The sequence below is a fragment of the Microchirus variegatus genome (assembly GCF_963457635.1).
Source record: "Microchirus variegatus genome assembly, chromosome: 13".
In the NCBI taxonomy this organism is placed as follows: Eukaryota; Metazoa; Chordata; class Actinopteri; order Pleuronectiformes; family Soleidae; genus Microchirus; species Microchirus variegatus.
In genome coordinates, this window is record NC_139814.1 from 27,529,952 (window position 1) to 27,602,040 (window position 72,089).

At 40.4% G+C, this 72,089-nt stretch overlaps 3 protein-coding genes across 3 annotated transcripts; 1 reads left to right on the plus strand and 2 right to left on the minus strand.

Annotated features, from left to right (window-relative positions):
* Window positions 1–14,504: 14,504 nt before the first annotated feature.
* LOC310935694 (vesicle-associated membrane protein 2-like) lies at window positions 14,505–16,783 on the plus strand (the record flags this gene model as incomplete). The annotated part of the gene is made up of 4 exons (XM_083899628.1): window positions 14,505–14,509; window positions 15,485–15,611; window positions 15,691–15,849; window positions 16,685–16,783. 4 exons carry the CDS (start codon window positions 14,505–14,507, stop codon window positions 16,781–16,783), a joined length of 390 nt encoding a protein of 129 aa, XP_083755754.1.
* A 1,667-nt stretch (window positions 16,784–18,450) lies between these two features.
* chd4a (chromodomain helicase DNA binding protein 4a) lies at window positions 18,451–47,649 on the minus strand. The gene is made up of 38 exons (XM_083900101.1): window positions 47,509–47,649; window positions 43,895–44,007; window positions 42,532–42,786; window positions 38,914–39,032; window positions 38,516–38,787; window positions 38,305–38,435; window positions 38,074–38,212; window positions 36,219–36,388; window positions 35,012–35,245; window positions 33,322–33,525; window positions 33,024–33,232; window positions 31,886–32,017; window positions 31,638–31,737; window positions 30,695–30,886; window positions 29,352–29,552; window positions 29,116–29,253; window positions 28,880–29,001; window positions 28,585–28,758; window positions 28,330–28,471; window positions 28,105–28,236; window positions 27,897–28,014; window positions 27,646–27,770; window positions 27,463–27,555; window positions 27,061–27,378; window positions 26,779–26,956; window positions 26,501–26,590; window positions 24,820–24,911; window positions 24,596–24,729; window positions 23,734–23,878; window positions 23,361–23,654; window positions 22,949–23,264; window positions 22,745–22,801; window positions 22,048–22,227; window positions 21,851–21,959; window positions 21,588–21,720; window positions 20,013–20,208; window positions 19,055–19,230; window positions 18,451–18,722 (listed from the first exon to the last, which is right to left on the minus strand). Exons 1-38 carry the CDS (start codon window positions 47,567–47,569, stop codon window positions 18,708–18,710), a joined length of 6,009 nt encoding a protein of 2,002 aa, XP_083756227.1. The 5' UTR covers window positions 47,570–47,649; the 3' UTR covers window positions 18,451–18,707.
* Window positions 47,650–62,779: 15,130 nt separating this feature from the next.
* LOC310935769 (cell division control protein 42 homolog) lies at window positions 62,780–70,371 on the minus strand. Its single transcript, XM_083899717.1, has 6 exons — window positions 70,286–70,371; window positions 67,389–67,493; window positions 65,382–65,454; window positions 65,163–65,272; window positions 64,871–65,068; window positions 62,780–63,166 (listed from the first exon to the last, which is right to left on the minus strand). The coding sequence occupies exons 2-6, from the start codon at window positions 67,491–67,493 to the stop codon at window positions 63,077–63,079; spliced, it is 576 nt and encodes a 191-aa protein (XP_083755843.1). The 5' UTR covers window positions 70,286–70,371; the 3' UTR covers window positions 62,780–63,076.
* Between the last annotated feature and the right edge of the window lie 1,718 nt (window positions 70,372–72,089).

Below are 72,089 nucleotides of genomic sequence, written 5' to 3' on the forward strand. Positions count from 1 at the left end.
CATACTATACTATGTGGTCCAAAATTGGAAAAAAAAAATTGAATTCTTTTTTTAGCCCAAAATGTGACCTAAACGTCATACTATACTATGTCTTCGACCTCAATGTCATACTACACTATTTCGTGCAAAATTTGACAATTTTTTTGAAAAAAAACTTTTGGTCCAAAATTTGACAAAAACGACATACTATACTATGTCGTCCAAAATTGAAAAAAAAAAATTGTATTCTTTTTTTAGCCCAAAATGTGACCTAAACGTCATACTATACTATGCTGTCGACCTCAATGTCATACTACACTATTTCGTCCAAAATTTGACAATTTTTAAAAAAAAAAACTTTTGGTCCAAAATTTGACAAAAACGACATACTATACTATGTCGTCCAAAATTGGGAAAAAAAAATTGAATTCTTTTTTTAGCCCAAAATGTGACCTTAACGTCATACTATACTATGCTGTCGACCTCAATGTCATACTACACTATTTCGTGCAAAATTTGACCATTTTTTTGAAAAAAAACTTTTGGTCCAAAATTTGACAAAAACGACATACTATACTATGTGGTCCAAAATTGGAAAAAAAAAATTGAATTCTTTTTTTAGCCCAAAATGTGACCTAAACGTCATACTGTACTATGTCTTCGACCTCAATGTCATACTACACTATTTCGTGCAAAATTTGACAATTTTTTTGAAAAAAAACTTTTGGTCCAAAATTTGACAAAAACGACATACTATACTATGTCGTCCAAAATTGAAAAAAAAAAATTGTATTTTTTTTTAGCCCAAAATGTGACCTAAACGTCATACTATACTATGCTGTCGACCTCAATGTCATACTACACTATTTCGTCCAAAATTTGACAATTTTTAAAAAAAAAGCTTTTGGTCCAAAATTTGACAAAAACGACATACTATACTATGTCGTCCAAAATTGGGAAAAAAAAATTGAATTCTTTTTTTAGCCCAAAATGTGACCTTAACGTCATACTATACTATGCTGTCGACCTCAATGTCATACTACACTATTTCGTGCAAAATTTGACAATTTTTTTGAAAAAAAACTTTTGGTCCAAAATTTGACAAAAACGACATACTATACTATGTCGTCCAAAATTGGAAAAAAAAAATTGTATTCTTTTTTTAGCCCAAAATGTGACCTAAACGTCATACTATACTATGCTGTCGACCTCAATGTCATACTACACTATTTCGTGCAAAATTTGACCATTTTTTTGAAAAAAAACTTTTGGTCCTAAATTTGACAAAAACGACATACTATACTATGTCGTCCAAAATTGGAAAACAAAAATTTAATTCTTTTTTTAGCCCAAAATGTGACCTAAACGTCATACTATACTATGCTGTCGACCTCAATGTCATACTACACTATTTCGTGCAAAATTTGACCATTTTTTTGAAAAAAAACTTTTGGTCCTAAATTTGACAAAAACGACATACTATACTATGTCGTCCAAAATTGGAAAACAAAAATTTAATTCTTTTTTTAGCCCAAAATGTGACCTAAACATCATACTATACTATGCTGTCGACCTCAATGTCATACTACACTATTTCGTCCAAAATCTGACAATTTTTTTGAAAAAAAACTTTTGGTCCAAAATTTGACGAAAACAACGTACTATACTATGTCGTCCAAAAATTGAAATTTTTTGGGAAATTTTGTTTTTAGCCCAAAATGTGACCTAAACGTCATACTATACTATGCTGTCGACCTCAATGTCATACTACACTATTTCGTGCAAAATTTGACCATTTTTTTGAAAAAAAACTTTTGGTCCTAAATTTGACAAAAACGACATACTATACTATGTCGTCCAAAATTGGAAAAAAAAAATTGAATTCTTTTTTTAGCCCAAAATGTGACCTAAACGTCATACTATACTATGTCTTCGACCTCAATGTCATACTACACTATTTCGTGCAAAATTTTACCATTTTTTTGAAAAAAAACTTTTGGTCCAAAATTTGACAAAAACGACATACTATACTATGTCGTCCAAAATTGGAAAACAAAAATTTAATTCTTTTTTTAGCCCAAAATGTGACCTAAACGTCATACTATACTATGCTGTCGACCTCAATGTCATACTACACTATTTCGTGCAAAATTTGACCATTTTTTTGAAAAAAAACTTTTGGTCCAAAATTTGACAAAAACGACATACTATACTATGTGGTCCAAAATTGGAAAAAAAAAATTTAATTCTTTTTTTAGCCCAAAATGTGACCTAAACGTCATACTATACTATGTCTTCGACCTCAATGTCATACTACACTATTTCGTGCAAAATTTGACAATTTTTTTGAAAAAAAACTTTTGGTCCAAAATTTGACAAAAACGACATACTATACTATGTCGTCCAAAATTGGAAAAAAAAAATTGAATTCTTTTTTTAGCCCAAAATGTGACCTAAACGTCATACTATACTATGCTGTCGACATCAATGTCATACTACACTGTTTCGTGCAAAATTTGACCATTTTTAAAAAAAAAACTTTTGGTCCAAAATTTGACAAAAACGACATACTATACTATGTCGTCCAAAATTGAAAAAAAAAAATGTAATTATTTTTTTTGCCCAAAATGTGACCTAAACGTCATACTATACTATGCTGTCGACCTCAATGTCATACTACACTATTTCGTCCAAAATTTGACAATTTTTAAAAAAAAAAACTTTTGGTCCAAAATTTGACAAAAACGACATACTATACTATGTCGTCCAAAATTGGAAAAAAAAAATTGAATTCTTTTTTTAGCCCAAAATGTGACCTAAACGTCATACTATACTATGTCTTCGACATCAATGTCATACTACACTATTTCGTGCAAAATTTGAACATTTTTTTGAAAAAAAACTTTTGGTCCAAAATTTGACAAAAACGACATACTATACTATGTCTTCCAAAATTGGAAAACAAAAATTTAATTATTTTTTTTGCCCAAAATGTGACCTAAACATCATACTATACCATGCTGTCGACCTCAATGTCATACTACACTATTTCGTGCAAAATTTGACCATTTTTTTGAAAAAAAACTTTTGGTCCAAAATTTGACAAAAACGACATACTATACTATGTCGTCCAAAATTGGAAAAAAAAAATTGAATTTTTTTTTAGCCCAAAATGTGACCTAAACGTCATACTATACTATGCTGTCGACCTCAATGTCATACTACACTATTTCGTCCAAAATTTGACCATTTTTTTGAAAAAAAACTTTTGGTCCTAAATTTGACAAAAACGACATACTATACTATGTCGTCCAAAATTGGAAAAAAAAAATTGAATTCTTTTTTTAGCCCAAAATGTGACCTAAACGTCATACTATACTATGTCTTCGACCTCAATGTCATACTACACTATTTCGTGCAAAATTTGACCATTTTTAAAAAAAAAAACTTTTGGTCCAAAATTTGACAAAAACGACATACTATACTATGTCGTCCAAAATTGGAAAACAAAAATGTAATTATTTTTTTTGCCCAAAATGTGACCTAAACGTCATACTATACTATGCTGTCGACCTCAATGTCATACTACACTATTTCGTCCAAAATTTGACAATTTTTAAAAAAAAAAACTTTTGGTCCAAAATTTGACAAAAACGACATACTATACTATGTCGTCCAAAATTGGAAAAAAAAAATTGAATTCTTTTTTTAGCCCAAAATGTGACCTAAACGTCATACTATACTATGTCTTCGACATCAATGTCATACTACACTATTTCGTGCAAAATTTGAACATTTTTTTGAAAAAAAACTTTTGGTCCAAAATTTGACAAAAACGACATACTATACTATGTCTTCCAAAATTGGAAAACAAAAATTTAATTATTTTTTTTGCCCAAAATGTGACCTAAACATCATACTATACCATGCTGTCGACCTCAATGTCATACTACACTATTTCGTGCAAAATTTGACCATTTTTTTGAAAAAAAACTTTTGGTCCAAAATTTGACAAAAACGACATACTATACTATGTCGTCCAAAATTGGAAAAAAAAAATTGAATTTTTTTTTAGCCCAAAATGTGACCTAAACGTCATACTATACTATGCTGTCGACCTCAATGTCATACTACACTATTTCGTCCAAAATTTGACCATTTTTTTGAAAAAAAACTTTTGGTCCTAAATTTGACAAAAACGACATACTATACTATGTCGTCCAAAATTGGAAAAAAAAAATTGAATTCTTTTTTTAGCCCAAAATGTGACCTAAACGTCATACTATACTATGTCTTCGACCTCAATGTCATACTACACTATTTCGTGCAAAATTTGACCATTTTTAAAAAAAAAAACTTTTGGTCCAAAATTTGACAAAAACGACATACTATACTATGTCGTCCAAAATTGGAAAACAAAAATTGAATTCTTTTTTTAGCCCAAAATGTGACCTAAACGTCATACTATACTATGTCTTCGACCTCAATGTCATACTACACTATTTCGTGCAAAATTTGACCATTTTTTTGAAAAAAAACTTTTGGTCCAAAATTTGACAAAAACGACATACTATACTATGTCGTCCAAAATTGGAAAACAAAAATTTAATTATTTTTTTTGCCCAAAATGTGACCTAAACATCATACTATACCATGCTGTCGACCTCAATGTCATACTACACTATTTCGTGCAAAATTTGACCATTTTTTTGAAAAAAAACTTTTGGTCCAAAATTTGACAAAAACGACATACTATACTATGTCGTCCAAAATTGGAAAAAAAAAATTGAATTTTTTTTTAGCCCAAAATGTGACCTAAACGTCATACTATACTATGCTGTCGACCTCAATGTCATACTACACTATTTCGTGCAAAATTTGACCATTTTTTTGAAAAAAAGCTTTTGGTCCAAAATTGGACAAAAACGACATACTATACTATGTCGTCCAAAATTGGAAAAAAAAAATTGAATTCTTTTTTTAGCCCAAAATGTGACCTAAACGTCATACTATACTATGTCTTCGACATCAATGTCATACTACACTATTTCGTGCAAAATTTGAACATTTTTTTGAAAAAAAACTTTTGGTCCAAAATTTGACAAAAACGACATACTATACTATGTCTTCCAAAATTGGAAAACAAAAATTTAATTATTTTTTTTGCCCAAAATGTGACCTAAACATCATACTATACCATGCTGTCGACCTCAATGTCATACTACACTATTTCGTGCAAAATTTGACCATTTTTTTGAAAAAAAACTTTTGGTCCAAAATTTGACAAAAACGACATACTATACTATGTCGTCCAAAATTGGAAAAAAAAAATTGAATTTTTTTTTAGCCCAAAATGTGACCTAAACGTCATACTATACTATGCTGTCGACCTCAATGTCATACTACACTATTTCGTCCAAAATTTGACCATTTTTTTGAAAAAAAACTTTTGGTCCTAAATTTGACAAAAACGACATACTATACTATGTCGTCCAAAATTGGAAAAAAAAAATTGAATTCTTTTTTTAGCCCAAAATGTGACCTAAACGTCATACTATACTATGTCTTCGACCTCAATGTCATACTACACTATTTCGTGCAAAATTTGACCATTTTTAAAAAAAAAAACTTTTGGTCCAAAATTTGACAAAAACGACATACTATACTATGTCGTCCAAAATTGGAAAACAAAAATTGAATTCTTTTTTTAGCCCAAAATGTGACCTAAACGTCATACTATACTATGTCTTCGACCTCAATGTCATACTACACTATTTCGTGCAAAATTTGACCATTTTTTTGAAAAAAAACTTTTGGTCCAAAATTTGACAAAAACGACATACTATACTATGTCGTCCAAAATTGGAAAACAAAAATTTAATTATTTTTTTTGCCCAAAATGTGACCTAAACATCATACTATACCATGCTGTCGACCTCAATGTCATACTACACTATTTCGTGCAAAATTTGACCATTTTTTTGAAAAAAAACTTTTGGTCCAAAATTTGACAAAAACGACATACTATACTATGTCGTCCAAAATTGGAAAAAAAAAATTGTATTCTTTTTTTAGCCCAAAATGTGACCTAAACGTCATACTATACTATGCTGTCGACCTCAATGTCAAACTACACTATTTCGTGCAAAATTTGACCATTTTTTGGAAAAAAAACTTTTGGTCCTAAATTTGACAAAAACGACATACTATACTATGTCGTCCAAAATTGGAAAAAAAAAATTGAATTCTTTTTTTAGCCCAAAATGTGACCTAAACGTCATACTATACTATGTCTTCGACCTCAATGTCATACTACACTATTTCGTGCAAAATTTGACCATTTTTTAAAAAAAAAACTTTTGGTCCAAAATTTGACAAAAACGACATACTATACTATGTCGTCCAAAATTGGAAAACAAAAATTGAATTCTTTTTTTAGCCCAAAATGTGACCTAAACGTCATACTATACTATGTCTTCGACCTCAATGTCATACTACACTATTTCGTCCAAAATTTGACCATTTTTTTGAAAAAAAACTTTTGGTCCAAAATTTGACAAAAACGACATACTATACTATGTCGTCCAAAATTGAAAAAAAAAAATTGTATTCTTTTTTTAGCCCAAAATGTGACCTAAACGTCATACTATACTATGCTGTCGACCTCAATGTCATACTACACTATTTCGTGCAAAATTTGACCATTTTTTTGAAAAAAAACTTTTGGTCCAAAATTTGACAAAAACGACATACTATACTATGTGGTCCAAAATTGGAAAAAAAAAATTTAATTCTTTTTTTAGCCCAAAATGTGACCTAAACGTCATACTATACTATGTCTTCGACCTCAATGTCATACTACACTATTTCGTGCAAAATTTTACCATTTTTTTGAAAAAAAACTTTTGGTCCAAAATTTGACAAAAACGACATACTATACTATGTCGTCCAAAATTGGAAAACAAAAATTTAATTCTTTTTTTAGCCCAAAATGTGACCTAAACGTCATACTATACTATGCTGTCGACCTCAATGTCATACTACACTATTTCGTGCAAAATTTGACCATTTTTTTGAAAAAAAACTTTTGGTCCAAAATTTGACAAAAACGACATACTATACTATGTGGTCCAAAATTGGAAAAAAAAAATTGAATTCTTTTTTTAGCCCAAAATGTGACCTAAACGTCATACTATACTATGTCTTCGACCTCAATGTCATACTACACTATTTCGTGCAAAATTTGACCATTTTTTTGAAAAAAAACTTTTGGTCCAAAATTTGACAAAAACGACATACTATACTATGTCGTCCAAAATTGGAAAACAAAAATTTAATTCTTTTTTTAGCCCAAAATGTGACCTAAACGTCATACTATACTATGCTGTCGACCTCAATGTCATACTACACTATTTCGTGCAAAATTTGACCATTTTTTTGAAAAAAAACTTTTGGTCCAAAATTTGACAAAAACGACATACTATACTATGTGGTCCAAAATTGGAAAAAAAAAATTGAATTCTTTTTTTAGCCCAAAATGTGACCTAAACGTCATACTATACTATGTCTTCGACCTCAATGTCATACTACACTATTTCGTGCAAAATTTGACAATTTTTTTGAAAAAAAACTTTTGGTCCAAAATTTGACAAAAACGACATACTATACTATGTCGTCCAAAATTGAAAAAAAAAAATTGTATTCTTTTTTTAGCCCAAAATGTGACCTAAACGTCATACTATACTATGCTGTCGACATCAATGTCATACTACACTGTTTCGTGCAAAATTTGACCATTTTTAAAAAAAAAAACTTTTGGTCCAAAATTTGACAAAAACGACATACTATACTATGTCGTCCAAAATTGAAAAAAAAAAATGTAATTATTTTTTTTGCCCAAAATGTGACCTAAACGTCATACTATACTATGCTGTCGACCTCAATGTCATACTACACTATTTCGTCCAAAATTTGACAATTTTTAAAAAAAAAACTTTTGGTCCAAAATTTGACAAAAACGACATACTATACTATGTCGTCCAAAATTGGAAAAAAAAAATTGAATTCTTTTTTTAGCCCAAAATGTGACCTAAACGTCATACTATACTATGTCTTCGACATCAATGTCATACTACACTATTTCGTGCAAAATTTGAACATTTTTTTGAAAAAAAACTTTTGGTCCAAAATTTGACAAAAACGACATACTATACTATGTCTTCCAAAATTGGAAAACAAAAATTTAATTATTTTTTTTGCCCAAAATGTGACCTAAACATCATACTATACCATGCTGTCGACCTCAATGTCATACTACACTATTTCGTGCAAAATTTGACCATTTTTTTGAAAAAAAACTTTTGGTCCAAAATTTGACAAAAACGACATACTATACTATGTCGTCCAAAATTGGAAAACAAAAATTTAATTCTTTTTTTAGCCCAAAATGTGACCTAAACGTCATACTATACTATGTCTTCGACCTCAATGTCATACTACACTATTTCGTGCAAAATTTGACCATTTTTAAAAAAAAAAACTTTTGGTCCAAAATTTGACAAAAACGACATACTATACTATGTCGTCCAAAATTGGAAAACAAAAATTGAATTCTTTTTTTAGCCCAAAATGTGACCTAAACGTCATACTATACTATGTCTTCGACCTCAATGTCATACTACACTATTTCGTGCAAAATTTGACCATTTTTTTGAAAAAAAACTTTTGGTCCAAAATTTGACAAAAACGACATACTATACTATGTCGTCCAAAATTGGAAAACAAAAATTGAATTCTTTTTTTAGCCCAAAATGTGACCAAAACGTCATACTATACTATGCTGTCGACCTCAATGTCATACTACACTATTTCGTGCAAAATTTGACCATTTTTTGGAAAAAAAACTTTTGGTCCTAAATTTGACAAAAACGACATACTATACTATGTCGTCCAAAATTGGAAAAAAAAAATTGAATTCTTTTTTTAGCCCAAAATGTGACCTAAACGTCATACTATACTATGTCTTCGACCTCAATGTCATACTACACTATTTCGTGCAAAATTTGACCATTTTTTTAAAAAAAAACTTTTGGTCCAAAATTTGACAAAAACGACATACTATACTATGTCGTCCAAAATTGGAAAACAAAAATTGAATTCTTTTTTTAGCCCAAAATGTGACCTAAACGTCATACTATACTATGTCTTCGACCTCAATGTCATACTACACTATTTCGTCCAAAATTTGACCATTTTTTTGAAAAAAAACTTTTGGTCCAAAATTTGACAAAAACGACATACTATACTGTCGTCCAAAATTGAAAAAAAAAAATTGTATTCTTTTTTTAGCCCAAAATGTGACCTAAACGTCATACTATACTATGCTGTCGACCTCAATGTCATACTACACTATTTCGTGCAAAATTTGACCATTTTTTTGAAAAAAAACTTTTGGTCCAAAATTTGACAAAAACGACATACTATACTATGTGGTCCAAAATTGGAAAAAAAAAATTTAATTCTTTTTTTAGCCCAAAATGTGACCTAAACGTCATACTATACTATGCTGTCGACCTCAATGTCATACTACACTATTTCGTGCAAAATTTGACCATTTTTTTGAAAAAAAACTTTTGGTCCAAAATTTGACAAAAACGACATACTATACTATGTCGTCCAAAATTGGAAAAAAAAAATTGTATTCTTTTTTTAGCCCAAAATGTGACCTGAACGTCATACTATACTATGTCTTCGACCTCAATGTCATACTACACTATTTCGTGCAAAATTTGACCATTTTTTTGAAAAAAAACTTTTGGTCCAAAATTTGACAAAAACGACATACTATACTATGTCGTCCAAAATTGGAAAACAAAAATTTTATTCTTTTTTTAGCCCAAAATGTGACCTAAACGTCATACTATACTATGTCGTCCAAAATTGAAAAAAAAGAAATTGTATTCTTTTTTTAGCCCAAAATGTGACCTAAACGTCATACTATACTATGCTGTCGACCTCAATGTCATACTACACTATTTCGTCCAAAATTTGATAATTTTTTAAAAAAAAAACTTTTGGTCCAAAATTTGACAAAAACGACATACTATACTATGTCGTCCAAAATTGGAAATTTTTTATGAAATCTTTTTTTTTAGCCCTAAATGTGACGAAAACGTCATACTATACTATGTCTTCGACATCAATGTCATACTACACTATTTCGTGCAAAATTTGACCATTTTTTTGAAAAAAAACTTTTGGTCCAAAATTTGACAAAAACGACATACTATACTATGTCGTCCAAAATTGGAAAAAAAAAATTGAATTCTTTTTTTAGCCCAAAATGTGACCTAAACGTCATACTATACTATGCTGTCGACCTCAATGTCATACTACACTATTTCGTCCAAAATTTGACAATTTTTAAAAAAAACAACTTTTGGTCCAAAATTTGACAAAAACGACATACTATACTATGTGGTCCAAAATTGGAGAAAAAAAATTGAATTCTTTTTTTAGCCCAAAATGTGACCAAAACGTCATACTATACTATGCTGTCGACCTCAATGTCATACTACACTATTTCGTCCAAAATTTGACAATTTTTTTAAAAAAAAACTTTTGGTCCAAAATTTGACAAAAACGACATACTATACTATGTCGTCCAAAATTGAAAAAAAAAAATTATATTCTTTTTTTAGCCAAAAATGTGACCTAAACGTCATACTATACTATGCTGTCGACCTCAATGTCATACTACACTATTTCGTCCAAAATTTGACAATTTTTTTTAAAAAAAACTTTTGGTCCAAAATTTGACAAAAACGACATACTATACTATGTCGTCCAAAATTGGGAAAAAAAAATTGAATTCTTTTTTTAGCCCAAAATGTGACCTAAACGTCATACTATACTATGTCTTCGACATCAATGTCATACTACACTATTTCGTCCAAAATTTGACCATTTTTTTGAAAAAGAACTTTTGGTCCAAAATTTGACAAAAACGACATACTATACTATGTCGTCCAAAATTGGAAAAAAAAAATTTAATTCTTTTTTTTGCCCAAAATGTGACCTAAACATCATACTATACCATGCTGTCGACCTCAATGTCATACTACACTATTTCGTGCAAAATTTGACCATTTTTTTGAAAAAAAACTTTTGGTCCAAAATTTGACAAAAACGACATACTATACTACGTCGTCCAAAATTGGAAAAAAAAAATTGAATTCTTTTTTTAGCCCAAAATGTGACCTAAACGTCATACTATACTATGCTGTCGACCTCAATGTCATACTACACTATTTCGTCCAAAATTTGACCATTTTTTTGAAAAAAAACTTTTGGTCCAAAATTTGACAAAAACGACATACTATACTATGTCGTCCAAAATTGGAAAAAAAAAATTGTATTCTTTTTTTAGCCCAAAATGTGACCTAAACGTCATACTATACTATGCTGTCGACCTCAATGTCATACTACACTATTTCGTGCAAAATTTGACCATTTTTTTGAAAAAAAACTTTTGGTCCAAAATTTGACAAAAACGACATACTATACGATGTCGTCCAAAATTGGAAAACAAAAATTGAATTCTTTTTTTAGCCCAAAATGTGACCTAAACGTCATACTATACTATGTCTTCGACCTCAATGTCATACTACACTATTTCGTGAAAAATTTGACCATTTTTTTGAAAAAAAACTTTTGGTCCAAAATTTGACAAAAACGACATACTATACTATGTCGTCCAAAATTGAAAAAAAAAAATTGTATTCTTTTTTTAGCCCAAAATGTGACCTAAACGTCATACTATACTATGCTGTCGACCTCAATGTCATACTACACTATTTCGTCCAAAATTTGACAATTTTTTAAAAAAAAAACTTTTGGTCCAAAATTTGACAAAAACGACATACTATACTATGTCGTCCAAAATTGGAAATTTTTTATGAAATCTTTTTTTTTAGCCCTAAATGTGACGAAAACGTCATACTATACTATGTCTTCGACATCAATGTCATACTACACTATTTCGTCCAAAATTTGACCATTTTTTTGAAAAAAAACTTTTGGTCCAAAATTTGACAAAAACGACATACTATACTATGTCGTCCAAAATTGGAAAAAAAAATTGAATTCTTTTTTTAGCCCAAAATGTGACCTAAACGTCATACTATACTATGTCTTCGACATCAATGTCATACTACACTATTTCGTCCAAAATTTGACCATTTTTTGGAAAAAAAACTTTTGGTCCAAAATTTGACAAAAACGACATACTATACTACGTCGTCCAAAATTGGAAAAAAAAATGTAATTCTTTTTTTAGCTCAAAATGTGACCTAAACGTCATACTATACTATGCTGTCGACCTCAATGTCATACTACACTATTTTGTGCAAAATTTGACCATTTTTTTGAAAAAAAACTTCTGGTCCAAAATTTGACAAAAAACGACATACTATACTATGTCGTCCAAAGTTGGAAATTTTTTATGAAATTTTTTTTTAGCCCTAAATGTGACCAAAACGTCATACTATACTATGTCTTCGACCTCAATATCATACTACACTATTTCGTGCAAAATTTGACCATTTTTTTGAAAAAAAACTTTTGGTCCAAAATTTGACAAAAACGACATACTATACTATGTCGTCCAAAATTGGAAAAAAAAAATTTAATTCTTTTTTTAGCCCAAAATGTGACCTAAACGTCATACTATACTATGCTGTCGACCTCAATGTCATACTACACTATTTCGTGCAAAATTTGACCATTTTTTTGAAAAAAAACTTTTGGTCCAAAATTTGACAAAAACGACATACTATACTATGTCGTCCAAAATTGGAAAAAAAAAATTGAATTCTTTTTTTAGCCCAAAATGTGACCAAAATGTCATACTATACTATGTCTTCGACATCAATGTCATACTACACTATTTCGTGCAAAATTTGACCATTTTTTTGAAAAAAAACTTTTGGTCCAAAATGTGACCTAAACGTCATACTATACTATTTCGTCGACCTCAATGTCATACTACACTATTTCGTGCAAAATTTGACCATTTTTTTGAAAAAAAACTTTTGGTCCAAAATTTGACAAAAACGACATACTATACTATGTCGTCCAAAATGTAACAATTTACAAATATATATATAAATACATTTGTCCAAAATTTGACAAAAACTTTCATAAAAATATTTAGTTGTAAGACGTCAAAATTAATAATTAACTATAAAGGAGTAAAAATATTAAAAACAAAACATGCAAAAAAACCGAGTTATTAGATGAAACAGTGAACTGTAATAAAGTATTCGAGCTTTAAAACATATTTCTTTATTGTTAAATGCCATATACCTTGAAAAGTACTCATTGTACTTTATTAATGAAGTAGGTCAAAAATGTGAAATACACAGAAAATCATTTTTCATCATTTTTGACTGTGATATTTTAAAAGCTCAAATCTATATCAGTGAGAAAAGACTCGAGTCATCCTGCTTCATTTACATTCAAGCACAGTCTCTCACACACACACACACACACACACACACACACACACACTCTCAGATTATCTCATCCTCCTGCCGTCGCTGACATGTGAGTACTTCATCTCTTTTCACCGACGTACAAACCTTTTCTTTTTTATAGAAATCATTAAATGTGATTGAAGTCTCTTTGTAACGCGTCGATCTTTAACTCACGTTACATTTTACGACGTTTGTTTCCATTCATTGTTTTTTGTTTTTTTTTAATCTTACAAATGGAACTCGTGAGTGTTTGTTTTTAACAGACGTTAACGTCGTGACTCACAGTCAAACGTCATCAACGCTTTAAAAACACAACGTTACAATAACGACATTTAAACTGTAACTTTGTATTTTTATACATTTTTAAAACAGATTTATTTTGACCTGTGATGTTGTTGTGGGGGAGGGGAAGTGCTGCGCTAATCTGTCACTGTGTGTGTGTGTGTGTGTGTGTGTGTGTGTGTGTGTGTGTGTGTGTGTGTGTGTGATGAGTCATGTTTCTATTATTGAAATTAAATTTCTCTGTTTATTATTCGAGACGCTTCAGTTTGGTGAAGTCGTTGCCAAACGACACAAAGTTTTTCCGACGTTTGAGTCAAAATGAAAAGTGCGACAAAAGAAAAGCTGATTATTCTACGACGTTTTACAGAAAGTACAAATACTAACGTGTGAGAAATACTTTGACACAAATAAGTAGGAGTTATTGTAGCTGTACTGTCATCAGTAAAAGTAGCAAAGCTTCAGTTTAAAAGTACAATGTTACAAATAATAATGTAACAATTAAGCTAGTTAAGCGTAATTAGTCGTCTATATATTTTCACATTATATATATTATATTATATTTGTATTTCTAAAATAAGGATTTGTCATAATGGTGTAGAAAAACCTCTTATGACAAATAAATTAAAAGTAACAATACGACAAAATAAAATAAATAATAAATAAAGCAAAACAAGTAAAAATAATTCAATTAATTTGATAAAATTAAAAATGAAGTCAGTAAAGTAACTACAGTGTGAAAATACTACATTAGAATAAAGTCAAACCAGACGAAACTATTAAAATAGTAATATTTATAATATATAATATATAATAAAGTTAAAATGTAAATGACAAATTCTGACTGATGATAAATTCATGACTTTGATTTCACAATTTTATCACAATATTTTTTTTCTTACGAAAAAAACTGTGAGTCTGTTTTAGAGATTTTTTATCATGTTTATTTTTACGAGTATTTTTTTCGAGTTGTTTACAGGTTTGTATTTACGAAAAAAAAATTTGGGTCTGTTTTTTCCGAGAGATTTTTCTGTGTTTGTTTTTAGAAATCGAAAACGTATGATCAGGAAGCAGTGAGTTAGTGAGTTCAATCCCGTTCAGATTGTTCTATAAACGCGTAAATGAGTTGATTAATACGATTAATTTACAGAATAACTGTGGTAACTTTAACGTTACATTTTTTAAAATCTGCCGAAACCCGGGATTGAACCAGGGACCTTCAGATCTTCAGTCTGACGCTCTCCCAACTGAGCTATTTCGGCACAGAGTGCATCTCACATTCACTACCAAAGACTTCCTTTAGGGGTCGCCCTGGAGCCGCCCAAAGTAAAAACGACTGATGAGACATTCACAACTTTTTTTTTCAGGGTCTTTTCTTACGAAAAAAAAATGTGGGTCTGTTTTTACGAGAGTTTTTTACGGGTTTGTTTTTGTTGTTTTACGGGTAGTTTTTTTTTTTCCGAGTCTGTTTCTACGAGAAATTTTTCCGGGTCTGTTTTTACAAAGATTTTTTGCGGGAACTGTTTTTACGAGTTTTTTTTTCATGTTTGTTTTTCCGAGTATTTTTTCCGAGTCTGTTTTTCCGAGAGATTTTTTCCGGGTTTGTATTTACAAATATTTTTTTTCGGGGTCTGTTTTTACGAAAAAGGTTTTCGTGTCTGTTTTTACGAGAGATTTTTCCGGGTCTGCAGGTCGACTCCAGACGCGGCAAGAACACCAGGAGCACCTGGAGGTCCGGACGGCGAGGGCGGTCAGGCTCCGCCCCCAAACCTGACCAGTAACAGACGACTGCAGCAGACTCAGGCTCAGGTGGACGAGGTCAGGACCAGGATTAAGACTCGTTTTCGTCTCTTTAGCCTTTGCAGAGACGTCCCTGACCAATGTCCTCGTCCCTCAGGTGGTGGACATCATGCGCGTCAACGTGGACAAAGTCCTGGAGCGAGACCAGAAGCTGTCGGAGTTGGACGACCGAGCCGACGCGCTGCAGGCCGGAGCCTCGCAGTTCGAGAGCAGCGCCGCCAAACTCAAGAACAAGTACTGGTGGAAGAACTGCAAGGTCAGCACGCCTTCCTTTCCCAGCATGCATCAGTCTCCATCCATCCGGTGGACAGACAAAGCCGTGTCGTCCAATCAGAACCTGCCGTTCACAGAGAGAGAGAGAGAGAGAGAGAGAGAGAGAGAGAGAGAGAGAGAGAGAGAGAGAGATGTCAATCTGGATTAGATTACAGTGACAGTTGGGGATTAAGGAGCCAGCTGTGATTTGTGATATAACTCCGCCCACACTCAACACACACACACACACACACACACACACAAACACACTGGTGTGCACATCTGTACTTGTGAGGACCTTTCATTCATTTTCAAGCCTCTAATATTCACAGTAAAACAGTGATGTTTATACTGAAGTTACCTGCATCTTCAGGAGGAACCAGCAGGGGGCAGTATAGTCTCAAAGTGCTGTATTTTTTGTCTATTTTTTGTTTTGTTTGTGTTTCAAGGCAACGACATGAAGACAGGTGACATTCATTTGAATCAAAGTCTGATTTAAACGGCGTGTCCTCACAGTTAAGGTCCAAAGCAGCGGTCCTCACAAGGACACACAAACAGACATTTTTCATTTTTACTTTTTTTTTCTTTCAATCCAAATACACTGTGTGTGTGTGTGTGTGTGTGTCTCTCTCTCTCTCTCTCTCTCTCTCTAACCCCTTGTTTTGTTAATCTCTCTCGTCCTCCACAGTCAGAGATGAAATGATTTCCTGTTTGTCAGCAGCTTTAATGTCATCATGAGGATTTACACACACACGCGCAAACACACACACACGCACACGCACACGCACACACGCACACACACAAAAGTGTGTCTGATGTTGTTTGTCTTTCTTCCTCAGATGATGATCATCATGGCCGTTATAGGCGTTATTTGCTTTGGCGTCATCTTCTGTAAGTATCGCAGTACTGCGGTCATTTACTGCAAAAACTACATATAAGAGACACATCTTTAATTTATTCAAGTTTTCTTGTTTTAAGAAAAATTTTAAACTGCAAACGAAGCATTTCCAACACCAGATCCTGATTTTTTTTTTTTGTAAAAACCGATACGATAAAAAAATCTCGTAAGAAACAGACCCTAAAAATAAATCTCGGAAAATCAGATCCCGATTTTTTGTATTTCGTAAAAAAAAAAAAATCTTGCTAAAACAGAACCTAAAATCTAAAATCTCGGAAAGACCAATCAGAAAAAATCTCTTGTAAAAACAGATTTCAGAATCTCGTAAAAAAAACAAAAACATTTACTTTATTAGTTTTAGTTATTTTGTTATTTTTCTTAAAACAAGAAAATGTAAATCAATGTGAGAAGATTTGTCTGTTTTTTTACATGTTCTTCTTCTTTTCCTTCAGTGTATTTCTTCTACTGAGCTTCTTCTTCTTCTTCGTCGTCGTCTTCACGGACGAACACAAAATTTAAAATAAAATAAATTTACATCGTTACTTTGTTCCGTTTGTTCGTCTAAATCTCAGCTGTGAAATTATTCATCCTCACAAACGTCTGAAAGAAAACAGATTGAAAAAAACAGCAAAAAGTAACAAATTAATGATAAAAAAAACATTTTTCCATTTTTGTTTGAAATGTTTTTGAAGATAAAACATCGTTTTCACCTGCTTTGTGGATTCCTGCTGTATTTGCTGCCCCCTGGTGTTCAGTAGTGGAACTGCTTGGTCACAGGAAATGTTTTTTTCCCTCAGGTTTTATTTACTTTTTGCTGTTTAAACGTAAACGTGCTGTTTTGTTGTGAAATGAACAAATGAATTTCTTCTGTATAAAATATTTTTTCTTAACCGACGTAAAGAGTGAGTTATTTATTTATTTAAGAAATTAAAGCACAATTATTCTATAAGTATTAATATATATATATATATATATATATATATATATATATATATATATATATATATATATATATATAGTCAAAAAAACACAGATTATTCAGATTAAAGCCCGAGCTTAAATGAAATCATGTGTTTGTGTTGATTTAAAACATTTTTTTTTTTCATAATTCTAATCATCGCAGTAAATGTCCGAAAAACTAATCCACATTTTTGGTTCCGGGTGAAAATGTTTAAATGGTATTTAAACAGAAAATGACAAAATGTATTACATTACATTAAAAATGTATAAAAACTTTTGTTGCCAATTTGATTATAATTTAGAAAAAAAAATAGCATAATCCGGAGGAAAAAAACATGTAAAAAGGGAATTTGAGAATTCTTTACGTATTAAATATTTGTTTCCAGGTTGAACACTAGGTGGAGCTGCTCGTCAGATACATATATGTAAATCAGGAAGGTCGCATTATTCCGAGGTTTAATATTCCAACTTTAGCGTGTTGTGTGATTTTACTGCCCCCTACAGGTCAAAAAAACAAACATCGTGTTTACCTGTAAGATCCGAATGAATCAGTTGTTGAAATCGTAAACTTGGGATTTTAATTTAAATTAAGAGATTTGAAGACAGAAATGTTTGCGACTTTTTAACCAAAAAAATAAACCAAAAAACTTTCATTGGATTTTTTTTTTATTTAGGTTCCAAAAAAACATCATAATAACATTATATCAATAATATTAATACAGAAATTGAAAAAAGGAGGAAAAAAAAAATAAAATAGCTTTTCTGTCCACAGCCTCGAACTTTGGGGTCAACAAGGAGGGGGCGGAGTCAGGGTCAGGGGGCGGGGACTCAATCGTCCAGAAAAACTCTGTACAGTCTGTTTGGGGCGGGGCGGAGCAAGGGGGGCGGTGACGGGGTTAAGTGGGCGTGGCTTCAAGCTTGGTCTGTCGTTTTGCTGTGCACCAATCAGGAATGTCAAGGTGAGGCAGGGGGCGGTTCCCGAGGTAAAAGAGCCAAGTTTCAGTCTACTGTTGTGACATCTGAAGAAGAAACAGGAAGTTAGCGTTAACACGTGTTTAAATCACTGGCTTTCTCTATGGGCTTTGGTGCGGGAGAGTGAGCTGTGTACTGTCGGCTTATTACAGGCTAATATGTTAAAAACATGCTACTATAGCCTCAATAATAAAGCTGAATGATGGTATAAGCTGTTATAGTTGCATGCTAACATTAGCAGCTAACACCAGAGGTGAAACGGCAGCTCCTGTGTCACTGTGATGCTAAAATCACTGATTTTTCTCTATGGACTTTGGTGTGGGAGAGTGAGTGGTTTATAAACTTCAGATAAATCAGCTGTTGTTGTTGTTGTTGTTACCTGTTGTGTTTGTGCCTGTGTTTGTGTCTCGGGGCCTCGACTCGCCAGTCGACTCAGGATGTTCCGCTCCGACATCTGGAGCCGCACGGCGACCGGCGGTATCCGGGCGATGGTCGCCGGGAGACGAGTGACGTCAGCCTTCATGTCGCTCAGCAGCTCCTCCAACTGCTTCAGCACTGACACACAGAGAGAGAGAGAGAGAGAGAGAGACATTAGAACTACAGGGTCATCTCTCGCTCACGTTAGAACAATGTGACTCTGCTTCTTTTTCTTTTGTTCATCTTTTTAACAATAATGAGCTTAAACAGCGTTTCACAAACTTTCTATACGAGGACTCGCACGTAGCGACTTTTAATGTTTTAATGTTATTTCTGAGGGATATTTGGTTTAATTAATTAATTGAAACCTTTACTTTAGCTGCGATAGCTAATTTAGCAGCTACTACAACAAGAACAATGCGAAAAAGAAGTTTAGCGCCCTCAAGAGTGAAAACATCCAGGATGGATCGTTCCGAGGACGTCACTAGTTTGTGAATTGTTGACGTCATGAGAATGATCTGTTTTTTGCTAAAAATGTAGCCAGATGCTATATGACTGTAGCCGTATGCTTAACTATGCTGTAAAAAAAAAAAAAGATACCAGTAACTGTTAAACTATAGCAGCTAATGTAGCTGCGATAGCTGCCAACGTCTCTTTTTTTGGTGGCATTTAAAAAATGTTTTTGTTAGAGCAGCTACTTTAGCCGCGATAGCTAATTTAGCAGCAGCTACTGTCGCCAACAAGAAAACTTTGAAAAAGAGAAGTTTAGCACCCTCTAAATGTAAACATCCAGGATGGATCGTTCTGAGGACGTCACCAGTTTTTGAAGACTGCCCCCTGGTGGCCAAAGGGTCATGAAAGGGTTTTTCTTTCATTAAATCTTGAGAGAAACCGTCTGCGTCAGAGTTCAGAGTGTTTACCTTTGTGCAGGACGGCGTTGGCCGGCTTGTTCCCGGACATGGATTCTTTACTGAGGTGTTGGTGCGACTCGGCGAGACATTCCACCTCACTGAAGCGAGTGTTCAGGGCCATGGACGGGTGAGACGGGTCCTCCGACATGTTGAGGTAGGCGGCTCGACGCAGCTGCTCCTCGATCACCAACGCCTGCTCCAACAGCTGTGAGGACGAGGGACGGAGGACACAGTGAGACGGCGTCGTGTCCACTGAGACGTTTGTAAAACCACGACACAGCAGTAATGATAAGACGATAACATCGTCCTTCCTGCTGTGACTCCGTCCGTAAAAACAGACCCAGTTTGGTTTTAACTTTAGTCGTTAATGTTACTTTAGCCGCTGTAGCTAATTTAGCAGCAGCTACTGTTGCTAACAAGAAAACTGTGGCTGTGTAATCTGAACACATCCACTACAATAATCTGATTGTGTACCCTTAAATATGTGGATTACACAAACTCACTTATCTGATTAAAACCACTCATGTAAAGAAAAATAATCGGACTGCAGTCGTCAGATTTTTTTAACTCATGTAATCTGTTTCAACCCAGCATGGTAATCTGACTACATTCACTCGAACAATCCAATTGTGCCAACTGAAATAATCGGATTATATCGACTTAAGTAACTGAACTAGATACACTCATGTAATGATCAGATTAAACCACTGAAGTAATCTGAATACTTCAATAAAAAAAAAATAGTCTGATTGCAGCCGCTCGGGTAATCTGAATACATACACCAAAATAATCTGACCACACCATACTCTGAGTAATCCAAATACAGTCCCCAGAATAATCTGATTACGTCCAGTAAAGTAACTGAATTAAATAAACTCAAATGATCAGATTAAAACCACTGAATTAATCTGAACACTTTAATAAAAAGAAACAATCTGATTGCACCCGCTCAAGTAAACTACATACACCAAAATAATCTGACCACACCAACTGAAGTAATCTTATAATGTCACTAAAATAACAGAATTAGACATGGATTAATTCAGTGGTTTGGATAGGATTATTTGAGTAATTTAACAAAAGCTGCCTGATTTACACCAACTGAAGTAATCTGAATAGCCTACCCAGCATAATCTGATTATATACACTGAAATAGTTGGATTAGATAAACTCACATAATCCGATTGCACCCAATGAAGTAATCTAAACACGTTCCCCCAGAATAATCCATAATCCAATTGTGCCCACTGAAATAATCGGATTACATCTACTCGAGTAACTGAACTAGAAACACTCAAATCATCAGATTAAAACCACTGAAGTAATCTGAATACTTCAAATAAAAAATAATAGCCGCAGCGCAGGTAATCTGAATTCATACACTAAAATAATCCGAGTACACCAACTGAAGTAATCTGAATATGCTCCACAGAATAATCTGATTATATACACTAAAGTATTTGGATTAGATAAAGTCACATAATCTGATTGCGCCCAATGAAGTAATCCGAACACGTTCCCCCAGAATAATCCGACTGTGGCCACTGAAATAATCTGATTACGACACACTTCTCCTGCTCGTACCTTGAATCTTCTGGCGAGGAACTTGTTCTTGATTTCCAGGAAGTTCCCTCGGTTCATCTCGCCTTTGAACGGCTCGTTGAGGATGGCGAACTTCACGTCGTTCTGGATGTCCTGCCAGCGAGCGTAACCGTGTCTGAGGGAGAGCGCGGTCAAGGATCACCACGAGGAGGAAGAGGAGGAAGAAGACAACAACAACAACAAGAAGAAGAAGAACAATCACAAAGATCAGGTTTCAGGAGAAACTCTGGTGTATAAAAGGATACTGGATGATTCCGGCCAGCAGCCAGTAGTCATGGCGACGGTGCCAGATCTCGTTGGTTTTCTTGGTGACCGTAGCGGCGCGTTCTTCGTTCTGCCACAGAGAGTGAAGCTCTGAAACCACAGGACAACAACATGTCAGCGATAAAACAACAACAACAACAACAACAACAGCAGATGGTTTCCTTTCATCTTCACGTACCTGTGAATCCTCCGTCTGCGATGTTGAACATGAACCTGGTCTTCACCTTCTTCTTCTCCTCGCTCGGCGCTGCAGCGGCGGCCGCTGCGTTAACGTTAGCGATTTCTTTACCGCCGTCTCCGTTCTGAAGCTTCGTCGCCGCCTCCTCGGGCTTCGACGCCTCCTTCTCCTCCTTCACATCTACGAGACGAGAAGAAACCATGATTTAGTGATTACGATATTAACCTCAGGATTAAGATCAGAAACATGGATTATTAACCTCAGGATTAAAATGAGGCACATGGATTAAACCCAGAAACATGGATTTTTAACGTCAGGATTAAACTCAGAAACTTGGCTTTTTAAACTCAGGATTAAACCCAGAAACATGGATTATTAACCTCATGATTAAACCAAGAAACTGATTTTTAACGTCAGGATTAAATCCAGGAACATGGATTTTGAAAATCCGGATTAAACCCTGGAACATGGATTATTAAACCCAGGATTAAACTCAGAATCTTGGATTTTCAACTTTAGGATTAAACCCAGAAACATGGATTATTAACCTCATGATAAAACCGAGAAACAGATTTTTAACTTCAGGATTAAATACATGAACATGGATTTTGAAAATCGGGATTAAACCCTGGAACATGGATTATTAACGTCAGGGTCAAAAGAAGAAAGCATGAAGAAGAAGAAGAATGTTCAGTACCTTTCTTCTCCTCTGCAGGAGGACTGGTGTCCATCTTCTCTTCTTTCTTTTCTTCTGCTGCAAAAACAAACGTAAAAACCTTTAAAAACGTGAACGTTACAAAGAAACTGAGCTTCGTTGACAAAATAAACCACAACTCCCTTTAAAGTTACATTTAAACAGTCTTTAAAGGGACATTTTGAGACATTAATAACATGGTCTGACCTTTGACCTCTGGGTCCTCAGGTTTGACCTCTGACCCCTCCGTCTTCTCCTCAGCAGGAGACTTGGTCTCCTCTCCGGCCTCAGGACTCTTCTTATCGCCGTCCGCCTCCTTCTCTCCGTCCTTCTCGCTCTCTGCGTCTCCGTTGCTCGGCTTGTCCGTCTCCATCGGTTCCTCGCCGCCGTTCTTCTTCTCCTCGTCTGTCGCCGTCGCCGATGACGCTGACGCCGACGCTGACGCCGACGCTGACGCCGACGCTGACGCCGACGCCGAGGCCTCCGGCGGACTCTTCTCGTCGTCGTCTGGGATGGCGATGACCTGTAGGAGGAGGAGGAGACGTGACGATGATGAGGTCACGTGTTCTCTGCGGAGTTTTATTTTGAAGGTTAATCTGACGGCGGCGGGCGTCTTTACCTCGTCGTTTGCGACCTTGGCGTGCTCTTTGCCGTTCTTCTCTGCCTCGCCTTCCTTCTTCACGTCCTTCTCGCCGTCCTTCAGGGCGTCGTCCGTCTTGGATTCGTCGACTGCAGCAGGCGTGTTGGGCTGCGTGTCGGCAGGCGTGCCGGTGGACGGCGTCTTCCCGGGCGATTCGGGCTGAGCTGCCGCCGCCGCCGCAGCTGCTGCCGCGGCCGCCGCCCTCTTGCTCTCCTCCAGCTCGGCCATCCACGGCATGGACCACTGACCGTTGACGTGCTCGAACTCCTGGACCTGCAACATCACCGTCGTCTCATCAGCACACGCCGCCATGACTTGGCGAATCCCCGTCACATTCTGACCTCCAACTTACCTTCTTGCGAATGAGCGACATGACGCCGATACGCGTGAGGACGTGTTGCCGTGACAACCCTTCCCTGGGGACGCCGTCGGCGAAGGTCTCTGCGCCGTCAGCGCCGGGTTCACAGAGATGACGCATGAAGAGAGACACGTACGCTCTGAGAGAGAGAAAACCAGGAACATGGATTTTTAACGTAAAGACAAAAGTCCAGAACATGGAATTTTAACGTAAAGACAAAAGTCAGGAACATGGATTTTTAACGTAAGGATTAAACTCGGGAACATGGATTTTTAACGTAAAGATTAAACATAAATTTTAACGTTAAGATTAAACCCAGGAACATGGATTTTTAACGTGAAGATTAAACTCGGGAACATGAATTTTTAACGTAAAGATTAAACTCGGGAACATGAATTTTAAACGTAAAGATTAAGCCCAGGAACATGGATTTTTAATGTGAAGATTAAACTCGGGAACATAATTTTTAACGTAAAAATTAAACAAAATTTTTAACGTAAAGACAAAAGTCAGGAACATGGATTTTTAACGTAAAGATTAAACTCGGGAACATGAATTTTTAACGTAAAGATTAAACTCGGGAACATGAATTTTAAACGTAAAGATTAAGCCCAGGAACATGGATTTTTAATGTGAAGATTAAACTCGGGAACATAATTTTTAACGTAAAAATTAAACAAAATTTTTAACGTAAAGACAAAAGTCAGGAACATGGATTTTTAACGTAAAGATTAAACTCGGGAACATGGATTTTTAACAAAGATTAAACCCAGGAACATGAATTTTCATACTTATATTTGACCCTTATTCTCCTACAGTAAACAAAATCCCATATTCTCGCTGGATTATCTCTTACTTGAACTCTTTCTCAGATTTCCCTCGCAGGTCTCGGACCAGCCACTGGGTGGTGAAGGCGTCCTGCGGGGGCATCCCATAACGCATCACTGCGTTCAGGAAGGCCTTCCTCTGCCGAGAGTTGAAACCCAACACCTGAAGGAACAAATGAAAGAAAGAAAATGTGAATCGACGTCCACAAACACGAGGAAAACGAGAAGGTTTAAATAAACAAGTGCTGCTCACCTCGATGTTGCCTCCCACCCTGGCCAGCAGGGGGGGCAGTGGTTTGTCTTTGTCGTTCCTCAGGCCCTTCCTGTTCGGCCTGCGAGAGTTTGCTGCTGAAATAGAGCGTATATAAAATATATTACTGAGATAATTACTCTTCACAATAGAACGTCAACTAATTTAAGCATTTTATTCTTAATTAAAACCAGTTTGTCATTTTTCAGCTTCTTAAATGTGAATATTTTCATATTTCTGTCATTTTTCAGCTTCTTAAATGTGAATATTTTCACGTTTCTGTCATTTTTCAGCTTCTTAAATGTGAATATTTTCATGTTTCTGTCATTTTTCAGCTTCTTAAATGTGAATATTTTCACGTTTCTGTCATTTTTCAGCTTCTTAAATGTGAATATTTTCATGTTTCTGTCATTTTTCAGCTTCTTAAATGTGAATATTTTCACCTTTCTGTCATTTTTCAGCTTCTTAAACGTGAATATTTTCACGTTTCTGTCATTTTTCAGCTTCTTAAATGTGAATATTTTCACGTTTCTGTCATTTTTCAGCTTCTTAAACGTGAATATTTTCACATTTCTGTCATTTTTCAGCTTCTTAAATGTGAATATTTTCACGTTTCTGTCATTTTTCAGCTTCTTAAATGTGAATATTTTCATGTTTCTGTCATTTTTCAGCTTCTTAAACGTGAATATTTTCACGTTTCTGTCATTTTTCAGCTTCTTAAACATGAATATTTTCACGTTTCTGTCATTTTTCAGCTTCTTAAACGTGAATATTTTCACGTTTCTGTCATTTTTCAGCTTCTTAAATGTGAATATTTTCACGTTTCTGTCATTTCTCAGCTTCTTAAACGTGAATATTTTCACGTTTCTGTCATTTCTCAGCTTCTTAAATGTGAATATTTTCACGTTTCTGTCATTTTTCAGCTTCTTAAATGTGAATATTTTCACATTTCTGTCATTTTTCAGCTTCTTAAATGTGAATATTTTCACCTTTCTGTCATTTTTCAGCTTCTTAAACGTGAATATTTTCACGTTTCTGTCATTTTTCAGCTTCTTAAATGTGAATATTTTCACGTTTCTGTCATTTTTCAGCTTCTTAAACGTGAATATTTTCACGTTTCTGTCATTTTTCAGCTTCTTAAACGTGAATATTTTCATGTTTCTGTCATTTTTCAGCTTCTTAAATGTGAATATTTTCATGTTTCTGTCATTTTTCAGCTTCTTAAACGTGAATATTTTCACGTTTCTGTCATTTTTCAGCTTCTTAAACATGAATATTTTCACGTTTCTGTCATTTTTCAGCTTCTTAAACGTGCATATTTTCACGTTTCTGTCATTTTTCAGCTTCTTAAATGTGAATATTTTCACGTTTCTGTCATTTTTCAGCTTCTTAAACGTGAATATTTTCACGTTTCTGTCATTTTTCAGCTTCTTAAATGTGAATATTTTCACGTTTCTGTCATTTTTCAGCTTCTTAAATGTGAATATTTTCACATTTCTGTCATTTTTCAGCTTCTTAAATGTGAATATTTTCGTGTTTCTGTCATTTTTCAGCTTCTTAAACGTGAATATTTGCTCCATAAAACAAAGAAATCAAAAATCTTCTGGACCAAACCACGAATCGACTAAAGATAATCTGTAAACAGTGAGTCATTTTAAAACATTTTCTGTATCCTCGTCCTCACCTTCCGATCGTTCGTCAAAGTCCTCGTCTCCCTCTTCTGACGCCACGGAGTAATCTGATTGGCCGTCAGACTGATCGTCCTGCCAATCAGCTACGAGGGAATAACAAGAAAAAAAGGATTCAATCTTAAATCAGACTTAAAACCATGAAAAACAAAACTTCACGATTCAAATATCAACATTTTGTCCAATGTTGATGAAGTAGAACCTGGAGTTTGGTTCTTTTTTCTGTAGTTTTTAACATTTTTAAAGACTAAAGTGCTTCGTCCTCAGGTCTCACCTCTGTCTTCCTGCGAGCCGTCGTTGTAGTTGACCTGTTTGCGGATCCTCTTGCCTTTGCCGAGGTTGCGAGCGAGATCCTCCTGCTGCTGCTCGTAGTGATGACGCAGCAGCTTCTCCCAGTAATCTGGATCCACGCTCTCCTCCTGCTTGATGATCTCGCGCTGCACCTCCTCCTCCTGAAAAAAAGGCAGACGGTGAAGAAGAGTGAGAGGTGACAGAGGGAGGAGATGAAGCTACCTGACCACCACCACCTCCTGCTGCTGCTGCTTCTCCTGCTCACCTCCTCCTCCTCGTCCTTGACCACGTACTGAGCCACCTTGAAGGAGCTCAGGTACTCGTTCATGCTCTGCAGCTCCGTGTCGTCCGTGGCGTCCTGGTTGCGGTCCAGCAGGCGGTCGATGGCCTTGTCGTCGTAGTGAATGATGCTGCTGTCCTCCTCCTTGTTCTCGCCTGATCCTCGCTCCTCCTGGTCCTTGAACAGCTGCTCGGTTCCAAACTTCAGGATGTCGTCCAGCTCCTGTTTGGACATGGAGCCAGTCTTGGATCCGAGACCAGGTCGGACCACCAGGTGAGTCAGCATCATCTTCTTCTTGGCGACCTGGGCGGAGAGAAGACGTAGGTAAAGGTCTCCGACTGTCGCAAGAAATCAAACTCACTCAAAGAGAAGCCACTTCCTGTTTACCTGAGTGATCCTCTCCTCCACAGAAGCCTTGGTGACAAAGCGGTAGATCATCACCTTCTTGTTCTGACCGATACGATGAGCTCTGCTGAAGGCCTGGACACAGACGAGGAGGAAGAAGATGAGCAATCCAAACAACGATGCGTCTTTAAAACCAGACGAACACAGCGAGGCTGGCTCTCGTACCTGGATGTCGTTGTGAGGATTCCAGTCCGAGTCGTAGATGACCACGGTGTCGGCGGTGGCCAGGTTGATGCCCAGACCTCCGGCCCTCGTCGACAGCAGGAAGGCAAACTGCTGAGCACCAGGAGCTGAGGGCAAGGACACAAAGAAACCGTTACAAATCTTTAGATTCACCGGAAAACCTCTGTTCATTTTAGACGTTTCCTTTGCTATATGTTGGATATGAACGTCGGCGTTTGCTTCAGCGCTCTCACCGTTGAATCGGTCGATAGCTTCCTGTCTCATTCCGCCTGTGATCCCTCCGTCAATCCTCTCGTACTTGTAGCCCTCGTTCTCCAGGAAGTCCTCCAGCAGGTCCAACATCTTCGTCATCTGCAGACAAACACACAGAGACGTGATTTTTTACCAAAAACATGACTCTATCAGAGTATTTAAGGTTGTGTTCAGGTAAGACTTTGGTACCTGAGAGAAGACGAGCACCCTGTGTCCTCCCTCCTTCAGCTTCCTCATCATCTTCTGCAGCAGCGTCAGTTTCCCAGAAGCCTTTGTTAGCGAGTTGCCGTCGTACATCCCGTTCGGCATCTTTGGAGCTTCCTGCGTGCAGCGAACAACCAAACGGTTTGGTTTTAAGTCAACTCTAAAACAAAAAGGACCTGCACAGAAGCTTCAAACAGAGTCGGGGGTTACCATGGCAGCAGTGGGGAAGAGGTAGGGATGGTTGCAGCACTTCTTCAGGTCCATGACGACGTTCAACAGAGAAACCTGGTTCCCGCCTCCTTTTGTGTTCAGGGCGTCAAAGTTTTTCGTCAGGATGAATTTGTAGTACTTCCTACAAACAAAGAACAAATGCTGCGTTAGTTCATCACTAAATATCCTGAGCTCCTGCAGCGTTAAGCTAATCGTATGCATTCAAGGACCCTGGGATAAATCTTCAGGACTCACTTCTGCATGGGGCTGAGCTCCACTCTGACGATGAGCTCCGTCTTTGACGGCATGTGTTTGAAGACATCGGCCTTCAGCCTCCTGAGCATGTGCGGACCCAGCATGTCGTGCAGCTTCTTGATCTGGTCCTCCTTCGCGATGTCGGCGAACTCCTCCAGGAAAATTTCCAGTTTACTGCGACGGAAAAGTGCAAATAAAGACGTCTTTGCTTTATCAAATCCGACCAAATGTACTTCACCGTCTCTGGTAATCTGGCCCCAGTTCACTGCTGTTTAAAAGGACGTGGTGGACTTACCTGAACCTCTCAGGCGTGAGGAAGTTGAGCAGGTGGAAAAGCTCCTCCAGGTTGTTCTGCAGAGGAGTTCCTGTCAGCAGCAGCTTGTGCTGCAGAGGGTAGTTGTTCAACACCCGGAAAAACTGCACAAGAGGAAACACACGGTGAGCGTCAGCGACTTTAACAACATGACCGAGCTGTTTCACGCTCATTATTCTGCTCTTTTCTTGGCTGATGACGAATGGGTGAATGCGTACCTTGGACTGGTTGTTCTTCAGCCTGTGAGCCTCGTCCACCACCAGGCAGGCCCAGTCGATGGAGCCCAGGATGGCCGTGTCGATGGTGATCAGCTCGTAAGACGTGAGCAGGACGTGGAATTTAATCGACGAGTCTTTCTGTTGGAGGGAAGAAAAAAACGACAGAAAACGCGATTAATCCAAACGTCTTTGTTTTTACTTTTACATCTGAAGTGATGTTTTTAACAACGCGTCACCTTCATCCTGGACGCCTTCTTCCCTCCTCGGATGGCGTTGTCCTCGAAGGAGAACTCGTTCTCCCTGATGACGGCCCTGCTGTCTTTGTCGCCCACGTAGGTCACCACGTACATGTCGGGCGCCCACATCTCAAACTCTCGCTCCCAGTTGATGATGGTGGAGAGAGGAGCGCTGACCAGGAACGGGCCTTTGGAGTGACCCTGGAGGTCGGAGACAGGAAGTGAGGTCATGAGGACATACGACGGCACACGGGTGACAATTTCAGACGCACAGAAACCAAATCTGTGTTTGTTCTTGATCAATTCATTAAAAAAATATTATTAACTCATAATCAGAACGTACAGACGTGTGGTCAAAAAGGAGATTTTAGAAACAAAAAACCTCAATTTCCTTTCATTTATGTCCATTTTTAGAGCTGAAACAATGAACAGATTATTAATAGATTACTAAATTACTCGTCAAATTATATTAAAACAAGATTTCTGATTGTTTCTGCTTTTTAAATGTGAATATTTCCTTGTTTCTTTGCTCCACATAAACAAAGAAATTATTAAAACTGAATCATTTTGGTTTGTGGACAAAAACAAAGACATTTGAGAACATCGTCATTTCCAGGTTTGACACATTTCCTGACATTTTATGGACCAACGATGAAGAAAATAATTGTTAGTTGCAGCTCTAATAATAATTAAGTAGTAAAGACTTTGAACTTTCACTAAAAATGTCATTAAAAAGAATGAAAAAATAAAAGAATATTTATGCATTAAAACATGCCTGGTAAACAAAATCTCCCTTGCTTTAATTTACATGTTTACCCTAAAAGGTAATTATTATTAAATATAACAAGCTATATATTATAAATAATTAAAAAAAAAAATATATATATATATTTTAAATACATTTGTGTCTCCTCCTGCTGTTCTGACAGGAAGTGTATTCTGGCCTCCCACCTGTAGGTGTCACTGACTGCCCACACATGATTAAGGCCTGAGACTGATTATACTGTTTAGGATCCAACTTAATGTCGTCACATTTCACCCGCCGCACACAAAATGGCTGAATGGCTGCCGGCCAATAGGACGACAGCTCCGGTGTCAGAGTCAGGGAATCAGGATTTAAGGGTGAATTAAAGGTACATTCAACACAGAGATGAGGGATAATAATTGTTTTTCTTTTTTTGTGTTAGAGAGGACCCACTGAGGACCCACTGAGGACCCACTGAGGACACACTGAGGACACACTGAGGACACACTGAGGACACACTGAGGACACACTGAGGACACACTGAGGACACACTGAGGACACACTGAGGACACACTGAGGACACACTGAGGACACACACCTCTTTGTAGAGCGAGTAGAGGAAGACGGCGGTCTGCACCGTCTTTCCCAGTCCCATCTCGTCGGCGAGGATGGTGTCTGTTCCCTGAGCCCACGAGAAGCGCAGCCAGTTCAGACCTTCCAGCTGATACGGGTGCAGCGTCCCGCCCGTACTGTCCAGATAGTCGGGCTGACGGTCGAACTTTATTGTTGGCTGCAAACGGAACATTAGGTCAGGAGAGATTAAACCTCTGAGAAACTCTTGCTATAGATGATTTAATACAGTAGTTACATTCTTTTTAAAACTGTAGTCAAGTCTACGACATCTTAAGAACGTGTTCACGTCTTTATCTTCACTGTTAGACAGACTTTTCCTTTTGTAAACTGAAGTTTGTAAACCACTCACTCTCCCACACCAAAGTCCATGGAGTAAACCAGTGATTTTAACATCACAGCACACAGGAGTTCACAGGAGTTGTTGATCCACTGCTGCCTCCATCACTAACTTACAATGACTGACTTTGTAAAATTCGGCTTTTAAAATATTTGATTTAGATTAACCTCAGTGACCACACGAGGCAGCAGTAGACCAGCAGCTCCTGTGTCCCCGTGAGCTAAAATCACTGGTTTTCTCTATGGACTTTGGTGTGGGAGAGTGAGTGGTTTACAAAATGATATAAAGGACAATCCAACAGTGAAATTAAATCTCTAATATTGTTTTATTCTGCGTATTTTGAGTCTCCAGCTGGTTTTAAAACCACACTTTAAAATATTCTCGACTATCACTTGAAGTAAACGATTCCAATCTCAACATATGTTGTGGAAAACGTCACGGCTCCAACAACATCATCATATAAACGCTCGCGTCACAAAGCAAAACTTCTGATTTACAAAAATAAATGAATGAAATGGCTGATATGGTGTTTCCAAATATAAAGTAAAAAACACTCAGAGTCTGTACTCACATCAATGACCGGGTTCTCTGGAGGTCTGTCTGGACGCTTCACTCGACCTTTGACCTTGATCTTCTTCCCAGGTCGCCCCTCGTCTCCCATCATCAGCTCCCTGGAAACACACAGTGAAGTCAGTAAAGCACAGTGTGTGTGTGTGTGTGTGTGTGTGTGTGTGTGTGTGTGTGTGTGTGTGTGTGTGTGTGTGTGTGTGTGTGTGTGTGTGTGTGTGTGTGTGTGTGTGTGCGTGGACTGTGACTCACCTGTGGTTCCAGTACTGAACCTTGTAGGGGTCAAACTCGGGCACGTCCATGTCGTCGGCCTCCCAGGTGGCCTGGTCGTACTGCAGCTCCCTCCACTTGATCAGGTAGTGGACGTTATTCTTTCTGTCCACACTGACGAGACACACGTGGAGAATGGAGCATAAACAAAACATGAATATGGAACATGAGAATGATGAAGTAAAGGCATTCAAACACACAGTTTCAGTAAAAGGCTACGTTTAAAGGGATCCATATAAAGTTGTAGTAGCAACGAAACAAAATCTACTCTCTACGATATCTACGTCACATGTTCACGTCTTCATCTCACTGTTAGACAGACTTTTCCAACAGGAAACTGAAGTTTGTAAGCCACTCACTCTCCCACACCAAAGCCCATAGAGAAAATCAGTTATTTGAGCTCACAGGGACACAGGAGCTGCTGTTCTACTGCTGCCTCGTGTGGTCACTTTGCGTCACTGATGTGAATCCTAAACAAAGGTTTTTAAAAGCCGAATTCACTAAAATCAGTCATTGTAAGTTAGTGATGGAGGCAGCAGTGGATCAACAACTCCTGTGAACTCCTGTGTGCTGTGATGTTAAAATCACTGGTTTACTCTATGGACTTTGGTGTGGGAGAGTGAGTGACTTTGGTGTGGGAGAGTGAGTGGTTTACAAACTTCAGTTTACACAAAGAAAACACATTTAAGTCACTTTATAAAAGTCAGTTTAAGTCTACAATATCTTTAAGAACACATGAACGTCTTTATCTTCACTGTTAGACAGACTTTTCCTTGTGTAAACTGAAGTTTGTAAACCACTCACTCTCCCACACCAAAGTCACTCACTCTCCCACACCAAAGCCCATAGAGTAAACCAGTGATTTTAACATCACAGCACACAGGAGTTCACAGGAGTTGTTGATCCACTGCTGCCTCCATCACTACGTTCTAATGTCTTATTTTGTCACTGTGTTTGAAAATCTTCATTTATATTTATTTAAGTGACGCAAAGTGACCACACGAGGCAGCAGAGGACCAGCAGCTCCTGTGTCCCCAGTGAGCTAAAATCACTGGTTTTCTCTATGTGGTTTGGTGTGGGAGAGTCTCCTTCACGCGAGTAAGTCGCAGCGTGCACCGACCTGTGGTTGAGGATGCGGTGGATCATCAGCCACTCCATCTTGATTCCGAAGCGGAGATACTTCTCATCCAGCTGAGCGTACATGGGGTCCTTCTTCTTCCTCTTCAGGCTCTTGTCCTCCTCGCCGTCGGCAAAGTCGATGGGCGGCGGGTCGTCCATGTCGTTCTTCCTCTGGTAGTTCCTGAACATCACCTGACAGTGGAGCTCCAGCTGACGGAGGAGGAAGAGGAGGATGAAGGTCAGATGTGTGTTCCAGTGTGTGTGTGTGTGTGTGTGTGTGTGTGTGTGTGTGTGCTCACCTGCAGCTCAGTGACCCAGGAGCAGTGCCAGTACGACATGGCGGACCACTTGGCGAAGAACTCCCTATCCGGCCGCCCTGCCAGCGGGGCGGGGTCAGGGGCGTCGGCTGGAAGGTCGGGAGGGCGGGGCACAGGTGTGGGAGGGGGCGGTTCACCCCAACGCCAGGTCAGGATCCTCTGGACCTTCCCCTTCATGGGAGGACACTGAAGGAGGAGGAGGACAGATGTTAATAATGAGTCTTTTATTTACCTTTTTTTGGTTTCTGTAGATACTTTTAAAAGACCGAGTTACCCCTGTAAGTTTCCTTTATAAATCATTGGTTGTTTGCAATGATTTTTTCTGAAATTTCAGTTAAATATATCATAAAGGAGACAAACACGGTGATATTTGAGAAGCGACATAAAGTTCATATGATTTACAGAAAGTCGGCAAGAATTATTTAAACAAAATTAGGCATGTGCACACGTTAAGGCACCGCAAAAGATTTTGAGCATCCTCCTTTTGCAGAAATAACAGCCTCTAAACACTTCCTATAGCTTCTGGATTCTGGCTGAAGGCATTTTGGACCATTCTTCTTTACAAAACATCTCCAGTTCAGTCAGGTTGGATGGTTTCTGAGCATGGACAGTCCGCTTTAAATCACACCACAAATGTTCAATAATATTCAGGTCTTCAGGACTGAGATGGTCATTCCAGAACGTTGTATTTGTTCCTCTGCATGAATGCCTTAGTAGATATTGAGCAGTGTTTAGGGTCATTGTCTTGTTGAAAGATTCAGCCCCGGCACAACTTCGTCACTGATTCCTGGACATTTGTTCTCCAGAATCTGCTGATATCGAGTGGCCACACAGCTCCACAGCATGATGATGGAACCACCACCAAATGTTTCCGTCCTTTTTCCACCATGCATAACGCCCCTCGTTTTGCCCCAATAACTCCATTGTCATTTGTCCACAGCACCTTATTCCAAAATGATGGGTTGTCCAAATGTGCTCGGTTTGTGACGGGTGCAGAGAAGAGGCTTTTTCTGCATTACTCTTCCATACAGCATCTCCTTGTGTAAAGTGTGCTGAATAGTTGAACGATGCACAGTGACACCATCTGCAGCAAGATGATGATGTAGGTCTTTGGAGCTGCTCTGTGGGTTGACTGTGACTGTTCTCACCATCCTGAACCTCTGCTTATCTGAGAATTTTCTTGCTCTGTCACTTCAGGCCTTAACTAGAACTGTGCCTATGAGGAACTGGAAGAGTTCCTCACAATGTTCCTCACAGTTGAAACTGAGAGCTTAAATCTCTGAGATAGCTTTCTGTATCCTTCCCCTAAACCATGATGTTCAACAATCATTGTTTTGAGGCTCCCATGTTGCCACTCTTCAGAGAAGATGCAAAGAGGAGAAACACTTACAATTGACCTCCTTAAATACCCTTTCTCATGATTGGATTCACCCGTGTATGGAGGTCAAAGGGTCACTGAGGTTACCAAACCAAATGTGAGTTCCAATAGTTAGTGCTAAAGGTATTGAAATCAAAAAAATGGTCAAGGACGCCTAAACGTATGCACATGCTGTAACTGTAGAAGTTGAATATATAATATTTAGTATATCAGCTCACAAACGCCTGAATAAAAACCTCCTCTGACCAGAAACAAAACATCCACTAATAGACGCGGTGGATCAGGGCGACTCACCGTGCAGCGCGGGCAGATCCACTCTCCGTTGGGGATCTCGGGCAGCGGTGGGTTGAGACAGTGGATGTGGTAGGACGACGGGCAGGAGTCGCAGCACAGCAGCTCTCCTCCGTCCTTACAGACGCGGCAGAACTCCATGTGGTGGTCGTCCTCCTCCATCTCTCCGGCGTCCACGTTCTCCTCCTCGCCCTCCGACACCTCCTCCCTCGCCTCCCACTGGATGCCCTCCTTCTCCTGAGAGGGAGACGAGATTTTAATGATTCTTATCACGGTCCATCTCTGAGATTTAGATGAGTTTATTCTACTCCTAAGTGTAGGTGGAGGTCGTTAGGCTCCGCCTCCACCTCTCTGCACAAATATAAACAGTAAAAATCCATCATTGTGATGACGGCGTCTGTGGAACACAGCATGTACAGTTGAGATGGTCTGACCGCGAACAATGGAAGAGAGTGATCACATGAAGAAGAAAGAAGAAAGGAAGCAGAAGAACAAGAAGCATCTGAAGGAAAAGAAGGAACAGAAGAACTAGCAGCAGAAAAGGAAACGGAAGGAGCAGAAGAACAAGAAGCATCACAAGTAGAAACGGCAGAAGAAGCTGAGGAACAAGATTCATCACAAGGAGAACAGGAAGAAGAGCAGAACCAGCAGCAGAAGAAGAAGCAGTGGGAGAAGAACAAGAAGCATCAGAAGGCGAAGTAGAAACAGCAGAAGAACAAGAAGCATCAGAAGAAGTAAAACAGCAGAAGCAGAATTGGAAAAAGCAGAAGAATAAGAAGCATCATAAGGAGAAGAACAAGACGTATCAGAAGGAGAAGATTACGCAGCAGAAGAGGAATCAGAAACAGCAGAAGAGGAACAAGATTCATCACAAGGAGAACAAGAAGTATAAACAGCAGAAGAAGAAGCAGAAGAACAAGAATCATCAGACGGAGAAGTGGAAGCAACAGAAGAACCAGCATCAGAAGTAGAAACGGCAGAAGAAGCAGGAGAAGAATCAGAAACAGAAGAAGGAGAAGAACAAGAAATAAAAACAGCAGAAGAACCAGCAGCTGAAGAAGAAGCAGAAGAAGGAGACTCCAGAGGATCATTTGAGAAACACCTATTTGAAGAACTGGTTGAGTATTTTTAGTTTGATTGATTTGTGTGTGGACGTGTGAGTGTAGACATGGACGTGTGAGGACATGAGAGTTGTGGTTGTGTTGCTTACACAGTGTGGACAGCTCCAGGTTCCCTCAGGAGCCTTCTCCATGTCCGGGTCCAGACAGACCATGTGATAGGCTCTGGGACAGGTGTCACACAGAATGATCTCCCCTCCCTGCTGACACACCTCACAGTAGTCCTGATGGTCCGTCTCATAACCGTCTCCATCCTCTGCTTCTGAGGGACAAGGACAAGGACAAGGACAAGGACAAACACAAACACACACAATAATGAAACGACGACACCTTCAACGATTGGCCTTTAATGAGGCGCAGATGTGACGTGTGTGTGTGTGTGTGTGTGTGTGTGTTCCAGGCCGTGGATTTAGGCGAGTGTGTTTGTTGTTCGTCAGAAGGGGAAACCCACTCACTGACTCACTTCTTCCACATTTCCTCACCGACACTCACACAGCGAGAGTTTCATTCTCGAGACGTGGAAAGAGAAATAAGCCTTTGTCAGCCTTTGATACGACGACAACGTTTATTATACTCAACAATTTAAATGTCATAATAATAATAATAATAATGTTACTCAGGGTTTTATCCACACTGAGATTCTAGGTTTTTTGAAAACGGTAAAATCTCAGAAACGCAACCTTTGAATTTCAGTGAAGAGAACGAATAATCAGCGTAGCTTTTGTGCTTCGTGGGTTTGACACATTAAAAAAAAAAAAACACTGTGTGTGTGTAGAAAAGTGTGGAGTGGATTTCCACACTGAACATGTGATATGGTTTTCACGCCGGTGACAACAGATGCAGAGGACGCGTTGGCAGGCGACGACAAATCCAGAAGGAGGTTGTTGTTGTTTTTTGATAAACCTAACCCTGCTGACTCAGTCACAGTGTGACTAATGTGTGTGTGTGTGTGTGTGTGCGTGTGTGGCCGTGCATTCCACAGACGCCCCATGTGACACTCGGTCGTTAACAGTCACAACCGGCAATTTTCAGACCTGTGGATCCACAGGTGAAGCTGGGACTGAGTCAGCAGGTCCAGCCAATGAGAGGCTTTCAGCAGCAACATGTGACCAAGACCAGTCTGAACCAGTCACTGCTTCTCATTGGTCAGAACATGAAGTATCAATGAGCGTCTGGACAAACTGTGTCGATATTTACGCCACTTTTTTAACAACAGCTTCTTAAATGTGAATATTTCCGTGTTTCTGTCATTTTTCAGCTTCTTAAATGTGAATATTTTCATGTTTCTGTCATTTTTCAGCTTCTTAAATGTGAATATTTTCACGTTTCTGTCATTTTTCAGCTTCTTAAATGTGAATATTTTCATGTTTCTGTCATTTTTCAGCTTCTTAAATGTGAATATTTTCACGTTTCTGTCATTTTTCAGCTTCTTAAATGTGAATATTTTCACCTTTCTGTCATTTTTCAGCTTCTTAAATGTGAATATTTTTATGTTTCTGTCATTTTGCAGCTTCTTAAATGTGAATATTTTCACGTTTCTGTCATTTTTCAGCTTCTTAAATGTGAATATTTTCACGTTTCTGTCATTTTTCAGCTTCTTAAATGTGAATATTTTCATGTTTCTGTCATTTTTCAGCTTCTTAAATGTGAATATTTTCACGTTTCTGTCATTTTTCAGCTTCTTAAATGTGAATATTTTCACGTTTGTCATTTTTCAGCTTCTCAAATGTAATTTCTCAGCTTCTTAAATGTAATTTCTCTGCTACATAAAAGAGGAAATCATTCAAACTGAATCATTTTGGTCTGTGGACAAAAACGTTTGAGAACGTCTTCATTTGCTGGTTTGACAAACACTGATCAAGGTTTTTGAACATTTCATGGACCAAAGGATTAAACACGTTGCAGCTTTCGTCTTTACTCAGTAAGAAGAATCTAGTGCAGTCGTACCTTTCTTCTTCTTGGGTTTGCTCTTGGACGTCTTCTTCTTGTTGCGGCTGCTGCGACTGTTGGATCCCTCAGAGACCGAGACGCTGTTCATGCTGCCGTCCTCAAACTCACTGTCCACGTCGGGCTCGTCCTCCTCGCTCTGAGAACACGTTTAAAAACATCTCAGCTGTGATAAAAACACTTTCAGCGACAGTGGACACAAAGACGAGAGAGGACAGACGTTCTTCGTACCGATGAGCGTTTTCTTTTGCTGTTGAAACCTCCCAGTTTGATTTTCAGCGGAGCCACTTTCTTCGTCTTGGCGTTATTCTTCTTCTCTTGTGGTTTCGCTGCAGGTTTGGACTTCTTGCGGGCGTTAGGACCTGCAGGACAGAACGTATCCGTGAGCCACAGTGATACAGAACACAGGAGGCGGAGTCTGTTGATCCAGACCGGACTCTACCTTTGCCTTCCTTGGTCTTAGCCTTGCGTAGCGGCGGTGGCGGCGGCGGCGGCTGCGGAGCCTCTACCGGTGCGGGAGGTGCAGGAGGGGGCGGGGCCACCTCAGCCACCATGTTGTCGACGGCGGCGGGAACGTTGGCGGTGGCCAGCGCGGCGTTGGCGGCGGCGGCTCCCCTGAGAGGGTTGTTGGTGCTAAACTCGCGCCATTTAGCGCCCAGCACCATCATCATCTTGGACACGGCGATCTTGGGGTTCTTGGCGGCGATGAGGGGCCTGGAGACACGTTTAGACATTTTTAAAAAACGAGTAAAAGCAAAGAAACACCTTAAAGCCGGAGGGGAAACTGGCCGGTGTTTCTGGTTCACGACTGTTTACTCTTCCCAGGAGAACATCATGTACCTGACAAACTGGCTGAAGGCCTTGTAGTTGGTCAGAGAGCGGTAGTCCTCCTCGGAGAAGATGTGGTCGATGTCCTCCATGCCCCAGTCGTCCAGCAGCTGCGACGAAGACTTTGGCTCCTGCAACAAAAGCACGACAACAATCAGCTTCTTTCAGGAAACGTTCAAGTGTCCAAAACGGTTTGCTGAGAAATCACAGAATTGTGTGTATTTTTTGAGGGAAACGTAAGAAGATCTAGAACTAGAGGTCGTCCAATGAATGGATTCATCAGATGACTTCAGTCCATGACAGTAGTGGACGTTCCTGCTGAGATTACTGATCTCCCAGATTCTTAAATGTGAATATTTTCTGCTTTCTTTGCTCCAAAGAAATCATTAAAACCGGTTCATTTTTAGTTTGTGGACAAAACAACACTGTTGTTGCTTTTTTCCATTAAAAGTCAGACATTTATTCATCATAGATAAATGAATAGAAAATATAGTTAAAATATAGTGACAAGATTAGAAATAATGTTTTCAGCTGTGCTAACATCATTGCACAAGGGTTTTCTAATCATCCAATAGTCTTCTAACACCATTAGCAAACACAGTGTACCATTAGAACACTTGAAATAGGCCTCTATACACCTATGTACACATTCCTTTAAAAACCAGACGTTTTTTCCACATTAACAATGTACAGAGTCTATTTATGATTCCTTAAATGCTATATTAATTGAAAAAAATGTGATTTTCCTTAAAAAATAAGTGCATTTCTAGGTGACCCCAAACTTTTGAACGGTAGTGTGTACTCGTCAGAACCTCAGGACTTCTGCGGAACACACCGTCTGTGTCAGCTTCTCAGTACCGTAAATTAACGGTTGAATAACTGAATAAATATGCAAAGTGAAAGTTATCCTGGAAAAAGGAGCAGAAGAACTCACCCATTGAAGACTTTCTGACAAATCTACAGCCATAAAATCTAAATAAATCCATTAGAGGGTTAAAGGTCTTTGCTTCAGCACGTCCAGACTAAACTGTTGACTCCAGAGTTTTCAAACCAAATAGGAGCAAACGCTGAGGGTTAGAACTTCACGAGAGTCCGACTACGTCCTGGGATTAAAACGGCCTCATAGACGATAACCAGTAACCGACAGAAGCTCTGAACGGTGTGGACGATTTACTTGTAATTGGAGTCAAAGCAAACAGAAAGCACTGAGGAAATATAATTATGTTTGGTGTCTTCATTGAGCACACGCCCATTAAACATTGACAGTGCTGCTGGATTAAGTCAAACCGTGGCTTTACTCCTCGAATCGACTCGTCCAGACGCAGCAGTCAGAACATGAACAGCGTTAATGAAATACTACATTACTGCTCATTTAACCGTCCTTGTCCAACCTCATATCAAACAACAACAACAACAACAACCTGGGTCTACCAGAATCTGCTGTTCACATAGGAAGCAGAAGCAGGAAACAATCGGGATCAGATTCATTCACAACAGGAGAATTTCCTGAACATGGGTTCATGGCAGTGGAGCGTACATACATCAGCACTGGTTTTTATTTTTCACGCCACAGATTGTGACGACGCTGTCTCTCAAGACCACTTCAACTACACGAGTGTGGAGCAGTCGATACTAATCAGATCAATTGATCGGACGACCAGAGTGTGGTTTAGTAGGCGAGCTGTGACGCGTGCACAGCTGGTAAAAAAAAAAGACGGCGACAAATTCCATTCTGAATATTTTCTCTTGACAGTTTTGAAAAAGACAAAGTCTCACCGAATAATCTCGGTCAAATCAAGTCTATGACATCTAAAGAACATGATCACGTCTTTATCTTCACTGTAAGACAGACTTTAATAACAGGAAACTGAAGTTTATAAACCACTCACTCTCCCACACCAAAGCCCATAGAGAAAATCAGTGATTTTAGCTCACAGGGACACAGGAGCTGCTGGTCTACTGCTGCCTCGTGTGGTCACTGTAGTGAATCCTTACAAAGGATTTTAAAAGCTGAATTCACTAAAATCAGTCATTGTAAGTTAGTGATGGAGGCAGCAGTGGATCAACAACTCCTGTGAACTCCTGTGTGCTGTGATGTTAAAATCACTGGTTTACTCTATGGGCTTTGGTGTGGGAGAGTGAGTGGTGTGTCATAACCGATTTTTGCCACTAAACAAAATACTTTGTTAATAAAAATCTATGTCAATTTAAGTCTACGATGTCTTCAGAACATGTTCACGTCTTTATCTTCATGTTCCGTGTGTAAACTGAAGTTAGTAAACCACTCACTCTCCCACACCAAAGTCACTCACTCTCCCACACCAAAGTCCAAAGAGTAAACCAGTGATTTTAACATCACAGCACACAGGAGTTCACAGGAGTTGTTGATCCACTGCTGCCTCCATCACTAACTTACAATGACTGATTTTAGTGAATTCAGCTTTTAAAATTCTTTGCTAACATTAACCTCAGTGACACAAAGTGACCACACGAGGCAGCAGTAGAACAGCAGCTCCTGTGTCCCCGTGAGCTAAAATCACTGATTTTCTCTATGGGCTTTGGTGTGGGAGAGTGAGTGGTTTACAAACTTCAGAAACCTCTGTACATTAATGCACATTAAATTGAACAAACCAGAGAAAAGTGGTGGTAAATGTCTTGATCAAATATATTCAGTGATACTAAAGGCGTCTCCGCTCTCCGACGTCCACTTATGATCGTCGCCTAATGAAATCAGTGTGAACACAGGCTCAAACTGGCAACGCAATTACAATATTATTTCAAGGGGTAAAGGTCCCAGACCTAATCTGATCAGTCCAAACCCAAACATAATCAGATTACGCTCATGTGAGACAAAGAGAAAAATCAGCGAATCATGACATAAGAGACGCTGCAGGAGCAACATAAAACAAAATGGCTGATGGTGATGATTTACACTCATCATCATTCCTTTGTCTCTTTTATATTTGATATAAATGAGGCCTTTTCAGGGGGGAAAGTTTAAAAGGTGACACCACACTTGACGTCCCTGCTTTTTCCTCTTCCTCCTCCTCCTCATCATCATCATCGTCGTCTTCAGATCAGACGAGAACTCGCCCACGGAATCGAAATGTGTTTACAAAAACCAAAAAAAAAAAAAAAAACGGGGAGGAAAAAAAGGGGGTCAGGAACGCAGTGCAGTGTTGCACTAGGCATGGTTACCATGGTAACAGCACATATGCATTACGCACCCACCCCACACACACACACCAGCTCCTGCCATTAAATACAAGGCCCCCTATTGGCCGCCAGGAGTCCACACACACACACACACACAGAGCTCTTTTGTTTGACGTCTCTCATATCATGACTCCATTACAGGTACAGGCAGCGTTCAAAACACACCAGGAAAGCTGAATGGAACGCGGCCTCCACTCGTGGACATCATGGGCCACAGGAAGTTAGGGATCAGAGCAGGAAGCCTTCACTGGAGCAGCCCGACTACACCACGACTGTCGCTAATCATTCATTCAGACATTTAAATCCTTATTAAACCACAGTAGAAAGAAAAGTGCCGTTGTCCTATTTCAACAGCGTTAACGTAAACCTTCTAACTTTAAAAAAAAAAAAAATCAGCTTCCTGCCGTTTCTTACCGAGCTGTCGTCGTCGTCGTCATCATCGTCGTCGTCGGGCTCCGGCTCCTTCTTCTTGGAGGAGCTTCGCTCGCCGGCGCCGCTGCTCCTCTTCTTCTCCTTGCCGCTGCTGCCTCGCTTCTTCTTCTTGCGTCCCGGCGTGTAGTCGCTGCCCTCGCTGTCCGAGCGATGCACGGAGGCGCCGCCGCCGCCGCCGTCTTCGGCCTCCTCGGCGCCGCCCATGTCCATGGGCTCTGGAGAGCTGATGGCCAGCTCCTGAGGAGGGAAGAGGAGGAACGTGTTGATCGAAGCAGGAAATGATGATGTTCACGTGTCCCAAATGGCTCAGTTTGAATGATTTGAAAGAAACCAGAAATTATCCACATTTAAGAAGAGGAGAAACCACAGAAACGTGTGTATTTTTTGAGGGAAACGCAAGAAGATCTAGAACTAGAGGTCGTCCAATGAAGTGGATAAATTACTTCAGTCCTTCTGATGCGATCACTGATTTCTCAGCTTCTTAAATGTGAATATTTTCTTTTAGGGAAGCACCGATCCACTTTTTTCCCACTTCAGATCAGATCCCAATACCTGATTTTGGACATCTTCCGATACCGATACTATGCCGATATGGATGCTCTGTTTGCTTTAATATCATTATCATCATTATTGTTGATTTTATATACAGCTTTAATAAACTCCTTTATACCAACACGGCCCAAAGCCGGCATCACGTAAACCCTGGCCTAGAGGAGTGTGATTCTCCTCGTTTCTATGCCGTGCTGCAGGAGGTTGCAGAGCGGATTTTCTTAACTCCTGGTCAACAATGCTCGCCTGCTGGCTGGCTGGAAACTGTGGAATGGAACGCATCATTACTCCGCGCCTCATCGAGACACGGCTCCGTTCAATCCATTCCACTTTTTGCAGCCAGCTAGCAGAGAGACATTTCAGCAGACGATATGAAAGCGCAGACGGATCGGATCGCTCTACAGTTGGATCAGAAATTTCAGATCCAGTGTTCCGATACTGGATCGACCCCATCCCTTGTTTCTTTGCTCCATATAAACAAAGAAATCATTAAAAGTGAATCAGTTTTAGTTTGTGGACAAAACAAGAAATTATTTCCTGGTTTGAAATGAACCATAAGATATGAAAATAATAGCAATAATGGAGCCAAAAATGTGGCGTCAATTATTATTATCATCAACGATTGCTCGTAGAAAAACTCATAATATGTGGCCGTCTAATCTGAATAATTTATAAAACAAGAAACAGGTTTTTTACAGCGTAATTAACAGAAATCGCAGTTTTGTCTGTAATATTCCCGCGGATCTTTCTCTACGTTTTGAACCGCGTAGCTAGCTTAACTGGCGTCAGTACGTACCTCTCTGCGCGACCGCCTCTTGCTGCTTTTGCTCTCTTTGCTCTTCTTCGCCTTCTTCTTCTTCTTTATCACCTTCGGAGCCTCGTTCTCCGAGATGTCCTCATCGTCGTCATCTGAAAATCAGGCCAGAGTAGACGAGCCATGGTTAAGACGCACGGACGAGTGTATTTGGGTCGCGTGATCACATGAGTGATCACACCAAACATCAGCAGTTGTCAAATCTCCATTTATACCAAGAATACTTGATTTACTATCATAAATTATTTGTCTTGTTTGGCGTTGCTTTTATTTTAATCCTAACGTCTGCAACATGTTTCAAGAAAATATACATGAGGTTTTAATTAAATATTCTGTTTATAACGATCATATTTGTTGTTTTTCCAAGTCTCTTGGATGTAAATTGAAAAAAGCATTAATCACCGCTGCATTTGTGTGTACTTTTGTGGGTTCATTTATAACATTTCTGATACTGCTTTATTTTAAATTACAGATAAAACTAAATCAAACCATCCTGACTCACTCATTTTATACAGAAAGTCAAGATCTGATATTTTATGGGGGTTTTGGTTGCATAGAACAAAGAAATCAATAAAACTAGCTGTCATTTTTAAAGTTTGCGAAACACTGACCGACATTTTCTGGGCACAACAGTTCCTTCCTACTCGATCAGAATGATGGAACCAGATTAACCTGCTCTTTAATTGGTTGGAATAAAAAACCCTGCAGGTCTCCCATCCACCAATCACTACTGTATGGGTGTAGAAACAGTGATCTAGTCCTGATGAGCTGTGGTGTTTAAAGGTTTCGCTGCAGTGTTTTATGACAGCGATGATGCCACACTTTCATATCTGACTCTGCGTCATTGGCTCAAAGTGACGACGTGAAAGCTGCTGCACCGAGAGCCCACTACAGGAAATGAATATGGGAGAGATTTAAGATGCACCAGTGAAAAAAAAACATGCTTTAGTGTGAGGATTTTTATAGGTCATTTAAAGGAGACTACGCTATCTGTGGGTGTGTGTGTGTGTGTGTGTGTGGGTGGGTGCATGCAAAACTGTGTGAAATAGAAAGTAAAAGAATATTTATCTAAATTCACCACAGCCAGGTTTCTCAGTGTTTTAGATAAGAATATATCGTAGGGCTCCGATAATCCGTGACTAAATTAATGATTTTATTATAATTATTATTATTATTATTATTATTATAGCCACCTGGGACACACGGAGTGGACATTTTGTGCTTTTGTCGTAGTTTACGACATTGTTGTCGTCGTCGTCCACTGGACGAGCGGGTTCGGCAGGTGTAATGTGAAGTATTTAAAGAAAACTGAAAAGTATTTTTGCTGGTCGTTTATTTTATTGCAGAGCACTGAAGTTTAGCTTGACGGGCTAACTCGAAATTACATAGTAAAAGAATATACAGGTGAACAAAATGTCCATGATACAGGACATAAATGAATGGGCTGGGTTTGAAAATACTTTATATAATTGCACTGCAGAGCAGACAAATAATTTAATAACTGGAGGTTAAGACACATTCTGGATTAGTTACAGTTATATTTTGTCATATAAAAATAACATTGGCTATTGAAAAACTCTAAAAAAATCCTGTTTTTTTCAAAGACTTAAATTTGAATATTTTCCAGTTTCTTTGCTCCACACAAAGAAAAATCATTAAAACAAACTAATCAATTATGTAAAATAATCACTAACTGCAGCTCTGAGGATGAGCGTCGTCGTCAACATTAAACGTGTTTGGTAAAACCAGCTAATCTTAACGTCATAGAGCTGAGCAACATGATTTCTTTGTTATTTAGAGCAAAAGGCACCAAACATTATTCACAGTTAACGAGCAGAAAAATCACACAAACTTGTTTTAATAGTGGAAAAAAAACACGATTGAGTAACTGTTTCAGCCCTATTTCAAATTGCGATTTCATTCTGAGAATGGAAATTATTCGGTTTAAGCAGTCGCCACACGTGAACCACAGAGCAAACTTTTCTAGATACAATCCAGACACGTGTGAGAACCTTTATGTCCAAAGTAGACAACATTTCCCCACCAAATGTCCAATATAACGAATTCTCAACAAGTGAGAACCTTCACAACATCACATCCTCTGAATCAAACGGTGAATTTTCAGCAACCGACAAATAATCTGTCGTTTTAATCTGCACGTCTGATCACCAGACACTGTCCAGAGCAAACCTGGGATTTATGAAGTTAACTTTAACGTCTCGGTTCCAAGACTTGACCTTGTGGTGAACACTGCAAGTAAATAATCTGAAAATCTGTATCCAAAGAAAATCCCAATAATCAATAGGTGTGTGTGGGTCTTCAGACTGAGCCGACTAAAGTCCAGCCGAGCCGATCCACAGCAGACGCTTCTTTAAGAATGAAACTAAGATTTACTTAAACCTAATCAATAATATTATATATTTATGATCAATGCTGATAATGACATTGTCAAGCGAGTGGTTCATGGTTTAAGAGATTATTTTATTATTTTAGTAACCAATCGTTTACATACCTGCATGGCCTAACAGTACATGTTATATTTGTGTACCTCTTGTTTAAAAAATGAATGTTTAACACTGTTTGAAGCCGTAGACATTTATATTATCATTATTCTAGTATTTATCATGAGTCTTGTGTGCGTGGAACACATGTAAAATTCACTTTGAGTGTTATATTTAGTCATGTGTTGTTTTTATTGCATCTCTGAAAGCTTAATTATGTACAATCCTGTCTAAGACAAGTGCACAATACAAGTTTATGGTGTGGTATTATCAACTACCACTGGAAAAACTAATGTACTTCTAATTAAAGTGCAAAACAAATGAATAAATTACTAATTTAAATGACATTATGAACACTTATTATTAATGTTAAGGTAGATGTGTGATCATCAGTGACTTAATTCAACATATAAACATGTCAGATTTGTCGCGCGTTAATGAATAAAAAGCTGTTTTTAAGTCGGTTAATGTGTTTTTGAACGACCGTTTGTTATCAATGGTTCCTCTGTCGCCTTTTTTTAAAACTGTAAACAAAGCAAACTCCGGCTACAGCTGCTTCTACATCCGCACGTGTGTTTATAAGAGTGATTTATATTAAAAAAAACCTGCTTTAAATGTGATGGTTTGGACTTTTTCGCCCTCTCTCTTCCAGCGCCACAGTCAAACCGAAGGCGCCGACCATGAGGAGGGGAAAGCTGCAGAACGTCATCCGTTAGCTTCGAGCTAACTGGCTGCCTCCATCTTGTCATCGACACGTAAAGAAAAAACACCGGTAGCTGGCTAACGCTAGGCCCGGGAAACATGCCGGTTCGTCGGCGCGAGTACACAGCTCCGCGTGGCTGTCAGTCACACCGTGCGTGGCTGTGGTTTTGAGGGGTGGTTTAATCGAAGTTTTGTTTTTTTAAATTTTCTAAAAGAGCGGCGAACTGGCGACGGCAAGAGCGAAGTTAGTTTGCTAACGCTCAGCTAACCGGTAGTTAGCCGCGCGGCTAGCACGCTGCTAATGAAACATGATTGATACGAACGTCAAAAAAGCATCTGCTCGCGCTAGCATGAACATTAGCAATTATGGCTAACAAATGAGCGTCGTCTTACCGTGCATTAATCGCTCCTCGGGGGCTCCGTAGTCATCCCTGTCGTCCTCGCTTCCAGACATAATCGGCACAAAACTTTCCCTTTAGTTAGCCAACACTCGTGTTAGCCAACTAAATAAAGTTATTGTGTTTTTAGGTGGGGGTAATCCAGAGTTGTTGTGACCCAGCCGGAGTCTGTCCAGGTCGGCGTGAGGTGAGGAGGAGAGCGGGGGATAGCAGCAGCGGCGGCGGCGGCAGCAGCAGCAGTAGCCGGGGCCACAGGGAAATAAAGAACAAACAAAAAAAAGAATAGAAAACGGAAGTGAACATTTAACAGCGAAGAGAAGAATAAAAACACAAGAGTTGCACAAACACCCCGGCACATGTGCTTCTTCTCCCCGCACAATTAATCCAACTTTGTCCGGTGGTGGACGGAGGAGAGCAGACAAAGATTAGCACATTCACTCACTCACTCACTCCATCTCTGACATGCCATCATTAGCATGCGGGCTAACCGATTCACCCGGTTCACACGCCGACATCGACCCGCGAACAACATCCACAACAGCCGGCATCTTTACCCGGGTCTCCCTCCGTGTCTCCCCCCGCGTCTCATTCACACAGCAGCGCGGAACAACGACGAGAAAACGGAATTAAAAAAAAGCATAAAGTGACAAATACTCACAACAACAGTAACTCCCGCCACACTTTCTGTGAAGCAGCCAACACTTTTTGTTATTGTTGAGCTAACGGTGTTCGGCGCGATTTAAATATATATTCCGCGTTTAATTTATTTGTGTATATATATAAAAATGTGTGTGTGTGCGGACGCCGTCTCCGTCTTCCTCTCTCTCTTCCTCGCACACACACTACACACACCCCGCGCGCGCGCACACACACACAAAGAGATCAGGGGGCAGACATCCCATAATATCCCCCCCCTTCACGCACACACACTTCAGTCACCCCTCCCCCACTCTGCATAGTTACCTTGCAACGTACAGACCATAATAGTCACCCCCCCCCCCCCACGCACACACACACGCACACACTCTCTTCCCCATTCCTCCATGCATGCATTCACCCCCCCCCCACCCCACACACACACCTCCACCGTTACCATGGAGACGCCCTCCCCTCCCACCCCCATGCGGCATCCCATAATAATAATGAGCACAGTCACACACTGACATCCCACAATAAGCATAACTCCAAAAAGAGAGAGAGAGAGATAGGAGAAAACAGGAGGAGGAGGGGGAGGGAGGTGTGTGGGGGGGGGGTGATGAAATGAAAAAAAGGAAAAGTGGTCACATGGCAACGTGTGCACCACATGACTGCTTAAGTTGAGCGTGCATGTTTGTATGTAAGCACTGTTACTGTACTGTATATATGAGAGCATGCTAACACGCTAACGCACGCACGCACACACACACATGATGATGTATGTGCAGCTTGTTGACATACATGACTCATGAACACATCAGCTGTTTGTGCAGATCAAAGAGTTAAAATAAGATAAGAAAATACTATTTTTATTGTTGTTTAAAAACTAAACACGTGGAAGCTGAGCAGAAAAAAAACCAGTGAGTGAACGACAAAGGTCACAGAGGTCACAGGAAGTGAGGAGTAATATGAAAAATAATCACAACAAAAACATCAGGGGGAAGCCACAACTGAAGCTGTCTGCACACACACACACACACACACACACACACACACACACACATACGCACACACACTAACTGACACACACACACACTAACTGACACACACATGCACACACTAACTGACACACACGCACACGCACACACACACTGACACACACACACACACACACTAACTGACGTGCATACACACATACACACACATACACACGCACGCATGCACACACACACAGACACACACTAACTGATGCACACACACACATTGACACACACTAACACACACACTGACAGACACACACACTCACAGACACACACACGTACTGACTCACACAAACTCACAGACACACACACTCACAGACACATACACTCACAGACACACACACACACACATACACACACACACTAACTGACGCACACACACACACACACGCACACACTAACTGACGTGCGCACACACACACACTCACACACGCACACAAACACACTCACTCACTCACTCACACACATACACACACTAACTGATGCACACACACACACACATACACACGCACACACTCACAGACACACACACGTACTGACTCACACACACTCACAGACACACACACTCACTGACTCACACACATACACACTGACGTATACACACACACACTAACTGACACACACACACACCAACTGACGTATACATACACACACACACACACACACACCAACTGACGTACACACACACACACACACACTGTAGTCAATGGTGGGAAAATCGTCTGGGTTCTAGACAGGTTTTTTTCCCACCATTGACTACAGTGTGTGTGTGTGTGTGTATGTGTGTGTGTGTGTGTGTGTGTGTGTGTGTGTGTGTGTGTGTGTGTGTGTGTGTGTGTGTGTGTGTATGTGTGTGTGTGTGTGTGTGTGATTCTGGGACTACAGGTGCGTTCTATTTGTAGTGGGAACTTGGAATTTCCCACGTCTGACCTCTGATTTCAGATCTCGGAAAACCCTGAAGTGGCATTCCAAGATGGCCGCCACCACCCGTGCCCACACTGCTGCTCTGACCTTTAATCTCACTTGTGTCGCGTTTGTTTATCACGGTAAATCCGTCGTACGATAAAACTAGCGTTTCATCACGTGTTCACGCTTCATCTTCATCATCGTCATCGTCACATGGTTCCACACAGATGTTTATTTACACAACATATGAAACACTTCTGGAAACACTTTCAAAAAGCTTTTAGAGAAAGTAAAAAAAAAACATCATGAATTCTGAGATTGATATTCAAGTCAATTCTGGGATTAAAATTGGAATTCTGGGATTGAAGTCGGAATTCTAAGATTGATATTAAAGTCGGAATTCTGGGATTGAAATTGGAATTCTGAGATTAAAGTCAGAATTCTAAGATTGAGATTAAAGTCAGAATTCTGGGATTAACACAACATATGCACGTATGTTACTGGTTTAAAACCCGTCCCAAACTCTCTCCCGGAACCACTTTCCGTTGAACCCGGAACGTTGAATCCACTTCCTGGTTCTGCGTCGTACAATATAACGTTGAAAAACACCAAACTCTCCCTTTAACGTACAGACGTTTTCAGGGTCATGTGATTTATTATTTACATCAGAGCATTTTTTACACTGATTTAACTTTAACACTTCAGCTCTTTTCTCTGAGTGACTCAGCACATCTTCATTGTCCCTCTGTCTCTCCGTCCCTCTGTCTTCGTCCCTCTGTCTTCATCCCTCTGTCTTCGTCCCTCTGTCTCTCCGTCCCTCTGTCTTCGTCCCTGTCTCTTCGTCCCTCTGTCTTCGTCCCTCTGTCTTCATCCCTCTGTCTTCGTCCCTCTGTCTCTCCGTCCCTCTGTCTTCGTCCCTGTCTCTTCATCCCTCTGTCTCCGTCCCTCTGTCTCTCCGTCCCTCTGTCTTCGTCCCTCTGTCTTCATCCCTCTGTCTTTGTCCCTCTGTCTTCTTCCCTCTGTCTTCGTCCCTCTGTCTCTCCGTCCCTGTCTCTTCGTCCCTGTCTCTTCGTCCCTCTGTCTTCGTCCCTCTGTCTTCGTCCCTCTGTCTTCGTCCCTCTGTCTTCATCCCTCTGTCTTTGTCCCTCTGTCTTCTTCCCTCTGTCTTCGTCCCTCTGTCTCTCCGTCCCTCTGTCTTCGTCCCTGTCTCTTCATCCCTCTGTCTCCGTCCCTCTGTCTCTCCGTCCCTCTGTCTTCGTCCCTCTGTCTTCATCCCTCTGTCTTTGTCCCTCTGTCTTCTTCCCTCTGTCTTCGTCCCTCTGTCTCTCCGTCCCTGTCTCTTCGTCCCTGTCTCTTCGTCCCTCTGTCTTCGTCCCTCTGTCTTCGTCCCTCTGTCTTCATCCCTCTGTCTTTGTCCCTCTGTCTTCTTCCCTCTGTCTTCGTCCCTCTGTCTCTCCGTCCCTCTGTCTTCGTCCCTGTCTCTTCATCCCTCTGTCTTCGTCCCTCTGTCTCTTCGTCCCTCTGTCTTCGTCCCTCTGTCTTCGTCCCTCTGTCTTCATCCCTCTGTCTTTGTCCCTCTGTCTTCTTCCCTCTGTCTTCGTCCCTCTGTCTCTCCGTCCCTCTGTCTTCGTCCCTCTGTCTTCATCCCTCTGTCTTTGTCCCTCTGTCTTCTTCCCTCTGTCTTCGTCCCTCTGTCTCTCCGTCCCTCTGTCTTCGTCCCTCTGTCTCTCCGTCCCTCTGTCTTCGTCCCTCTGTCTCTTCATCCCTCTGTCTTCGTCCCTCTGTCTCTCCGTCCCTCTGTCTTTGTCCCTCTGTCTTCGTCCCTCTGTCTTCGTCCCTCTGTCTTCGTCCCTCTGTCTTCGTCCCACTGTCTTAGTCCCTCTGTCTCTTCGTCCCTCTGTCTTCGTCCCTGTCTCTTCGTCCCTCTGTCCTTGTCCCTGTCTCTTCGTCCCTCTGTCTTCGTCCCTGTCTCTTCGTCCCTGTCTCTTCGTCCCTCTGTCTCCGTCCCTCTGTCTTTGTCCCTCTGTCTTCGTCCCTGTCTCTTCGTCCCACTGTCTTAGTCCCTCTGTCTCTTCGTCCCTCTGTCTCCGTCCCTCTGTCTTTGTCCCTCTGTCTTCGTCCCTCTGTCTTCGTCCCACTGTCTTAGTCCCTCTGTCTCTTTGTCCCTCTGTCTTCGTCCCTGTCTCTTCGTCCCTCTGTCCTTGTCCCTGTCTCTTCGTCCCTCTGTCTTCGTCCCTGTCTCTTCGTCCCTCTGTCTCCGTCCCTCTGTCTTTGTCCCTCTGTCTTCGTCCCTCTGTCTCTTCATCCCTCTGTCTTCGTCCCTCTGTCTCTCCGTCCCTCTGTCTTTGTCCCTCTGTCTTCGTCCCTCTGTCTTCGTCCCTCTGTCTTCGTCCCTCTGTCTTCGTCCCACTGTCTTAGTCCCTCTGTCTCTTCGTCCCTCTGTCTTCGTCCCTGTCTCTTCGTCCCTCTGTCCTTGTCCCTGTCTCTTCGTCCCTCTGTCTTCGTCCCTGTCTCTTCGTCCCTGTCTCTTCGTCCCTCTGTCTCCGTCCCTCTGTCTTTGTCCCTCTGTCTTCGTCCCTCTGTCTTCGTCCCTCTGTCTTCGTCCCTGTCTCTTCGTCCCACTGTCTTAGTCCCTCTGTCTCTTCGTCCCTCTGTCTCCGTCCCTCTGTCTTTGTCCCTCTGTCTTCGTCCCTCTGTCTTCGTCCCACTGTCTTAGTCCCTCTGTCTCTTTGTCCCTCTGTCCTTGTCCCTGTCTCTTCGTCCCTCTGTCTTCGTCCCTGTCTCTTCGTCCCTCTGTCCTTGTCCCTGTCTCTTCGTCCCTCTGTCTTCGTCCCTGTCTCTTCGTCCCTCTGTCTCCGTCCCTCTGTCTTTGTCCCTCTGTCTTCGTCCCTGTCTCTTCGTCCCTCTGTCTTAGTCCCTCTGTCTCTTCGTCCCTCTGTCTTCGTCCCTGTCTCTTCGTCCCTCTGTCCTTGTCCCTGTCTCTTCGTCCCTCTGTCTTCGTCCCTGTCTCTTCGTCCCTGTCTCTTCGTCCCTCTGTCTCCGTCCCTCTGTCTTTGTCCCTCTGTCTTCGTCCCTCTGTCTTCGTCCCTCTGTCTTCGTCCCTGTCTCTTCGTCCCACTGTCTTAGTCCCTCTGTCTCTTCGTCCCTCTGTCTCCGTCCCTCTGTCTTTGTCCCTCTGTCTTCGTCCCTCTGTCTTCGTCCCACTGTCTTAGTCCCTCTGTCTCTTTGTCCCTCTGTCCTTGTCCCTGTCTCTTCGTCCCTCTGTCTTCGTCCCTGTCTCTTCGTCCCTCTGTCCTTGTCCCTGTCTCTTCGTCCCTCTGTCTTCGTCCCTGTCTCTTCGTCCCTCTGTCTCCGTCCCTCTGTCTTTGTCCCTCTGTCTTCGTCCCTGTCTCTTCGTCCCTCTGTCTTAGTCCCTCTGTCTCTTCGTCCCTCTGTCTCCGTCCCTCTGTCTTCGTCCCTCTGTCTTCGTCCCTGTCTCTTCGTCCCTGTCTCTTCGTCCCTCTGTCTTAGTCCCTCTGTCTCTTCGTCCCTCTGTCTCCGTCCCTCTGTCTTCGTCCCTCTGTCTTCGTCCCTCTGTCTTCGTCCCTGTCTCTTCGTCCCTCTGTCTTCGTCCCTCTGTCTTCGTCCCTCTGTCTTTGTCCCTGTCTCTTCGTCCCTCTGTCCTCGTCCCTGTCTCTTCGTCCCTCTGTCTTCGTCCCTCTGTCTTCGTCCCTCTGTCTTCGTCCCTCTGTCTTTGTCCCTGTCTCTTCGTCCCTCTGTCTTCGTCCCTGTCTCTTCGTCCCTCTGTCTTAGTCCCTCTGTCTCTTCGTCCCTCTGTCTCCGTCCCTCTGTCTTCGTCCCTCTGTCTTCGTCCCTCTGTCTTCGTCCCTGTCTCTTCGTCCCTCTGTCTTCGTCCCTCTGTCTTCGTCCCTCTGTCTTTGTCCCTGTCTCTTCGTCCCTGTCTCTTCGTCCCTCTGTCTTAGTCCCTCTGTCTCTTCGTCCCTCTGTCTCCGTCCCTCTGTCTTCGTCCCTCTGTCTTCGTCCCTCTGTCTTCGTCCCTGTCTCTTCGTCCCTCTGTCTTCGTCCCTCTGTCTTCGTCCCTCTGTCTTTGTCCCTGTCTCTTCGTCCCTCTGTCCTCGTCCCTGTCTCTTCGTCCCTCTGTCTTCGTCCCTCTGTCTTCGTCCCTGTCTCTTCGTCCCTCTGTCTTCGTCCCTCTGTCTTCGTCCCTCTGTCTTCGTCCCTCTGTCTTTGTCCCTGTCTCTTCGTCCCTCTGTCTTCGTCCCTGTCTCTTCGTCCCTCTGTCTTAGTCCCTCTGTCTCTTCGTCCCTCTGTCTCCGTCCCTCTGTCTTCGTCCCTCTGTCTTCGTCCCTCTGTCTTCGTCCCTGTCTCTTCGTCCCTCTGTCTTCGTCCCTCTGTCTTCGTCCCTCTGTCTTTGTCCCTGTCTCTTCGTCCCTCTGTCCTCGTCCCTGTCTCTTCGTCCCTCTGTCTTCGTCCCTCTGTCCTCGTCCCTGTCTCTTCGTCCCTCTGTCTTCGTCCCTCTGTCTTCGTCCCTGTCTCTTCGTCCCTCTGTCTTGGTCCCTCTGTCTTCGTCCCTCTGTCTCTTCGTCCCAAACCAGAACGACTTAAAAATTAACTTCTCTCTCTCTTGGTTTGCATCTTCCCCCTCCCCCTCCCTTGACTATGGACACAGTGTTCATGTGTGCATTTGGGGGGGGGGGGGTGTAGGATGGGGGGGGGTTTACATCCCATAATCACCAATCAGAAGGATACTAAGGGCAGTTGTCATAGAAACCTCGTGCACGGCGCTGGAGGCTCCTCCCACCTCAAACACAAAAACCACATCACATAATGATAATAATATCATTTCTGAGGAGAAAAGGAAAAAAAAAAAAAAGGGAGGGGGGGGGGGGGGGAGTACAGACCATAATACTGCTCCTGTGCTGCTGGTTGTCATGGAGATTAAGCAGAGGGCTGGTAGCAGTGGTGGTGGCAGCAGTGCAGGGAGGAGGAGGAGGAGGAGGAGGAGGAGGAGGAGGAGGAGGAGGAGGAGGAGGAGGGTTACAGGCGGGGTCAAATTACCATGTAAGTCAAAATGCATACCATAATACTCCAACCCCCCCCACACACACACACACACACCACATCCTGCTCTCTGGACACGCTCAGACTTCAGTGTCTGTACGAGACAAAAGACAGAGGACGCATCAGTCCACCTGAGACAGACTGTGTCCACTCAGTCGGAATTCTGAGATTAAAGTCAGAATTCTGAGATTAAAGTCAGAATTCTCCGAGATTATAGACGGAATTCTGAGATTAAAGTCGGAATTCTCCCAGATTATAGACGGAATTCTGAGATTAAAGTCAGAATTCTGAGATTAAAGTCGGAATTCTCTGAGATTAGAGTCGGAATTCTGAGATTAGAGTTGGAATTCAGAGATTTAAATAGTAAATTCTCTGGGATTAGAGTCGGAATTCTGAGTTTAAAATCAGAATTCTGAGATTAAATTCAGAATTCTAAGATTGAGATTACAATCGGAATTCTGGGATTATTTTTTTCAGTCGTGAAAATCATCAGCGACACAAAAACCTCTCGTCATGTGACTGAACTGCTTTAATGTCAAATATGACGAAGACTCACAGACACATAAAAGGTGACGGTGTCACTTCCTGGTCCTGGTCCTGGTCCTGGTCCTGGTCCTGGATCCACGAGTGTCTCTCTGCACCTGAATGAGGTGAAGACATTAATATACACACACACGAACACAAAGATGAGGATGTGTGTGTGTGTGTGTGCAGTCTTAGGCCAGACTATAATCCCCCCCCCACTTCACTCCCTCTGCCCCTCCCCCACTCGACAACACAGACATCCCATAATATGCATCTGTTCACCACCCCATAATAATCACCTCCTGTCTCTGTGTCAGTGGTTGTTGTTAAGTTAGCAAGTCTGTAACGATGCTAAAGCTAGAAGCTAACAACAGTCGTGTCAAATAAAAAAGGTTTTATTAAAGTCAGTGTGTCTGAAAACACAGTTCAGACTTTATATAAACACACTTTCATGTTTTTAAAATTGTCTCAATATTCTGCCATTGTTTTCATGTAGCTTTGAATCTGATGCTAACGTTAGCGCTGTGATTCCTGAGCCGTTGACTCGACAAACAGAATCCGGCGGCTAGTTGTTAGCATGTCCAGTTCCATTTCCGTGTCTTTCTACGTTCTATCTTTCTATCCTAGGACGGAAAATAAACACAATAAATTAGGTTTAAACTTAAGCTAATTGGCTAATTAGCTCATTAGCGGCGGCTGTAACAGGGCTGGCGTTAGCATCCAGATTCACTGCTTCCTGGACACCAGTTCAGGGTGAAACTACAGTTAAAGTGTGTCTGTAAACACAGTTCAGACTTTATATAAACACACTTTAATGTTTTTAAAATAGTGTCAAAATTCTACGATTGTTTTCATGTAGCTTTGAATCTGATGCTAACGTTAGCGCTGTGATTCCTGAGCCGATGATGACGATGACTCGACAAACAGGATCCGGCGGCTAGTTGTTAGCATGTCCAGTTCCTTTGCCGTGTCTTTCTACCTTCTACCTTTCTATCCTAGCACGGAAAATAAACACAATCAATGAAGTTTAAACTTAAGCTAATTAGCTCATTAGCGGAGGCTGTAACGAGTTCACTGTGTTCACTACTTCCTGGACGCCAGTTCAGGGTGAAACTACAGTTAAAGCTTTTCACTTCAGATTTTTAAGCTAACCGCTAAACAATAATGCTAAGTGTAAGGAGGTGTTTTGGTGTAAACGGTCTCATGAATATGTAAATGAAGGCACGAACAAGCGTCACCATGTGACCCGTGCGCCGAATAAAGTGAACGAGCAGAGCGCGCGACGCTACTTCCTGTTCCCCCTGAAACCTTGCGATGACGACATGAATTCACATTTATTAATAAATGTGAACTATTAAAGCTGACACACACATACACACACACAGACACACACACATACACACACACAGACACACACACACAGAGAGCAGCGGCCATTTTATCTTACCTTCTTAAAAACACATGCACTCACTCACTCGCTCTCATGCACACATTATGTGCTCACACGTCCACACACACACACCCAACCCCCACCCAATCCCCACACACACACACACACACACACACACACACACACACACACACACACACACACACAGCTTTGTGCAGCTATTCTTCTCAGGACTTAACAAAGCCTTATCACTCACCTTAACCATAACCAGTTAATGACTAAACCAGAACCTTAACCAGGACCACAGTTCAAACCTAAACAGAAACCAGGTTCTGGTCTCCACGAGGACCAGGTTCTGGTCTCATTAGGACCAGGTTCTGGTCTCATTAGGACCAGGTTCTGGTCTCCATGTGGTCTTACTGGTCCTGACAAGGTCAGTGTTTATGACAGAAAAAAAAAAAGGTCCTGAAGAGGAAACACATACAAGAACACACACACACACGCACACACACACGCGCGTGCACGTGAACACACACACACACACGCCCTGTTCCCCTCCCCCTCCCATTCCATACACCAGGGCACGTTGTGACAAAACAAAGAACAGCCCATAATAGTCAGTGGCACAGTGTGCATGGTAACAGTTATGTCAGAGATGAAGGCGCTGCACGCGCACATGTGCGTGCGTGTGTGCGTGTGTGTCTTACTGTATATACACTGTATATACACACACACATAAACACAGCTGTGTGTGCACACACACACACACACTCACACACACACACATACACAGGATACACAAAATTAGGTACAAACATTCCACGAACCCACATATACACACACACACCTCCCACACACACACACACACACACACACAAAATTACAGGCTACACACACGCATGTACACACCCAGAAACACACACTTAAACTGTACCAACAACGACACAACACAGACACACAAACACCTCACTCACTCTCCCACACCAAAGCCCATAGAGAAAACCAGTGATTTTAGCTCACAGGGACACAGGAGCTGCTGGTCCTCTGCTGCCTCGTGTGGTCACTTTGTGTCACTGTAGTGAATCCTAACAAAGTGGATTAACAACTCCTGTGAACTCCTGTGTGCTGTGATGTTAAAATCACTGGTTTACTCTATGGACTTTGGTGTGGGAGAGTGAGTGACTTTGGTGTGGGAGAGTGAGTGACTTTGGTGTGGGACAGTGAGTGACTTTGGTGTGAGAGAGTGAGTGAGTGACTGGTGTGGGAGAGTGAGTGAGTGACTTTGGTGTGGGAGAGTGAGTGAGTGACTTTGGTGTGTGAGAGTGAGTGAGTGACTTTGGTGTGAGAGAGTAAGTGACTTTGGTGTGGGAGAGTGAGTGAGTGACTTTGGTGTGGGAGAGTGAGTGAGTGACTTTGGTGTGGGAGAGTGAGTGACTTTGGTGTGTGAGAGTGAGTGACTTTGGTGTGGGAGAGTGAGTGTTTTTACAAACTTCAGTTTCCTGTCATCAACAGTGAAGATAAAGACGTGCACGTGTTCTTAAAGACAGTGACATAGATTTTCTTCAGCTGTCAGGCTGTTCTCGGGCAGCAGGGGGCGCTCACGGCACAGTCAGCGCTGATAGAAACACAAACTGACTTTAAACACACAACAACAAAAAAACACGAACGAGACGCATAAAAGAAAACTCAACGTGTACAGACACACACACACACACACACACACACACACACACACACACAGTGTTAGCATTGTGTCTCCTCCCTCATGTATCTGTGGCTGTGTGCACGAGCTGTGCGTGTGCACGAGCTGTGCGTGTGCACGAGCTGTGCGTGTGCACGAGCTGTGCACGTGTGCATGCTGGAGGAGGAGAGAGAGGTCAGGTTTCTAACCCATGATGCAACACTTCTCTTCCCTCCCTAAACCCCCCCCCCCTCCCTCCTCCTCCTCCTCCAGGCTGGTTGCCCCTAGCAACAGACTTATATAACGAGGTCAGACAGACATCCCATAATGCTGGTGCAGCAGAGCGATGGAGGCTGTGGGACAGTCAGCAGTCAAAGTGTCAGAGGCTGAATCAGCAGAAGACAAGATGGCCGCCGCCGTGAGCGAGTCATCGCAGACGCTGACGTCACTGTTTTTGTTTGATTGACAGGAAGTTTGTTCTTTACTGTAAACAAACAAACAAACAAACTGTGTTTGTCTTCTTTTGTTTACACTAAAAGAGTTCAAAACAGACACGAAAACTTTGTTTGACGGCAAAATTCACACAAAACTTTTAAAATGAAGGATATAAATGTGTTTTTGAACAAGGAAAAACTGGGTTTTAGTCAAAAAATAAAGATAAAGATAAACCTCTTTATAACTATATCTTTATTTCACTGTTAAACCACTCACTCTCCCACACCAAAGTCACTCACTCCCACACCAAAGTCACTCACTCTCCCACACCAAAGTCACTCACTCTCACACCAAAGTCACTCACTCTCCCACACCAAAGTCACTCACTCTCACACCAAAGTCACTCACTCTCCCACACCAAAGTCACTCACTCTCCCACACCAAAGTCACTCACTCTCCCACACCAAAGTCACTCACTCTCCCACACCAAAGTCACTCACTCTCTCACACCAAAGTCACTCACACTCCCACACCAAAGTCACTCACTCTCCCACACCAAAGTCACTCACTCTCTCACACCAAAGTCACTCACTCTCCCACGCCAAAGTCACTCACTCTCCCACACCAAAGTTACTCACTCACTCTCACACACCAAAGTCACTCACTCACTCTCTCACACCAAAGTCACTCACTCTCCCACACCAAAGTCACTCACTCACTCTCACACACCAAAGTCACTCACTCACTCTCCCACACCAAAGTCACTCACTCACTCTCCCACACCAAAGTCACTCACTCTCCCACACCAGTCACTCACTCACTCTCTCACACCAAAGTCACTCACTCTCCCACACCAAAGTCACTCACTCTCCCACACCAAAGTCACTCACTCTCTCACACCAAAGTCACTCACTCTCCCACACCAAAGTCACTCACTCTCTCACACCAAAGTCACTCACTCTCCCACACCAAAGTCACTCACTCTCCCACACCAAAGTCCATAGAGTAAACCAGTGATTTTAACATCACAGCACACAGGAGTTCACAGGAGTTGTTGATCCACAGCTGCCTCCATCACTAACTTAACTCAGTGACACAAAGTGACCACACGAGGCAGCAGAGGACCAGCAGCTCCTGTGTCCCTGTGAGCTAAAATCACTGGTTTTCCCTATGGACTTTGGTGAACAACGCGTTACTGTGAAATAAAGATGAAATTATATGATCATGTGACGACTGTGAAGACAGAAGTGAGTGTTAAATGTTAAATGTTAAAGCTTCAGTATTTATTTCAAACTGTACCTAATAAATCGACACAGTGAAATATTTCTGAGAAGAAAAAAAACCCTCAAACAAAGACATGAGACATAAAGACGAGAGTGAAGGATGATGGGAAAAAGGTGTTGGGGGGTGGGGGTGTGATGTAGGAGGGGGCGGAGCTAATCTGTCTGGTTCACGCAGACAAAGGATCAGACGGTGTGTGTGTGTGTGTGTGTGTGTGTGTGTGTGTGTGTGTGTGTGTGTGGACCTGAAGGATCCATTTTAGTCTGCCAATCAAAATGAAGCCAGGTGTTTTACATACTGTACACACACACACACTGATAAACAGCCAAACAGCTCCACCCAGTGGTGACTGTAGGTCACTGCAGCCACAGTTCAGACGTTAAACAGCAGAGAATATTTATTTACTTTAAAAAAAATCATTACGTTTCAAATCTGTCACAATGTTTTTAAATGTAACTTATTATACTAACAATGAAGACATTTATACTGAGTTTAAATTATATAAATAAATACAGTTTTGTTAAGTTTAGAATAAAAACATTTACTCAATTTTTTTTTTCCAAAATTGTGGACATTTAACTGATTTTTTCTTCTGATCTGAAATTTAGAATTGTTAAAAAAAAAAGAATTTCGTATTGTAAATATATTTTATATATACAGATATATTGACTTTAGAATTTATAAATAAAAAAATGTTTAAAGTCCCAATTTAGGCAGATTTTTCTTAAATTTTTCTTAAAATTACAAAAACATTTGTCATAACAAAATTACATTTTTTTCTAAATCTGATTATTTTTCTTTTACGACGTGGAAACAAATAGATTTAATATATTTACACTAACAATGTAGACATTAACTCACGTTTGTTAAATTGAAATTGAAATTTAGAATAAAAACATTGAGATTAAACAATATATTTATATATATATATTTAAATATACTGTATATATATATATATATTTAAATATACATAGTTCAATTTAAAGATAAAAACAAATATGCAACATAAAAAAGGAATAATTCATCATGAGTAACTTCCTAAAATGTTGTGAAAAAAAACAGATTCAAATCAGATTCAAATTGAACCAAACTTTATTTAAAACAATGTTGACATTTCATCACAGTCTGTATTTATTGCTTATTTTTTATTCTTGTTTAGTTCGACAAACTCTCACTCAAGCTTCAAAGTAAAAGTACAAATAGCTCTACATTTTTCAAAATAAAGTGTCCAAATGAAAAAAAGAACAAAAAAAACTCCAGATAAAATAAAGTTCCCCAGCAAAGAAAATAATAACAATATATAATACTTCATACATTATGAACTATCCATGAATTTAAACCATTATCTCTAAAAACAGGAAAAACTATAAAAGAAAAAGAAAATGTTTCACTGAAATTTAATGATTTTAATTTTGTTTTAACTTTGGCAAAAGAGAAATATATGGAGTGTTTCTATTATTATTATAATAATATATAATAATGATCTTCTTATTTATTTAAATGAATAAACTTAAAATCATTATGCTGCTGCTTTTGTTCCATTTATTTATTTTTTAAGATATTTCTTGTTTTACTAAGATAAATTATTAAAAAAACAACTGTATATTTTTGGGGTAAATAAATCTTTAAAAGTGAATATTTCCTGTTTTCTTTGCTCCACATAAAACAAAGCGTTAACAGATTATTAACAGATTATGAAGAGAAACTTTTATTTTTTAATTCTTACTTTTTTACACCTCGGGGAGGATTTTCAGAATAAAACCCAGACGTGAGTGAACACGAACCCTTTAAAGGCCTGCGGGAGGCGCTGCAGAGTCAGTCAGCACGTGAGGTTTCCAGTCACACCAGGAGGTGGCAGCAGTGAGCGTGTGAAAGGTTTGCTCCTCCACGAGCAGTTTTTCAGAAACTTGATATAATCATGATTACAGGTGAGATTAATATTATTCTGCTGTTGTTTCTCAGGATTAAGTTTATTAACGGTTGAATTAGTGAATAAAGGTGAAAGTTCTCAGGAGCAGAAAAACTCACCGGACATTTCTCCGACATAAATCCTCATGATTTCAACCTTTTTTAAGACCAAAAACAAAAATAAAAACGTTTGTAGAAGAAGTGAAACAATAACAGGACGTTTGTTTGGTGTTTTAATTTGAAGAGAAGCTTTTATTTGTCTCTGGACTGTGTTTCCTGTTCCTGTGCAGCAGAAATAAAACATGATTTAAAGTCTTTAACAGTTTTCTGTCGTCGTCGTCGTCACAGTGTTTGTGTGTCTTTTTTTTACTGTAACGCTGACTCCGCCCACTGGGGGGTGGTGTTGTGTTTATTCAGGAAGTAAATCTCACTTCCTGGTTGATTTGTTGATGTGTGTGTGTGTGTCAGTTCTGATGTGTGTGTGTTAGTCATGTGACACTGATAATAAAGGCTGCACCCCCCCCCCCCCCCCCACACACACACACACACTACTATTGAAGGCACTGTTTAAACGTGTGTGCGTCTCCTCCTCCCCCTCCCTCCAGGTTTGTCTCTTGTTACCCGTCCACCTCGTCTCCCTCTCGTCCTCCTCTTCCTCCTGTTCTCTCCTCCTCCTCCTCCTCCTCCTCCTCTTCCTCATCTACAGCAGGGAGCAGCGTTTCTTGGTCTTTGTGTCCGGAGGCTCCAGTGCTGCCAGGATGGCCTCGTCAAAAACGTTCTTCAGTCCTCGCTGAGGACGAAAGACAAGACGGACAAAAGTCAACGGACAAGAAAATGACAAAAACATCACAGACGCACACATCTAAAAACATACACATACACATACACATACACACACATATATATATATATATATATATATATACATATACATATATATATATATATATATATATATATATATATATATATATATATATATATGTATACACACACACACATATATATACACACAAATATATATTTATATATATATATGATCGTTATAGTGGAGCTTAAAGAAGGAAAATCTTTACTGTCTTTATACAAGAGAAAAGTGCAGGTCAGAGGGAGGCAACAGTACGGTGGCTCTGAGGCGCAAAACACAAAAAACACAAACGCAAAACACAAAAAACACAAAATAAAAAACACAAAACAAAAAAACACAAACGCACGCACAGCAAAAAACAAACGCAAAACAGAAATACAAACGCCACACAAAAAAACACAAACGCAAAACAGAAAACACAAAAAACGCAAAATAAAAAAACAAACGCAAAACAACAAACACAAAACAAACATAAAACAAACGCAAAAAAACCCAACACAAATGCAAAACAAAACACACAACAAACACAAAAGCAGAAAAGAGAAACAGTGAGTGAGTTTGTGTTTATCACCTCGGGGCCACCGTAGACCACAGTGATCCAGTGTTTACCACAGTGATCCAGTGTTTACCACAGTGATCCAGTGTTTACCACCGTAGACCACAGCGTGTACCACCGTAGACCACAGTATTTACCACCGTAGGCCACATCGTTTACCACCGTAGGCCACAGTGTTTACCACAGTTTTTACCACCGTAGACCACAGTGTTGACCAGCGTAGACCACAGTGTTTACCACAGTGTTGACCACCGTAGACCACAGTGTTTACCACAGTTTTTACCACCGTAGACCACAGTGTTGACCAGCGTAGACCACAGTGTTTACCACAGTGTTGACCACCGTAGACCACAGTGTTTACCACAGTTTTTAACACCGTAGACCACAGTGTTGACCACCGTAGACCACAGTGTTTACCACCGCAGACCACAGTGTTTACCAGCGTAGACCACAGTGTTTACCACCGCAGACCACAGTGTTTACCAACGTAGACCACAGTGTTTACCACAGTGTTGACCAGCGTAGACCACAGTGTTTACCAGCATAGACCACATCGTTTACCACCGTAGACCACAGTGTTTACCACAGTTTTTACCACCGTAGACCACAGTGTTGACCAGCGTAGACCACAGTGTTTACCAGTGTTGACCACCGTAGACCACAGTGTTTACCACCGTAGACCACAGTGTTTACCACAGTTTTTACCACCGTAGACCACAGTGTTGACCACCGTAGACCACAGTGTTTACCACCGCAGACCACAGTGTTTACCAGCGTAGACCACAGTGTTTACCACCGCAGACCACAGTGTTTACCAACGTAGACCACAGTGTTTACCACAGTGTTGACCAGCGTAGACCACAGTGTTTACCAGCATAGACCACATCGTTTACCACCGTAGACCACAGTGTTTACCACAGTTTTTACCACCGTAGACCACAGTGTTGACCAGCGTAGACCACAGTGTTCACCAGCGTAGACCACAGTGTTTACCACAGTGTTTACCACCCTAGACCACAGTGTTTACCAGTGTAGACCACAGCGTTTACACCATAGACCACAGTGTTTACCTGTGTCAGAGCAGAACACTCCACATATTTGACAGCCCTCAGGTCTCTTGCCAGCTTCTCTCCACTCTCACAGCTCAGAGCTCTCTGTTTGTTCTTGGCCAGTTTCTCCAGAGTGTTGCTGTCGTCCCTCAGATCCACTTGAGTCCCGACCAGGAGGAAGGGCGTCCTGGGGCAGTGGTGAGAGATCTCTGGAACCCACTGTGTGTGTGTGGGGGGGTGGGGGGGGCACAGAAAGAGGGTTTAAAAACAGAACAGTGAGGTTTGAACGTCGTCCTGAGAACCAAAGACAAACCTTCTCTCTGACGTTCTCGAAGGACGAGGGCGACACCACGGAGAAGCAGACGAGGAAGACGTCGGTCTGAGGGTAGCTGAGCGGTCGCAGCCTGTCGTAGTCCTCCTGACCTGAAGGGGGAGACGCACACACACACGCAAAGACAAGACAAGAAAAGACTGAAAAACCACTGAAACAGAAACAGCCGGAGGTTTGTTTGACGTGAACGAAGACACGAACCTGCTGTGTCAAACAGTCCAAGAGTGTACGGCTCTCCACCAATCATCACTGTCACTGCATAGTTATCAAACACCTGAGGAGGAGGAGCAGGAGGAGGAGCAGGAGGAGGAGGAGGAGGAGGAAGAGGAGGAGGAAGAGGAAGAGGAAGAGGGGGAAGAGGAGGAAGAGGAGGAGGAGGAAGAGGAAGAGGGGGAAGAGGAGGAAGAGGACGAGGAGGAGGAGGAGAAGACAGGTGAGGAGGAGGAGAGAGACATAAAGACAACAAAGTTTCACATATTTAAACATGGAGGCTCACTCACTCAATAAAAACATGGATTTTATATATTTTAGACTTTAACAACAGGAATATGAAGTTTGTAAACCACTCACTCTCCCACACCAAAGCCCATAGAGAAAATCTGTGATTTTAGCTCACAGGGACACAGGAGCTGCTGGTCCTCTGCTGCCCCGTGTGGTCACTTTGTGTCACTGAGTTAAGTCTAAATTAAATATTTTAAAAGCTGAATTCAGTAAAATCAGTCATTGTAAGTTAGTGATGGAGGCAGCAGTGGATCAACAACTCCTGTGAACTCCTGTGTGCTGTGATGTTAAAATCACTGGTTTACTCTATGGACTTTGGTGTGGGAGAGTGAGTGACTTTGGTGTGGGAGAGTGAGTGACTTTGGTGTGGGAGAGTGAGTGACTTTGGTGTGGGAGAGTGAGTGCTTTACAAACTTCAGTTTCTTGTTGTTAAAGTCTGTCTAACAGTGAAATAAAGACGTAAACATGTTCTAAAGATGTTGTCGACTTCAAGTGACTTTTAAAAAGTGACTTAAATGTGTTTTCCTTTTGTTAAACAGAAGTTCGTAAACGCACTTAAACAGATCAACATCACATCAGAGCCTGTAGAACAGGAAACTACAGTCAGTAAATTTACATACATGAATAAAAGCGTGGATCCTCTTTATTTAAACAGACTAACAGGAAAACTTCAGGGCAGTTTCTGGGTTTGTTTTGTTTCCTGCCGTCGTAAAAAACCAACTGTAGAGAAATGATGTCGCTGTATGTGGGACTATAGTTCACTGAATTACAAAATAAAAGTCCCTGTATTCATAAGGAATAATATATAGCTCGCAATAAAGATGCATTTAAGATGTAGAAAAGTAAATACATACATGAAAACTGCAAATTCCCACGACCTTAAAAGCCTCATATTTGTTACTCATTGTTTTACAGTCTGATATGAAGCAGAATTGTATTTATTTAATAACTAATTCATTCATTTAATTAATTAATTAATTAATTAATTCATTCATAATTAAATAATAAATAATTATTAATAAGTCATACTTAAATAATTAATTAAAACAAAAATATATTGTCCCGAGAATCTAGTTTTAGGAACTTCTATACCGTTTTTTTTATATTGTGCTAATTTGTTGTCATGTTGTTAAACAACATTTTTTGCAATTTATTTATTTATATACACATCAGCGGTTCAAAAAGACTGGGTCAGGACCCACAAATGGGTCGATGGAGATATTTCTTTGCGTCCAGAATCTTTTAAATAAAATGTATGTGTATAGGTGTGAAATAACATTTGTAAAAAGTTAAAAACCAACTACATTTTTAAATAGTTTTAAAAACCAATCGGTTATTTATGGATGGTATTTGCTTCCACGCATAAAAGCTTAATAAAAATAAAAGCAGTTATTGACACGCTCAAAGTGACCATCACGTTACAGAGAACATTCATTTAGTTATTTTAACTCACATGTTTTACACATTCAGATCAGATATAAGTTTTATATAAGAGTCATTCTCTCAGTGTGCCGTGTGTCTTAATGCTAAGCTAACGGCTTAAATGTGTTTATTTAACAGCTATAAAACAGACGTGAGGGAAGTGTTTCGCAGTGAAGACACTTTACTAAACTCTCAGAGGACACAACTGGACTGTCCTGTCTGTGTGTGTGTGTGTGTGTGTGTGTGTGTGTGTGTGTGTGTGTGTGTGTGTGTGGACACACTCACCGTGGGGACGTACTCGGAGGGAAACTTGTTGGTGGTGTAGGAGATGAGCAGGCAGGTCTTTCCCACCGCGCCGTCGCCGACCACCACACACTTTATAGTCTGCATCTGGAGGGAGGAAGTGAACGAGGAAGGAAGGAAGGAAGGAAGGGAGGGAGTGAGGGAGGGAGTGAGGGAGCGAGAGGAGAAAGGTGTCATGCACATCCTATCAGCTGGAGAAACAAAACTCAGTCTACACTGAAGACGAATGACCAAAATTAGTCTTTGATTCAGCTGCAAAAACCAAAAAACTACCAGGTACAAAAGCTGAAATCACTGATTCTCTCCGTGGACCTTGGTGTGGGAGAGTGAGGACGCGCAACGAAAGACTTGCCTAATAAAAGCTAAATAGAATAGTCAGTATAAGTCTATGACGTCTTTAAGAACAACAGGAAACTGAAGTTTGTAAACCACTCACTCTCCCACACCAAAGCCCATAGAGAAAATCAGTGATTTTAGCTCACAGGGACACAGGAGCTGCTGGTCCTCTGCTGCCTCGTGTGGTCACTTTGTGTCACTGAGTTAAGTCTGAATGAAATATTTTAAAAGCCGATTTTTACAAAATCAGACATTATAACTCAGTGATGGAGGCAGCAGTGGATCAACAACTCCTGTGAACTCCTGTGTGCTGTGATGTTAAAATCACTGGTTTACTCTATGGACTTTGGTGTGGGAGAGTGAGTTACTTTGGTGTGGGAGAGTGAGTGGTTTACAAACTTCAGATTCCTGTTGTTAAAGTCTGTTTTAACAGTGAGATGAAGACGTGAACATGTGACATATCGTCGACTTAAACTGACATAAATTCTATTTTGCAGGTCTTTTAATAAGTGGTTAAAATCTGTTTTTCCAACCACTCACTCTCCCACACCAAAGCCCATGGAGAAAACCAGTGATTTTAACATCACAGAGACACAGGAGTTCACAGTTGTTGATTCACTGCTGCCTCCATCACTAACTTACAATGACTGATTTTAGCGAATTCGGCTTTTAAAAGCCTTTGTTCAGATTTACCTCAGTGACACAAAAAGTGACCACACGAGGCAGCAGTAGACCAGCAGCTCCTGTGTCCATGTGAGCTAAAATCACTGATTTTCTCTGTGGACTTTGGTGTGGGAGAGTGAGTGGTTCATGTCTTGTCCTCTGTATGTCTATGTGTGTGTACGCATGAGGAAGCTGCAGGTTATTATTCAGTGGATGGAAACAGTGGCCGCTGTGTTAACACTGTTTACTACACACTGGAGATCATGTGACCAGCAGCAGCAGCAGCAGCAGCAGCAGCAGCAGCAGCAGCCTCACAATGATGCTGCTGCTTCATTACAGCGGACAATGGTGAAGGTTTACACTGTCAGTCCATCACTGCTGCTTTGTTTGAGTGGTTCAGCAGAGGCAGCGTTCTGCCCAGTTAACTGATCACCTGCATGCCGTCACCATGGCGACGCCACACATGTCCACATTACTCACGTAAAAAATTAGAAACAGCTGCATTTCTTTAAATGAACGACACAATCACTGCATTTCACTGGGTGTAATCTGATTACTCTCAGCGTGTGTACTCAGATTACCTTGCTGGATGAAAACAGATTACTGACTGGCAGGTGCATCAGACTGTTTTTGTTCATGTGTTGAGATGAATTCAGTGGTTTTAATCTGATCATTTGAGTGTTTACAACTATTTAGATTTTTCAGCTTCTTAAATGTGAATATTTTTCTGTGTTATATGAATATACTTCCATCCTTCATTTATTAGGAAATAATCTATTGCATGTTGATTTTCTCTAATAAATCTCCCACCAAAGTACTTTAGTAGATTAGTGTTTGTCAAACCTGGCAATGATAATGTAGACAAACCAAAAATGTTATATGGAGCAAAGAAACTACAAACATTCAGAAAAACCACATAATATGGGTTTAAATATAGAATTGGTTAATAATATATATTTCATTTTCTTTAATAAAAATGTTTGTGACACTCAATGATGTTCTCAAATGTCTTGATTCAGTTTTAATGATTTATTTGTAAAAAACACAGAAAATATTCTCATTTAAGAAGCTGGAACATCATAGAAACTAGTTTTAATTATTAAGAAAAACATTCAAACGATTAATCGATCATCAAAAATAGTTATAGTCATAAACATAAAACCAATCAATTGACACCTGGTAATTTAAATTATGTGTTGTCATTCCTTCAACAGTGTTGTTGACCGACTGCCACACCTTACACATAATTAATAAATGACATTTACTTTTTCAAACCAGCTCATTTTGAGCCAAATATTCCTATTTGTCACTCACTTCCGCAAAGAAAACGGTGTCAATAAGCGACAAAAAGCGCACGTTACGATTTAATTTACAGCCACTTGAATAATACACGTATTCAGGTTTAACTTAAAGTAGTTAAGTTTTAATTTTTCAACATTTTTGTCTGTATTTAAAAACATCAAAATGTAGGAGAGAGAGAAAAAGTTAACTCCTACGAAGCTAGCTTAGCCACGTTAGCTCGGCAAGGTAAAGGTAGAGTTTTGACACCAACGCGCGACTAAACGCGGTGATTAAAACATATACACAAACACAGGAAGTCACATATGAAGCTAACGAAGTAAAGACTGATGGAAAATACAGCTTTTAATTCAGCGAAGCAGAGAATTAATAGTCAGGCTAACGGAGAGTTAGCTGCAGCTAGCTCAAGGGAAACCGTCTATTCTGACAGCTGCCGGTTAGCACGGTTAGCTGTCAGCGGGCTAACAGTCACCGCAGCGTGTGAGGGGTGGAATAAGAGAAGAACCGCTGTGTTTGAATTGTGATATTTAAGTTAAATGAGTGATAAAATCGTAGTCAGAAACGGTGACAAACAAACTCACCTCTATCTCCAACTGCTACTATTGCTGCTGCTCAGTATGTGTGTGAGTGAGACGCCTTCAGGTGCTTCCGGTTAACTCCCACTTCCTCTCTCCAGTGCGGAAGCCGGAAATGTGACGTGTGGGATGTTCAACTTCCGCCGCCTGTGCTGTTGCCGAAAGAAACCTCCTTAAAATCGTAAAAACAGGGCAAATTAATTTAATTAAACTTGTGTGTGTGCGTGTGTAAATATAGGAATAGGTAACAATATATATTAAATGCGTGTATATATTAAATATAATAAACAATTTACAGTATTTACATTTCATAGCGGCATCTTTGTGGCACTTTACCTGAATGACCACTAGAGGGAACTGACACACACACACACACACTGACTTGTTTACTGTAAACATGATAGATAGATAGATAGATAGATAGATAGATAGATAGATAGATAGATAGATAGATAGATAGATAGATAGATAGATAGATAGATAGATAGATAGATAGATAGATAGATAGATAGATAGATAGAATTTTTTATTTTACTTTTATTTTCAATAATAATAAATTGTAATACTTTTTCCACTGTGAACATCCTGACTTTGCTGAGTGATATTTTTATTCACAAAAATATGTGTGTGTGTGTGTGTGCAGTGATGGTGCTGTAGGTGGAGGTCGACCCTGCCTGAGGAAAAGGTCGACCTTCAGTGACCTTCAGCGTTAATGCAGCAGATGATGAGATGATTATGATGCAAATCTCTTCACCATCGCTTTTCTTTACCTCCACAACACTTCTTCTTCTTCTTCTTCTCTGTCTCACTGCCCCTCCCTCCCTCCCTCTCTCCCTCCCTCTCTCCCTCTCTCTGTATATACTCTGTGTGTCTCTATTGTCGCTCGCCCGTGGATAAGCAGCAGTATAGATGTCAAGGACGTTGTGCTGCTTGTCTCCTAAAGATAATCCCATTAAAGTCAGGAATTTAATTATGTAGTAGATTATCTCACACGCTCACACTCACACACACACACTCACACTCGCACACACACACACACACACACACACACACACACACACACAGGGGCTTGGGCCTGTCAGTGTGTATCAGCGTCACCCTCCAGTCGGCTTTAACAACTTCAGCAGAGTCTTTTTAGATCAGTGAAAACAGGAAGTAAAACACACAGCAGTGTGTGTGTTTGTGTGATAAACACTGACCTTGTCAGGACCGGTCCCAATGAGACAGAACCTCATTTCTGAGGAACTGGTTAAAGTTTAGGACTCAGATATGAACTGTGGTTAAGGGTTAGGTTAGTGTTTAGTCATTAACTGGTTATAGTTAAGGCTTTGTTTAATTAGTCCAAATGTACGTTCATTTAAGTCTACGATGTCTTTATCTTCACTGTTAGACAGACTTTGCAAACCACTCACTCTCCCACACCAAAGTCACTCACTCTCCCACACCAAAGTCACTCACTCTCTCACACCAAAGTCACTCACTCTCCCACACCAAAGTCACTCACTCTCTCACACCAAAGTCACTCACTCTCCCACACCAAAGTCACTCACTCTCCCACACCAAAGTCCATAGAGTTGTTGATCCACTGCTGCCTCCATCACTAACTTATAATGTCTGATTTTAGTGAATTCGGCTTTTAAAATATTTAATTTAGACTTAACTCAGTGACACAAAGTGACCACACGAGGCAGCAGAGGACCAACAGCTCCTGTGTCCCTGTGAGCTAAAATCACTGATTTTCTCTATGGGCTTTGGTGTGGGAGAGTGAGTGGTTTACAAACTTCAGTTTCCTGTTGTTAAAGTCTGTCTA

What these genes read in the sequence shown, in the direction of transcription:
- LOC310935769 (XM_083899717.1), bottom strand. Translation starts at nt 67,493, where the DNA reads ATGCAGACTATAAAGTGTGTGGTGGTCGGCGACGGCGCGGTGGGAAAG. An exon ending in CCTCCGAGTACGTCCCCACG is followed by an intron (nt 65,455 to 67,388) that starts GTGAGTGTGTCC and finishes CCTCCTCCTCAG; the next exon opens with GTGTTTGATAACTATGCAGT. An exon ending in AGTGTTCTGCTCTGACACAG is followed by an intron (nt 63,167 to 64,870) that starts GTAAACACTGTG and finishes TTTCGTCCTCAG; the next exon opens with CGAGGACTGAAGAACGTTTT.
- chd4a (XM_083900101.1), bottom strand. Translation starts at nt 47,569, where the DNA reads ATGTCTGGAAGCGAGGACGACAGGGATGACTACGGAGCCCCCGAGGAG. An exon ending in GTTCAGTACTGGAACCACAG is followed by an intron (nt 31,738 to 31,885) that starts GTGAGTCACAGT and finishes GTGTGTTTCCAG; the next exon opens with GGAGCTGATGATGGGAGACG. An exon ending in TGAAGAACAACCAGTCCAAG is followed by an intron (nt 29,002 to 29,115) that starts GTACGCATTCAC and finishes CCTCTTGTGCAG; the next exon opens with TTTTTCCGGGTGTTGAACAA.